Consider the following 72,089-nt stretch of genomic DNA (forward strand, 5'->3'; position numbering starts at 1 on the left):
GAAGAGGAGATCGTGATAATTTTGACAATAATGAATGGAGGAGCCATCAATCCACTAGAAGTCGTGGAAGAGGTAGAAACAATTATGAAAAAGCATATGAAAGGAGGTATGATAAATCTAATGTTGAATGTTTTAATTGTCATAAATATGGCCATTACTCTTGGGAGTGTAGAACAAATGTTGAAGAGAAGGTCAATCTTGCTGATGATAAAGAAGATAAAGAAGTTGAAGAGTCAACACTACTACTATCACTTAATAATGGTGAGAAGGAAGACAAATGCTTATGGTATCTTGACAATGGAGCAAACAATCACATGTGTGGATGCAAAGAGAAATTTGTGGAACTTGATGAGAAGGTGAAAGGAAATGTTTCTTTTGGAGATTCTTCCAAGGTGCAAATCCAAGGAAAAGGTACCATTTTAATTTCTTTAAAAGATGGTGCTCACAAATTAATCACGGATGTTTACTATGTTCCTAAACTAAAAAGCAATATTTTGAGTTTGGGACAACTTGTTGAAAAGGGGTATGAAATTCATATGAAAGATTGTTGTTTATGGCTTCGAGATAAAAAATTCTAATTTGATTGCCAAGGTGTTTATGTCAAGAAATAGAATGTTCACTTTGAACATTAAAACCAATGAAGCAAAATGTTTGAAGGCTAGCATAAAAGATGAATCATGGTGTTGGCATATGAGATTTGGGCACTTGAATTTTGGAGCACTAAAATCCTTAGGAGAGGAGAAGATGGTGAAAGGGATGCCTCACATCAACCATCCTAATCAATTGTGTGAAGCATGTCTCCTTGGAAAGCATGCAAGAAGGAGTTTTCCAAAAGAAGCTAATTCAAGAGCAAATGAGCCTCTCCAACTTGTTTACACCGATGTGTGTGGCCCAATCAATCCTCTTTCATGTGGTAACAATAAATATTTCTTGCTTTTTATTGATGATTATAGTAGAAAGACTTGGGTTTATTTTCTAAAGCAAAAATCTGAGGCATTTGTAGCTTTTAAAAATTTTAAAGCTCTTGTGGAAAAGGAGAGTGGTTATGTAATCAAAGCTCTAAGATCCGATAGAGGTGGCGAATTCACATCAAAAGAATTTAATGAATTTTGTAAAAAATATGGGATTTGTCGCCCTCTAACGGTTCCTAGATCTCCACAACAAAATGGGGTAGCAGAGAGAAAAAATATAACTATTCTTAATATGACTAGATGTATGTTGAAGGCTAAAAATATGCCAAAGGAATTTTGGGCCGAAGCTGTTGCATGTGCTGTTTATTTGTCCAATCGCTCCCCAACAAAGAATGTCAAAGATCAAACACTACAAGAAGCATGGAGTGGAGTGAAGCCAAGAGTTGATCACTTGAGAGTATTTGGGAGCATTGCATATGCTCATGTACCCGACCAAGGAAGATTCAAGCTTGATGATCGGAGTGAGAAACATGTGTTCATTGGCTATGATGCAAGCTCAAAAGGCTACAAATTGTACAATCCAAACAATGGAAAGACAATTGTGAGCCGAGATGTTGAGTTCTATGAAGAAGGCACATGGAATTGGGAGGAGAAAGAAGACACTTATGATTTTTTCCCGTACTTTGAAGAAATAGATGAAGAAGCCTTGACTCCAAATGATTCAACTCCAGCACTTTCACCAACTCCTTCAACCAATGAAGCCTCATCATCTTCCGAAGGGAGTTCAAGTGAAAGGCCAAGAAGAATGAGAAATATTCAAGAATTATATGATGAAACTGAAGTTATAAATGATTTGTTTTGTCTTTTTGTTGACAGTGAACCCTTAAACTTTGATGAAGCAATGAAAGACAAAAGGTGGAGACAAGCCATGGAAGAAGAAATCAAAGCCATTGAGAAAAACAACACTTGGGAGTTATCAAGCCTTCCCAAAGGTCATGAAGCAATTGGAGTCAAATGGGTGTTCAAAATCAAGAAGAATGCAAAAGGAGAGGTTGAGAGACACAAAGCAAGACTTGTAGCTAAAAGTTATATGCAACAATATGGAGTTGATTATGATGAAGTGTTTGCACCGGTTGCCCGCATGGAAACCATTCGTCTTCTTATTTCCTTGGCAGCTCAAATGAAGTGGAGAATTTTTCAGCTTGATGTAAAATCGGCATTTCTAAATGGCTATCTTGAAAAAGATATCTATGTTGAACAACCAATGGGTTTTGTCATCGAAGGTCAAGAAGGAAAAGTCTTGAAATTGAACAAGGCGTTGTATGGTCTAAAGCAAGCACCGAGGGCATGGAATACTCGCATTGACAAGTACTTCCAAGACAATGGGTTTGTTTGTTGTCAAAATGAGTATGGTCTTTATGTTAAAACTTTTAATAATGGTGATGTCTTATTTATTTGTCTTTATGTGGATGACCTTATCTTTATCGGCAATAACCCAAATTTGTTTGAAGACTTCAAGGAGTCCATGTCTCGTGAATTTGATATGACAGATATGGGACTCATGTCATATTACTTGGGAATGGAAGTGAAGCAAACGGAGAATGGTATCTTTGTCTCACAAGAAAACTACACGAAAGAAGTGTTGAAGAAATTTAATATGCTTGATTGCAATCCCGTGAACACACCTATGGAAGTGGCTTGAAGCTATCAAAGTTTGATGAAGGAGAGAAGGTAGATTCCACGGTCTTCAAGAGTCTTGTGGGGAGTTTAAGGTATCTAACCAATACAAGGCCCGATATTCTATATGCGGTGGGAGTTGTGTGTCGCTTTACGGAGGCTCCTACCTCTCCTCATCTAAAAGCCGCAAAAAGAATTCTTCGTTTCTTGAAAGGTACAATTGATTTTGGATTGTTTTATTCTCCCTCCAATAACTATAAGCTTGTGGGATTTTGTGATAGTGATTTTTCCGAAGATGTTGATGATAGAAAAAGTACTACCAGATTTGTATTTTTTATGGGTGATTGTGTTTTTACATGGAGTTCTAAGAAGCAAGGCATTGTGACACTTTCTACTTAATAGGACCTTCATAACTCTTCAGATGAGAAGAAGAGAAACTATATGTGATGGCTGGTATATTGGAGATCATAGTCTTCTTATAGGGTGTTAACCTAATAGGATTCTCATTACTCTCTAATAGGCCAACACTGACATCTGCTCGTTTAAGTCCATATCATTTGATTTGGTTTTTGATTGTCTAACGGAGGATCATTTAATTTGATCACATAAGATAAAACTCATTAATGATAAATAGCTAATATAATTGTCTTATAATATTAGTCCACATTAATTATTGGAATGGAAAATTCCAACAATCTCTTACTTGGGCTACATATTGTAACAATTTTATCAAAAATCCTTAAGCGTGCATCTGTATGCTATTTTCCTTTAGACTTTCACTTTAACAACATAGTTCGTCTCATGCATTAATAATGGAATCATTGCGTCTTTGTCACTACAACAAATGTAACTAAACCCCAATGACTACCACATCAATACACTCAATGACATAGGTCAATATAGATGAGCAACATGAAAATTACATGCAATGTGATCTCATTCATACCTATCTCCAATTGGTCCAAACTTTATTCTTTATAGAGATCAATCCAAATACAACATAAATATTGCAAACAAAATAAGCTTATAATGAAATGATTAACTTTAACTTTATTTTTGCAGAAAATCCAAACTACAAAATATATTTAAATCATAAGATATAGAACATAAGTAAGACAACCACTCAACTAAGGTATTATCAGGAATTACACTCATATGAGCATTGTGCTCATGAAAAACTTTAAGTATCATATCTCTAGTAAGTGGATCAGCTAGCATGAAATAAGTTCTTATATGTTGTATACAAATCTATATTTTCTGAATTATTTATTTAACAATCAAATACTTTATGTCAACAAACTTTTACTAAGTTGAATCCTTAATAAGACCGTTAAGATATTATCCCAATAAACACCCGATGGTTACTTAATGTTGGCAACAAACTTTTTACTTGGAATTTCAAATTTGAGCAATCTTAAGCTTGTTAGAAAGCTTATGATGCATAGTTTACTGTGGTAAATTCTCATACGGAGGAGAATTAAGAATCATTCCCAGCTTTATTAGATTGACATTGAAATAGCTTTATTTAATGTAATTTACTTTTGTAATAGAGATAAATGAAATTTGCATAACTTAAGTTTTGCACTAACCCAGAGTAGGTGGTTCTAGTGGCAATAGAATGTTCATGGAACGTAGTTTTCTCATTCAAAGTTAAATTCCTTTTTCAAAAACAAATTGAGTGTGTAGTGCATTTGCTAAGTTAGAACTTCGCTCTTCATATCAGGATTTCTGATTTTGGCAAAGCACAACTGTTCACAATTTTATCATGGTTTTTGGTGTTCTCTTTTATTTTTTTGGTGCTGGTTTTATGGTGTTCTGAATTAATAAGATTGAGCAGAACATGCATTCAATGTTTGACTAAATATCATTGGTTGTTAAAATAATTACCTCAGCTTGGAGGGAAATTCAAGGATGTTTTTTAGTACTGTGATCTTACCTTTATTATATGTAATGCCTTGTATAGAAAACAAATCATACTTAGTGTCTGAATTCTGTAGAAAATGTGTCCATCTCTTTTTTGGATGACATTGATCACAAAATTTTAGTTAGAATTTTGAGATTGTCTGAATAATGACAATGTGGTGCATTCCTATATGACTGTAAGAACTAAGTTCATAATGAGTTAAAAGATGTAAAAATGAAACTTGCATATAAAGAAAAAGAAACATATAAACTAGAAGGAAGAAGGCAAAACCTTCTCAATGTGAACTGGTGTATTAATTATAAGAGAACTTTTCAATATTAGTGAAATATTAAAATGAATGAATTGAGGAATATTTATGAAAATATTAATTTAAATAATAAAAGACAATATATTGATGATAAGAAATAATCATTAAGATAAAAAAAAATTGAGTAATAAATAAATAAAAATAATGGTAATTTGAAAGACTTTCAACTATTTAATATGATAGAAGATGTTTGAGTGTTAATTAACAAAATAGACAAAGTATTTAAATTGATCATCTTATACAATAAAGAATTATATAGAAAAGAATTAATTAAATATATAAAATTTAGAAAAAGAATTCCACAAATTTAGAAAAGTATATGATTATAAGCAAAAAAAAAGTAATGTATAATGTTAAAATTAGACATGGAAACCAAATCGTGGGTATTTGTTCAAGCCCCTCTTGACTTTGCTGGAAAAACACTCTTGACTTGGATTGATTTGGTTTCAGGTTTTCCCCAACTTAGAAAAATGGAGTCGGGGTCAGCTATGCTAGTCTCCTTTACATACATGTCCTGTTATATATGTATGATTCATAATTTATTTATAAATATCAATAATATGATTATACGCTAATACATAATTATATTATTATACTCAATCCATCCAATTATAATTGTCATGTAAGAAAATAATTATCTTAAAATAAATATCATTTTAGTTTTTAATGTAACATTATTTTTTCCACTTATATCCCTTACTACTTCAATCTTAAATATAAGAAAAATATTGATCTCAAATATCCGAAAATTTTAACTAACTTTACCTCATTTAATATTGTTATCTTTGAAACACCCTTCATTTCATTGAAGTTTTAGTTTAAAGGCTTCAATATATTTGTTGTCCTTGATAAATACTCGATTTTGTGTATGGTCCCTAATAAATTTTCGTTTCGTGATGGGTCCTTAATATTTGAAAAGTTTTTCGAAGGTCCCTATCGTTAGTCAAAATTTGTTATATGCTTATGTGGTCGTTAATTGGCCACATAGGCATGCCACATGTTGTGCTATGTGTGATTTTTGTCTGATTAGGATTACATGTAAGATTTTTTAAAAAATAAAAATGAAAAACGACGTTGATATTGCTGCTTCTCCAAAACCCTTCAAACCAACTCCACACCATTGCTGCTTCTCCAAAACCCCCCAAACAACCCCACCAATCCTTGACCAACTTCTCTACCAGCTCCACACAATCGATGCTGCCACCCCTTCCCCCATCTTTGTTGCTTCTCCAAAACCCCGAAATAAGACCGATTTGGATCTCTCGATCTAGCAGTTATTACAGATCGGGGCAGCTGCGAAGTCAGTGATGGGCCTTGGATCAAATGCACCCACCTTATTCCTCCCTTGGAACCCCACAGCAACAACACAACAATTCACACTAACCCATTTTCTTCTTTTTCCTTCCCTTGAACCATTACCCACATGGCGACAACAAATTTTCTTTTCTCAAAAATCACTCAGGACCCCCCTTCCCCAAAGAAAACCATCCTATTTGTTTTCATCATTTCCTTCTCTTCTCTTCACCTACGACACATAAGTGGGTTTGAGGGCCAAGTGTGTGAGAGAGACTAGGCGAGAAGAGAGGTTTGAGAGTTTGAGAGTTGGAGGAAGTTGGTGGTGGCGACTGGTGATGGCACGAGCATTGGCTGGTGGCGGCACAACTGGCAGTGCCTGTGGTGGTCGGTGGTTGGGTTGGTGCTGACCCTTGAGAAAGGAGAACAAGAAAGACAACCATGGAAGCAAGGGTTTGCAGAAAGAGCTCGCGACTATGAAACATTGACGACAAGTCCCAACATGACTACCCCACTTAGTTTTTCGTGCTCTACGCAATGGATCGAGTGGATTCGTGTTTTGGGGCAAGGTTTTGTTGACCTTCTTCTACCCATGCAACTCTTTTGATGTGCTCTCTTAGAAACATTATATATGTGATGAATTTCTTAAGCTATGAGTTGGCTTGGTTTGATTTGGGAATGTAAAATTGATTGAAAGGTCCTGAAAATCATTGGTGAGGACATGTTCGCCTTGGATTTTCACGAGTGAGGGCGGTCATAATGATAGATCTACATGAAAGGTATAGAAAAAACTATAGTGGGTTGTGTGAAAACACAAAGGGATGCTAGAGAATGATTTTGTGATGCCAAACAAATCAAGGGAAACAAAGAAACAAAAAGATTAAAACCACTCAATAAAATTATCATTTTTATTTTTAAAAAATCCTACATGTAATCCCAGTTAGACAAAAATCACACATGGCACCACACGTAGAACGCTTGCATGGTCGGTTAACGATCATGTAAGAAGATAACGAATTCTGATTAACGACAAAGAGATCGGACAGAACTTTTCAAATATTAGGGACTCATGACGAAGCAAAAATTTATTAAGGACCAAACGCAAAAAAAAAGAGTATTTATCAAGGACAAAAACATATTTAAGCCTAATTTAAATGACTCTTTTTTATTCCTAATACAAAGTTCCAATGAAGGGTAAACTGAAAAAAATTTAATTTTTAATTGAGATGGGGGCAATTAAATATGGTTAAATTCAAAATAGAAAAATATATAAAATGGTAGATTAAATATTAGGCAATGAATGCATAAAATATTATATTAAATGTTATATCATAAATGCATAACAATTTTTTAATAAATTAAAAGTAACTAAAGATTAAAAAAATTAAATACTATTAAATGATTTTTTAATTACCATAAATACATTAAATGTTATATTGAATAAAGACATTTATGCATAACTGTTTTTTCAATAAAATGAAATTGACTTCAATTTCTATGCACTAATTTATCAAGAGAGTCTGTCTTAGTTGGTTAAGAAATGATGTGCAAATTTTTGTAAATCCTCTACCACTGGTTTTAATTCCCACTGATGAGAAAAACCTTTTATGCACTAACAATGTAAAAAATTACATTACCAATCAGTCAGAAATTATATTAGGATCAACTTGCATAATAACTAACTATTGTAAAAATAAACAAAATTATCTTATAAAATAAATTATGATTAGATAACAATGTAAAATTATTTTACATTGGCAATGTATATACTATTTTTTAAAAAAGATATTTATGATTAAAAAAAACAAACAAATAAATAAATAATGATTTTTTAGGGAAAATAAATAATGATTTATAACCTTATTAATTACTATATATGTGAAAATATAGAAGTATTTTTCTCCAAATTGAAAGTCAGCCTCAATAAAAACATATAAAATTATTTTTTTCACTAATCATCGTATTGGAACAAAATATTCACCACTAAAAACAGTAATGACTTATAATCTTCATTGGAGACCATGAGCACACACAAGGTGTGTATTAGATTAAATGCAAGACCATAAATATGTACAATTTTTCAATAAAAAATAATTTTATTAATAGTAAGTAGTTATTTTAAATTATATTTAACAGGCATAAATAATATAACAAAAATAGTAAACAAATATATTATAAAAAAATGTTATTAAACAAATGCATAAATTTAAATGTATGTAATTATATAAATATTAATTTATTTTGACTTTCATTATAAAACACTTTTTAATACTTGATTTTAATATTTCTATTTTAAAAATAAAATTCATAAATATAATTAATAAATTCACAATAACCAATAAATGAATGCACAAACTTAAATACTCAAAAGATAAGGCCATTTTACATTAAGACCATGTAGGAATAGAAAAGACTTAAGTAGGCGGAGACCCACCAAAGAGCCCACACACACACACCACTATTTAAGCGAAAGAAGGAGGTAGAGAAGAAGAGGAGGAGCAACAAAGATCACAAACCCTAATTCCTAAAGCTTGGTTTGGAGGATCCTTGAGGTAGTGTTTTCTTCTTGTACACTGATATCCCTTTGATTGCAAGATTTCCCCTCTTCTTCCCTTTTTCTCCCTTTGTACCCTAGGTTTGGGTTTTTTTTTTTATTTTGCATGATTAATGGGTTTATTAGGTAAATTAATCAATTATAAATTTAAATAAGTGTTGAGGGGCTAATTGAAGTGCTTATGAGTGTTTGTGGGACATGAGTGACACTAGATCTGTAGCTAGTAGATTTACAACTTTTTTAGTCGGTGAAATTTTTGTTTCTCATTTCTAGATGATCTTCACTTAGTGAGACATTAAGAGAAGATCATGACTTTTTAGATTTTCTAACAAGATATTCTTGCTTAACATGAGATTACTTTCATTGAGTGAGAAGAACACAATGAATGGGTTTATTGTTGTTGGGTAAGAGATTATTTTCTTTAAGAAACTATCATCAACAAAATAAAAAGGTAAAGTTTATCAAAATTCAAAATGAAATAATTCTATTTGTGTTATATTATGTCGCAATATGGATTAATTAATTTTACTTTGTTTCAAATAGTTTTACTATTTATGTTATTGTTACTTTAAATAATTTTGATTATAAATAGATTATTAATGAGTTTTATTGCAACAAAAATTTTAAGGTTAATAATATTTCCATATGATAAGGTAATTTTTTTGTTTGTCCAAGACACTAAAAATCTCAGGACCCCGCCTTGAGAGATCTAGAGTAAGCTCTATTGACATTGGCGAGAGGTTATTCTCCAATTCTCCCATACAAAACAAAAGGTGAACTTCAATAATAATAATAATATATATAATATTATTTGAGATACCATAAATACGTAAAATATTATATTAAATGCAATAGATTTTCAATCAAAAGAAATTTAATATTATAAATATTAAATAGTAATTTTCATGTAAAAAAATAAATAATAATTTTTGTCCCTATTAAATATCATAATTTTAAAAATAAAAAATCACTTTATTCCTAAATTGGAAAATGAACCAAAAGCTAGAGTACTAACTGAATATTTCCTAGTGGACACACTTACATGAGGATTACATGTCTAAAAAGAATGTTTTCCACCTTAACATCTCACTTGTAGTAACATTTTTTTATCACATACCTGAATTTCTTTTGTCCTCTGTGTTAGAGAAAATAGTTTTTTTTTTTCTTTTCTAGAACAACAAATATGACTTCCATAGAGCAACAACTTAATCTTGTGGTGGTCGCACAACCAATTAATGCTATTAAGGATGCTGATATCCTCGAAAGACTTTGGAAAGACTTCGAAGACCAACTATGGGTAAGTGAATCTGATTAATATTCCCTTCAAATATCTTCTAATATTCCATATTCATTAGTTTTATTTTTCACAATAACCAAGAATTTTCACATCATGGTCTCTTTCTATAGTCCTTCAATTTCAACCTAGTAAGTTTTTAACAACTTAATTATTTATACTTAATAGAAAGCCAAGACGATAGCATCAGAACGTCTACGACTTGGTGGAGATTCATCAGTTGCACCTACATTCCCAATGCCAGAGACAAACGCATCAGATAACGCTGATGAAACCTCTAGAAAAGTAAATCTCTGGTTTTTCAAATTTTCATAAGTCTTTTTGGATTTTAAGATTTCATTGCATTTATCGTTAGGATTAATTTTTGGTTTGAGAGTGTCTCTTTTTTGCCTTAAAATCATATCAGTGTGATTTATATGATGATGTTGCTCACATGCAGACTCTACGCAAAAGGGGAAGAAAGACAACTTCCAAGGTTCTCTTCCAAGTGCCTTTTCCTTTTCAACCTCCTGAATTTTGTTTGAAGGAAAACATCAACCTGGACATAGTAAGTCACTATCTAATTTTTTTTATTTTCTTTTTATGTTTGTTTACATCTTATATGAATTATAAATGTGCAATTAATGATTTATATGATATAATAAATTTGTTACTGAAGCATAAGTTGACAATTTGCAACAGGTATTATTAAATCGGTTCAAGAATGAATCAAGTTGGGGGAACCACGTTCCCAAATTTTCTGTAGAAGAAAGATTAAAAAATTGGGTCATCGAAAAAAGGGAACGCATGCAAAGCAAGGACAAAGAAAAACCTGACGCTAAAATGCAAGATTATGTAAGACTGGATTTTCAATAATTTTAGTAGTTAATAAAAAAATCAATAATTTTAAGTATAAGATAAGATTGAAACTAAAATATACATGCATGCTAATTTTAAGAAGAAAATACATATACCTACAAGAAATGAAGTTAATATATATATATATATATATATATATATATATATATATATATATATATATATATATATATATAAGCTTATATTGACCACTAATATATATACAACGATCATTTGTGCAGTACTATATTCATTCAGCATCGCAGAAGACATTACGGTCTCATCAAGAGGTCATTGAGTTTTTGCTCGACGTAGAAATTCCTCGAAAAGGTGGTAGCAAGAAAGCAAAGGTTGTCGGGGCTGTAGATAATCAGGTACGTATTTTTTAATATTCAAAACATGAAGCATTGTATATAATATATATACACATGGTCTACATAACAATGATATATAGAGAGAAAAAATGGGAGATATAGATAATAGTTGACGATGTTGCACTTTACAGGTCTCAGGTTCGGCATCCCATGAATCAAGCAGAAGGAAAGAAATGTCATTCACTTCCCAAATAGTGAATAAGATGAAGAGTAGTGATGAAAAAGGGTCTAATGAATTGGATAATAAGGTGATGAGTGATGAATTGAAGAATAAGATGAAAGATTTAGAGAAGGAGATTATGCCGTGGGATAATGATGAAATGGGGCTATATAAGATGGTTGACATTAATGAAATTGAAAATGAACTGATGATTCAAGAAATGTTGAACCAGCCGGGAGAATTGTTGTTTAATTTGTGATATCATTGATGCCCCAAGCATGTGTGTTTGCACGCATGTGCATGCTGTTGAGAGAGAAAAAGAGAGGTTAGTCATATCTAGAGTTGTACCATGTCTTGTATTTTGGGATTATTAGTTTTTATTTTTTTTAATGAAATCCAATTTGTTCAGTTTGAAGGAAATTTTGAAATTAATTAAATCCATTTTGATTTCCTTCTAATAATCTCTTCTTATTTTTATTAATTTATAAATTTTTTTCAAAACATCTCATCATTCTTTTTTTTTTGGTCATATATTTCAAGAATAATTGCCTAGTGATTCCGCAAAGGCCAACCTTCAACTGGTAAGGATGGAAACAATTTCACCGGGTAATTATATATTTATCACTTTATATTCTTAAGCAATCTTTACCGTGCATCACATTAACTAGGAGGTATAAAGGGAAAAAAATATTCCATTCATACTCAAAAGTAATTTATCATTTTTGGAAGGTAATCCAATTGAAGCCAAGGAGAATTATGATTAAATATTAAAAGGAAAACCTTTTCGTCTCAATCTACTGAAAATCAAATATTTAAGAAGAATGTATACTAGAAATAAATTTCATTCTTTTACACTTTATATTTTTATAATGATTTATGATGTGTCACATATGTTGATAATCATATAATATTGCTGTAGCATATATATATATATATATATATATATATATATATATATATATATATATATATATATATATTGATGAATATAAATAGCAAATATTAACTAATAATAATAAATATATATATATATATACTATAATATTAATATTATTATTAATTAAATATATATATATATATATATATAATTTATTGATTTAGTGAATATAAACAAATGATTACATTAATAATAATTATCTTATATTAGTCACTAAATATTCAATGACCAATTTGGTTATGGGCTAAAGAATTATTAATAAAATAGTTAGATTTGGGCTTAAGAACTAGGAAACAAAAATCTACTAGAGGGGTGTATTTAGTAGGAACTAGTGTTCAGCTAGGAAATCTGGCCAAGCACAAAAGGGAGTGTTGGTAGTAAGTGTACATGCATGTGGACCTTATTTTAATCCAAATGAAAACTCCAAACAATTCTTGAGTATATTCATTATTACATTTTGGGAACTTTCTTCTGTCTGATGGGGGAGATGTGATTATAGTTCGAGTATCAAATAATTTAAACCAAGGTTTAAGTTTTACAATTCACTGCAAAACCAATAACCAAGACTTGGGAACTCAAGTGGTGAATCCGGGTTACTTTGAACGATTTGAACTCCATCATGACAATGCCGCTGACACAAAATTCTTGTTTTGCAAAATAACATGGAGAGATGCATCAATTGATTATGTCATTTACCAAGATGCCAGGGATTTTCTTCGTAGATGTACAACTGATTGTAATTGGGAAGTCAACAACGAAAACCTTCTTGGCATTAATCAATATTCTCAAAACCTAGATATTATTGTCCAATGGCCTAAAAATTGATACCCATTTAGTGAATTGAACATCCAATTTTACTTGGGTAATTTAAATAAAAAAAGTGTTGTGTTACATTTTGTGTGCTTCTTTCAATATGAGTTTATCTTTTTACGCTTATTTATTTATTTTGCTTAATTTTTATTATTCTATTTATCGTATTATTACCTATTTTAGGGTGTTAAAAATGATTGGGCAGTAAAATAGACCGTAACCCAACATTAGGGGTGTAGGCGGGTTAGTTTGGATTGAGTTTAATCAAACTTATGATCAAACAAACTCGTTTAAAACGGGTTAATTTAGATTAGTTTTTTAAGCAAAAGAAATTAAAACTCAATCCAAACTAATCCATTTGTAAACGGTTTGGATTTGATTGAATCAACGGTCAAAGTATTTAAATTTGTCTAGTATTTTTTAAAATCTAATATTTTTAATAAGTTGAACTTTTTAGTGTATGAAATATCGAAAACATTACTTATAATTGTCAGGGTCACGGTGTTGTAAGAATGCTCTAACCATATGGGATCAACATAGACTTAAAGGTGCACTCAAATCGGGTGACCCCCAATGCCTACACTCCGAAGAGTCCGTCAGGACTTCTCCCTCGTGATTCAGGTCCAACTCAGAAAACATTTTAACACAAACTATATCTATGAACTGTACAAAACACACGACTCCTTAATTGTTCTCAAATAGTTTATTAACTAATAATAATAAATATATACTATAATATTAATATTATTATTAATTAAATATACATATATATATATATATATATATATTGATTTAGTGAATAAAAAAATGATTACATTAATAATAATTATCTTATATTAGTCACTAAATATTCAATGACCACTTTGGTTATGGGCTAAAGAATGATTAATAAAAATAGTTAGATTTGGGCTTAAGAACTAGGAAACAAAAATCTGCCAGAGGGGTGTATTCAGTAGGAACTGGTGTTTAGCTAGGAAATCTGGCCGAGCACAAAAGGGGGTCTTGTTAGTAAGTGTACATGCATGTGGACCTTATTATAATCCAAATGAAAACTCCAAACAGTTTTTATAGATAAAAAATGAGTCTGTCTACATGATATAACCTAGACTACCTCAAAACAGAGAGAAGTCAAAATATTGTTGCATGCTTGGGACATGCATGCAAGCTCTGTCTTGTCACTAGCTACCTAGGTTTACAATCTAGCTATCTATCTAGCTAGTGCACTTCACACAACACAAATTAAGCTTCACTTGGATACTTGGAAAGAGTTAGAGAGCTTTTAAGGAGTTGGAAGAGCTGGGAGTATTATTGATATTTATATCATTAGTCGGCCGGTATGAAAGGCCCACATGACTATAAGATCTTCTTCAAAAACCTGTGCAAGGTTTGAAAATCTTTGGAGTAAGATGCGAACTATAAGATAGTGAAGGATACGACTTTCAAGATCCAATGAACCGACAAGCAGCCTTTTGGTCATATCCGCTTGGTTGGTGCAAACCAACCGGCGGGCATCATGTACAGAAAAATCAAACTTCCAATCATCGTCCAGTGCACCTTCAAATGGTACATTGTCACTAGACAATTGGGTCAAACCATAGAAGAGGGATTGGTCAATGACCATCTTTATCCCATAAACTTCTGAAATTAAGGTACTTTCTTGAATTTCAAGATTAGAATAACAAGCTTTTACAAATTCAGAATACATAGGCAATTTTAGAGACATAAAGGGAATGAGATTTGAGTTTTGAAATTCTTGAATGCATTCGAAACTCTCATCAGGAAAGAAATCCATATCTATGAATATAGGGTCTATGACAGAACGAGAGCAGAAAAGGTTTGTGTACCGTATACATTGTTCTTCAGATGAGAACAATAAGGAGGATGAAATGAAGGAAGGAATTGGAGTATCCTGAACCTCGGAATGTCGTTGGCTTCTACTCTAAGAACCTTTGCGCTTCTTTGATGGTTCTTCCATTTGAGAGACTTTTTCGAAATTTCAATCTTTTAAAATGAAAGAGAATGAAGAAAGATGAATTTTGGGCTTTGTGGGGAGTGATTTGGATAAGAAATGAGTGAGTTATGGCAGAAATATGAATTGGGAACGAGGGTTTCGCGAGAGAAACGGAGGTTTCTGAATTCTGATTTTGAAATCGGAATTTGTAGGAGCAGGGACGCGTTGTAATCGATTACAACATTTGGTAATCGATTACACTCTTCCTGACTTGTTGTAATCGATTACAGTATTGTAGTAATCGATAACCAAAGAGCTTTTTAGGAAAACTAAGTGCTTAAAGAATTCTTAGAGTGAAAGGATTTGAAAAGAGGTCAAAATATTTTATATCTAAAAACTCTTATATGAAAATATAACATAATAGTTTAAAAAACTTTATGAATGACATTTAAGCAAATAATTCACATATCATAAAAAAAATCATGCAAGAATCAAATGTACTATCAACTATTTGTTTTAATAATAAACTTCATGCTTCAAGAAAGAAAATAACTCAATCAAACATAGAAGCACATAGCAATCAATCAAGACAAAAAAAATTGTTAGTCATCATATAAACAAGTTAATTGAAAGAAAGAAATTTCAATCAAGTAAATTTAAAAGAGAATGGTTTTGATATTACCTTTTTCATGATTCAAGTGCCTAGATCTTTAAAGATGGAAGTCAACCTTTTGTTTTTCTTACTCAAACTTCTTGAGAGATGTTTTCATCACTTTCATAGTCCTTAGATAGGAGGTTGATCTCCTTCTCCGAAACATCGGATGAGTCATTGACATCCCAAGTAATATACGCCTTCTTGGATTTTCTTTCTTTATAGTTTTTCTTCTCATTCTTCTCAGGCCATGACTCATTTGAGGGACAGTTTGCCTTTATGTGACCGGGTTGATTACACTTGTAGCATTTAAGTGTAGGAGAAACTTCTTGAGATCTCTTCCCATTGTTGAAGTTGTGACTTCTCTCCATTCTTCTATTTTTGACGAATTTATGAAACTTCTTCACAAAGAGTGAGAAGTCCTCTTCATCGTCAGATTCTTCTTCTTCTTCTTCTTCTTCTTCTTCTTGTATTGAGGTGGAGGCTTTGAGTGCTATGCTTCTTTTCTTTTTGTCGGTCTCTTCATTTTGGTTGAGACGTTGAAGTTCCATTTCATGTTCCTGCAATTTGCCAAACAAAAAGGCAAGAGACATAGAGGAAAGATCTTTTCTTTCAGAAATGGCAGTTACCTTTGGCTGTCATTCCCTACTTAAGCATCTTAAAACTTTATTAATTAAATCTTCATTAGGAAATATTTTTCCTAAGGAGGCAAGATGATTGACTATGTGTGTGAATCTTTTTTACATACTTTGGATGTTCTCATTAGGGTTCATCCTAAATAATTCATATTCATGTGTAAGGGTATTGACTCTAGATCTTTTCACATCAGTGGTGCCTTCATGTGTAAGTTGGAGAGTATCCCACATCTCCTTTGCATTGGAACAGTTTGACACTCTAAAATATTCATCTATTCCTAGGGCTGAAGTGATGATGTTTTTGGCCTTAAGATTATATTGGATTCTTCTTCTATCCTCTTCAATCCATTTATCTCTAGGTTTTTGTGTTGTGGTGCTGGTGCTTGCATCTACTATGGTGGGTATGAAAGGTCCTATTTCTATTGTTTCCCAAATGTTTAAATCTATGGCTTCAATAAAGATTTGCATTTCGGTTTTTCAATAATGGTAACCCTCACCATTAAAGATAGGTGGCCTATGGATGGAGTTTCCTTCAGGAAAGAGAATTTGAGGAGGCTATGAATCTTGAAGTTGTGAAACTTTCTACAAGATATCTGCTCTGATACCACTTGTTGGATCAAGTGGCCTCAGAATAATTAAGAAGGGGGAGGTTGAATTAATTATGAACGTGTCTTGTCTAATTAAAAATCTATCCTTCTTAATGTTACTAGATTCAATTAGGCTTTTACTACTAAGTTAAGGAATTAAAGAACAAAAATAGAAACTTAACCAAAAGTAAAAACGATAATTAAAAGTACACAGCGGAAATTAAAGAGTGTAGGGAAGAAGAAGACAAACACAAGATTTATACTGGTTCGGCCACAAACCATGCCTACATCTAGTCCCCAAGCAACCTGCGGTTCTTGAGATTTCTTTCAACCTTGTAAAATCCTTTACAAGCCAAAGATCCACAAGGGATGTACCCTCCCTTGTTCTCTTTGAATAACCAAGTGGATGTACCGTCCACTTGAACTGATCCACAAGAGATGTACCCTCTCTTGTTCTCAGTGTAACAATCCCCAAGTAGATGTACCCTCTACTTGTACCACAAAGGATGTACCCTCCAACATGTTGGGATGAAGAATTCTCAGGCGGTTAGTCCTTTGAATCTTTGTAAAGGGGAAACAAAAGATATCTCAGGCGGTTAGTCCTTTGAATTCTCTTGGAAGAGAGAAGGGAGACACAAAAGAATAGAAGGACTAACCGCCTGAATTCTTTTGACAAAGGGAGAAGAGAGACACAAAAGAATTTGGGCGGTTAGTTCTTCTATTCTTTTGGCAAAAGGAGAAGAGAATGAAAAAGAATAACACAAGTTTTTGATTAAAGAACTTTTTTTGAAAGAGAAAAGATTGAACAAAAACTTTTAGAAAGATGAAGAGAAATGAATCAGAAAAATCTGTAAAGAATTTGTTATAAAACTTGTTGAAAGATTGTTGAGAAATGAGTTAGAAAGTTCTGTAGAAGGCGTTGAAAAGATTGTTTGAAAGATGTTGAGAGATGATGTTCTAAAATTCATGCCATGGTCACATATTTATAATCTCTTGATGACTCAAGTTAAAGTTTGTGACTCTTGGCAATTTCTTTAAAACTAGTCACCCTTCAAAAATTGTGACTCTTTAAAAAACTAGTCACTTAAAAAGTTGTGACTTTTGAAAAAATCTTCATAAACAAGTCACTTGAAGAATTGTGACTTTTGGAAATTTATTTTTCGAAATCGGTCACCGGTAATCGATTACCATTAAGGTGTTATCGATTGCACATCAACAGATGTGACTCTTCATTTTAAATTTTGAAAATTAAAAAATTTAGAAGCTCTGGTAATCGATTACAAGTATTGTGTAATTGATTACACAAGTTTAAAATGATTTGAAAATGTTTAAACACAAGTTGTAACTCTTGAAATTTGAAATCTTAACGTTTTAAAACATTGGTAATCGATTACTACCTTCTGGTAATTGATTACCAGAGCGTAAAACTCTTTAGTAATGATTTTGTGAAAACTTCTTGTGCTACTCAATATTTTGAAAATTATTTTTAGTACTTATCTTGATTGAGTTTCTCTTGATTCTTGAATCTTGATCTTGATTATTCTTGAATCTTGAATCTTGATTCTTGAAACTTGATTCTTGAATCTTTGGAATTTGCTTAACTCTTGATTCTTTGGCATCATCAAAATAACCTTGGAAGACATTGCTTCCACAGTGTACAAATTGCACGACAATCCAACGGTTAACAAGTCCACGATCATAGTTTTAATGAGACAGGTTTGAGTGTATACGAGAAAAGAGAAAGCTCAGTGCATGAGATATTTCTTGCACTATAGACATTATCGGGAAAATCTCAATAGTGGCTATATGAGGAAATAAGTTTCAAACCTTATGTTTAAATTTCACGACAATCCAACGGTTAACGAGTTACTGAGTTACGTTTGAGTGTATATAGTTAGGGTACTCTATTTATTTATTTTATAAAAAAAACTCTATTTTATTTCCTATCAAATAAATAAATAAATAAAATATATATTTTTTGTTTTCTTTCAAACCATTATTTTAATTAATAAATGTATTTTTTCTTCTTTATTTAATTATAAAAACCTCATCATTCTTCTAAAACTCTTTTTATTTTTAAATAAAAATATTTTTAAATTTATTTTATGAAAAATGGGATGTTACAACCCATATCTGAAAATAAAAATAAAAATGAAAGCTTTAAGCCACATTAGAAAAAAATCTGAGATTTAAGCTTGTTGTGCAACTCTCATGGGACTAAAGTTTAAAAGTACAATATATAAATCAAGATTTCAGCTTGTGCAACTCAGCCCACAAAAGGGATTCTATAATGATAGGAAAAAAAATCCCCGACTAACCAAGAGGTAAAGAAATGATTGACCAATCCTAAATGCACACCACAATGTAGAAGAAAATGAAAAAATGGGGGAAGGAAAGCTCAACAACCAACCCTTACTCTGAATTGGAAAAGAAAAACTATCAAATAAGCAAGCTATGGGTCTATTAGAAAAAGAATAAAATTAGACTTTTAATTTAAATACTTGAATTGGAAAAAGGAAAATGTTAGTTGTTATGAAATTGTTTTCGTAAAACAGTATACAAAGGAGCTAATTGGTTAACTTTTTCAACAGTAATGCAATATGATGCAAAAATTAAGTGCACAAAGGCCATTCAAAAACAAAGGATGAAATGTAATTGGTTGAATTTAAGAAGTCTTAAAAACTAAGCCTTTCCCAGAAATCAAATGCGGTGATTGGATATTAACTTTTTCTTGCAGATACGAAATGTTCCAATCACCATTTTTCTTTCTTCAAATTATTACTACGGGAGAAAAAGCTTTCGATGACAATTTTTGTATACATTCAAAGATGGTTTCGAACTGTAACTACTAAAAAAATAAGTTTTAACATCGTCTTGTTAACATCAGTTATGATAAAAACCGATGTTACAAAATATGCGGTGGTATTTTTGTAAATAAAATATCATTATTAACATTGGTTTTAGAAAAAACCGATGTTAATAGCATGATTTTAACATCGGTTATTTGAAAACCAATGTCGTTTAAGCACTTACAACATCAATTTTTTAAAAACCGATGTTCAAAGGATAATTTTAACATCATTTTAGATGTTGTGAATACTTACACCACATCGGTTTTTAGATTACCGATGTTGATGTTTTTAAAAAACTTGACCCTTTCTCTGTCTCACGAAACTTATTCTCTCTCTCAACCCCTTGTCTCTCTTGATTGAAACGTACTTGGTCACTGCATGTCGTCACCTTCTCTTGCTCTCTCACCGAAGACAAAGACTCGATCGCATGAGCAGTTTTGTTTAGGATTATCAAGCTCAACACCTTCTCTTTCTCTCTTGCTTTGTTTCATTTTTTTCAGGATTATCCTTTAACACTATACAGCAGCAGCTCAAGAAGTTGTTCTCTCCATTCGGACTAGTTACCCAAAATTTAATACATAGCATATAGATTACATGATAACCATTATTTTTTATAAAGGTGACAATGCATTATTCCATGTGGTATAATTTTGAATTAATAATTTAATAGAAATTAAAGGTTTTATTCTTAAAAAGAATCAAAATAGAAAGAAATTTCACTCTTTCTCTGTTGTTTTCTTCGTGTGCACCACTCGGTATGAATTGCAAAGGATGGCTCTTATCCTTGTTTGAAAATTGTGTTCAATAAACAAACAAAATCAGAAGAAGATGCATGAACATATTTGCAACACAAACTATTGAAGAATGAAGGTGAAACAAGAATAGAGATGGAACCGTTGAAAGTTAAGGTTCAATGTTTGGGAAGGCATTTGATAACTTCATTTAAAAAATAATAATTGGACAATTGGTAAAGGTTGAGGGACCAAAACTGTTCAATTTAAACATGTGAGACCAAAATAGTTCAAGGACAAATTTGAATAACCAAAAGTGCATTTAAAACTTTTGTTAATTAATTAAGATTTAAAATAATATTATATAGAGAGATAAAGAGAGAAATAGAAACGGAAGAAGAAATATTAATATAGAATTTAATGCTATTAATAACTCCACTAAAATAATTCTATTAATATAATATTTATATAAATATATCTTTCAAATATACTACTTGATGATTTCATATGAGTAGTTTATAAAGCATATTTTTTCTAAATAAGTAGTCATTTTCATATTAATAAAACATACGGAAATATATATATATATATATATATATATATATATATATTATTTTTTTTCAAGAGTTTAATTTACTATATATAAATTTCAAATTATAATCTTATATTCCTTTAAATATATAATTTTTTATGTGACATATTAAAATAATATTTTTTTATAATCAAATTAAGCTATTTTTTTAAAAATAAAACAAACATAATTTATAAAGACTAAAATAAAAAATAAATTTGTAAAAAAAACAAAAAATACTAAATTACAATAACTAAAAAGATATTTAAACCTTAATTCAGTAGTTAAATATTATTTATGAAGTTTAAGGTTGAGAGGTTTTTGTAAAAAAAAAAAAAGTTGAAAATTCAAATTCTATACTTGTTATTTTTATTATTTATTCTCTAATTTTGATTACATGACACGTCGTCTAAATCCTAAACCCTCCTTATATTCACTTGACACATTAATACATGACAATTGTCACATTAAAGTTACTTGTCAAGTCAATGCTACACCATTTGTCATATTATACGTACAACAATCAAATTTGTTAATTTTTTTTTTGTAAAATTCGACAATTTGTAAAGGTTGAGGAACCAAAACTGTTTAATAGAAACATGTGAGACCAAAATAGTTCAAGGAGAAATTTGAATAACCAAAAGTGCATTTAAATCTTTTGTTAATTAATTAAGATTTAAAAATAATATTATATAGAGAGATAAAGAGAGAAATAGAAATGGAAGAAGAAATATTAATGTAGAATTTAATGCTATTAATAGCTCCACTAAAATAATTCTATTAATATAATATTTATATAGATATATCTTTCAAATATATGATTTCATATGGGTAGTTTATAAAGCATACTTTTTCTAAATAAGTAGTCATTTTCATATTAATAAAATATACGGAAATATATATATATATATATATATATATATATATATATATATATATATATATAAATATATATATTAACATTAATATTTTTTTCAAGATTTTAATTTACTATATATAAATTTCACATTATAATCTTATATTCCTTTAAATATATAATTTTTTTTGTGTGACATGCTAAAATAATATTTTTTTATAATCAAATTAAGCTACTTTCATTTTAGATGTTTGGATGTAAGTGTTAGTCACAAGCAATTATGAAAGAGTACAAGCAGAAAACTATATGTATATTAATTGGTATTCATATATGTTCATTAATTGGGGTGTAACTTTTACGTTAAAACCAATTATGAAAGAGGAAAAGCAGAAGAAAAAAAAATCTATTTATTAATTGCAATTCATATTTGTTCTTTTTTTTAATAATAATCATAATAATAAATGTAAATTATTATTATTATTTTTGTTCCTTTTATTTATCTTTTAATGTTATTTTTAAAAATACTATAAATTTCATTGATTCTAATGGAATATTTGTTGAGTTTTCTATTTTAGTCGTTTCAATTCTGTTATCACTCTATAATAATATATTTGTAAATTAATTAAACATAAAGAAACAAGTAAGAGTATAGTTTATAAAAGAACAATTAACCTGATCTTAAACTAGACATGGCAAACAAAAATAGGAATAAAAATTCTTTAAAAATCTGAAAATTAAAAAGTTACGAAGAAATATTATTATTTATTTATTTCATATTTAATTTTAAAAAATTTAACTAGTATTAAATTATGAGAAAGAAATTTATATATTAACATTGTAAAATTTTTACATAATTATTTAATTACATCTTATCATGTATAATAAATTTATTGACTTATAAAATAATTATTTTTATTGAACTGAAACAATGATTTGTAATTAAACAATGATGTAAATATAATTAATAATTGAGTACGTGCTAATTTATCAAGGGAGTCTGTCTTAGTTGGTTAAGAAATGATGTGTAAATTTTTGTAAATCCTCCACCACTGCTTTTAATTCCCACTGATGAGAAAAACCTTTTATGCACTAACAATGTAAAAAATTACATTACCAATCAGTTAGAAATTATATTAGGATCAACTTGCATAATAACTAACTATTGTAAAAATAAACAAAATTATCATATAAAATAAATTATGATTAGATAACAATGTAAAATTATTTTACATTGGCAATGCATATACTATTTTTTAAAAAAGATATTTATGATTAAAAAAACAAATAAATAAATAAATAATGATTTTTTAGGGAAAATAAATAATGATTTAAAACCTTATTAATTACTATATATGTGAAAATATAGAAGTATTTTTCTCCAAATTGAAAGTCAGCCTCAATAAAAACATATAAAATTATTTTTTTCACTAATCATCATATTGGTACGAAATATTCACCACTAAAAACAGTAATGACTTATAATCTTCAGTGGAGACCATGAGTACACACAAGGTGTGTATTAGATTAAATGCAAGACCATAAATATGTACAATTTTTCAATAAAAAATAATTTTATTAATAGTAAGTAGTTATTTTAAATTATATTTAACAGACATAAATAATATAACAAAAATAGTAAACAAATATATTATAAAAAATGTTATTAAACAAATGCATAAATTTAAATGTATGTAATTATATAAATATTAATTTATTTTGACTTTCATTATAAAACAGTTTTTAATACTTGATTTTAATATTTCTATTTTAAAAATAAAATTCATAAATATAATTAATAAATTTACAATAACCAATAAATGAATGCACAAACTTAAATACTCAAAAGATAAGGCCCTTTTACATTAAGACCATGTAGGAATAGAAAAGGCTTAAGTAGGCGGAGACCCACCAAAGAGCCCACACACACACACCACTATTTAAGCGAAAGAAGGAGGTAGAGAAGAAGAGGAGGAGCAACAAAGATCACAAACCCTAATTCCTAAAGCTTGGTTTGAAGGATCCTTGAGGTAGTGTTTTCTTCTTGTACACTGATATCCCTTTGATTGCAAGATTTCCCCTCTTCTTCCCCTTTTCTCCCTTTGTACCCTAGGTTTGGGTTTTTTTTTTATTTTGCATGATTAATGGGTTTATTAGGTAAATTAATCAATTATAAATTTAAATAAGTGTTGAGGGGCTAATTGAAGTGCTTATGAGTGTTTGTGGGCCATGAGTGACACTAGATCTATAGCTAGTAGATTTGCAACTTTTTTAGTCGGTGGAATTTTTGTTTCTCATTTCTAGATGATCTTTACTTAGTGAGACATTAAGAGAAGATCATGACTTTTTAGATTTTCTAACAAGATGTTCTTGCTTAACAAGAGATTACTTTCATTGAGTGAGAACAACACAATGAATGGGTTTATTGTTGTTGGGTGAGAGATTATTTTCCTTAAGAAACTATCATCAACAAAATAAAAAGGTAAAGTTTATCAAAATTCAAAAATGAAATAATTCTATCTGTGTTATATTATGTCGCAATATGGATTAATTAATTTTACTTTGTTTCAAATAATTTTACTATTTATGTTATTGTTACTTTAAATAATTTTGATTATAAATAGATTATTAATGAGTTTTATTGCAACAAAAATTTCAAGGTGAATAATATTTCCATATGATAAGGTAATTTTTTTGTTTGTCCAAGACACTAAAAATCTCAGGACCCCGCCTTGAGAGATCTAGAGTAAGCTCTATTGACATTGGCGAGAGGTTATTCTCCAATTCTCCCATACAAAACAAAAGGCGAACTTCAATAATAATAATAATAATATATATAATATTATTTGAGATACCATAAATACGTAAAATATTATATTAAATGCAATAGATTTTCAATCAAAAGAAATTTAATATTATAAATATTAAATAGTAATTTTCATGTAAAAAAATAAATAATAATTTTTGTCCCTATTAAATATCATAATTTTAAAAATCAAAAATCACTTTATTCCTAAATTGGAAAATGAACCAAAACTAGAGTACTAACTGAATATTTTCTAGTGGACGCACTTACATGAGGATTACATGTCTAAAAAGAATGTTTTCCACCTTAACATCTCACTTGTAGTAACATTTTTTTTATCACATATCTGAATTTCTTTTGTCCTCTGTGTTAGAGAAAATAGTTTTTTTTTTCTTTTCTAGAACAACAAATATGACTTCCATAGAGCAACAACTTAATCTTGTGGTGGTCGCACAACCAATTAATGCTATTAAGGATGCTGATATCCTCGAAAGACTTTGGAAAGGCTTCGAAGACCAACTATGGGTAAGTGAATCTGATTAATATCCCCTTCAAATATCTTCTAATATTCCATATTCATTAGTTTTATTTTTCACAATAACCAAGAATTTTCACATCATGGTCTCTTTCTATAGTCCTTCAATTTCAACCTAGTAAGTTTTTAACAACTTAATTATTTATACTTAATAGAAAGCCAAGACGATAGCATCAGAACGTCTCCGACTTGGTGGAGATTCATCAGTTGCGCCTACATTCCCAATGCTAGAGACAAACGCATCAGATAACGCTGATGAAACCTCTAGAAAAGTAAATCTCTGGTTTTTCAAATTTTCATAAGTCTTTTTGGATTTTAAGATTTCATTGCATTTATCGTTAGGATTAATTTTTTGGTTTGAGAGTGTCTCATTTTTGCCTTAAAATCATATCAGTGTGATTTATATGATGAAGTTGCTCACATGCAGACTCTACGCAAAAGGGGAAGAAAGACAGCTTCCAAGGTTCTCTTCCAAGTGCCTTTTTCTTTTCAACCTCCTGAATTTTGTTTGAAGGAAAACATCAACCTGGACATAGTAAGTTACTATCTAATTTTTTTTATTTTCTTTTTATGTTTGTTTACATCTTATATGAAGTATAAATGTGCAATTTGTGATTTATATGATATAATAAATTTGTTATTGAAGCATAAGTTGACAATTTGCAACAGGTATTATTAAATCGATTCAAGAATGAATCAAGTTGGGGGAACCACGTTCCCAAATTTTCTATAGAAGAAAGATTAAAAAATTGGGTCATCGAAAAAAGGGAACGCATGCAAAGCAAGGACAAAGAAAAACCTAACGCTAAAATGCAAGATTATGTAGACTGATTTTCAATAATTTTAGTAGTTAATAAAAAAATCAATAATCTAAGTGTAAGATAAGATTGAAACTAAAATATACATGCATGCTAATTTTAAGAAGAAAATACATATACCTACAAGAAAAGAAGTTAATATATATATATATATATATATATATATATATATATATATATATATATATATATATATATATAAGCTTATATTGACCACTAATATATATACTACGATCATTTGTGCAGTACTATATTCATTCAGCATCGCAGAAGACATTACGGTCTCATCAAGAGGTCATTGAGTTTTTGCTCGACGTAGAAATTCCTCGAAAAGGTGGTAGCAAGAAAGCAAAGGTTGTCGGGGCTGTAGATAATCAGGTACGTATTTTTTAATATTCAAAACATGAAGCATTGTATATAATATATATACACATGGTCTACATAACAATGATATATAGAGAGAAAAAATGGGAGATATAGATAATAGTTGACGTATATAAGGTAAGGATGTCCTGTATTTTAAAAAGGAATAAGCTTCCACTTGTATATTGCAACCATAATAAAAGCTTTCTGTTTTTCCCTCCCGTGGATGTAGCCTTTCTCAAGGTGAACCACGTAATCCTGTGTGTGTTCTTTCTCATTCTCTTTCTCTTTCAATTCTGCTGCAATTCGGTGTGTATGACATTTCTGGTCTGGTGCATTTTCTGCTGCTATTCTTGCTTGTTCTTCATCACTTCCATAACAAACTGGTATCAAGAGCTCTAGTTGTGATCAAGGGAATTCAAGATTCTCGTATGAATACAAAGATCAAGCTGTGGGAGTCTTGTTTCTGGTTCTTTCGCTGCTTCTTTGTGATCAAGAACATTCAAGAAATCATGTCAAACACAATCAGGATTGAGAAATTCAATGAAAAGAACAGCTTCAATCTGTGGCGCATCAAGATGCATGCTTTGTTGAAGGAACAACGTGTGTGGGCTCCTGTTGCTTATGCATCTGTGAAGAAAGAAGTGGCTTCTGAATCAAAAGAAAAGGCCTTTATTTAAAAGATTGAAGAACTTGCAGAACAAGAAGAAAAGGCTCACTCACTAATCCTGCTTTCCTTGTCTGATGAAGTTTTATATGAAGTTGCAAATGAAGAAACTGCAAGTGAATTATGGCTCAAGTTGGAAAAGTTGTATATGACTAAGTCAATCTGCAACAAACTCTTCTTGAAAAGGAGTCTATTTGGTTTACACATGAAAGAAGGTACATCTCTTAAAGATCATCTTGATGAATTGAATTCTATTTTGATGGAATTAAGAGATATAGATGTTAAGATAGAGGATGAAGATGTTGCCATGATTCTGTTAGCCTCTCTACCACCATCATATGAAAGCTTTGTCAATTCTCTTAGTGTTGGTAAGGAATGTGTCACCATGGAGGAGGTGAAATCCAGCTTATACTCAAGGGAACTTCGATCTAAAGCACCTGGAAATTCTGAAGAATCAAATGGATCTGGTCTTGTTGCCTCTAACTCGAACAAGAACATCAAGAAAAAGGTGTTTAAAGGAAAGAAGAAGACTCATGTCAATCCAAAGGATATTTGTAATTACTGCAAGGAGCCAGGTCATTGGAAGAAAGATTGTCCCAAGAAAAAGGGCAAATCATCTGCTGCTGTTGCCAAGGAAGGTTCCACATCTGAAAATGAGCTTGTTCTCTCAGTTGTTGATCATCACCAACATTCTGAAAATCAGTGGATATTAGACTCTGGCTGTTTCTTTCATATGTGTCCTAACAAAACCTGGTTTGACACCTATGAAGAGAAATCGGGTGGAAATGTCTTCATGGGAAATGATGTCACATGCAAGACAATTGGAATTGGCACAATAAAAATCAAGATGCATGATGGAATTATCCAAACACTCACTGAAGTTAGGCATGTTCCAGAGCTGAAGAAGAATCTAATCTCCATAGGTATTGTGGATGGAAAGGGGTTCAAATGCAGCACTGAAAATGGGGTCATGAAAATTCAGAAAGGCTCTGCAATGGTGATGAAGGGTATAAAGAGGGGTAATCTCTATATACTTCAAGGTACAACATGTATTGATGATGGTCTAGTAGTTGTTGCATCAAGATCCAATAAGAGTATACCTGACTTAACTCAATTGTGGCACATGAGGCTAGGTCATATGAGTGAAAAAGGTATGATGATACTTCAAAAACAGCAGCTGTTTGGAAATCAGAAACTTGATGAACTGAAATTCTGTGAGCACTGTGTTTTCGGCAAGCAACATAGGATTAAATTTCCTAAAGCAATTCACACCACCAAAGGAACTCTTGATTACATTCATGCTGACTGTTGGGGCCTGCAAGAGTACCTTCTCTAGGTGGTGGAAGGTATTTTCTGTCCATAATTGATGACTACTAAATGATGACATGGATCTACATCATGAGTCAAAAGAGTCAAGCTTTCAAATGCTTCAAAGAATGGAAGGCACTGATTGAAAAACAAACTGAAAGGAAAGTTAAAAGACTCAGAACTGATAATGGCTTGGAGTTTTGCTCAACAGAATTTAACAAATTCTGCAGAGATGAAGGGATTGCTAGACAGCTTACTGTTAGGAACACTCCTCAGAAAAATGGAGTTGCTAAAAGAATGAACAAAACACTTCTGGAAAGAACAAGATGTCTATTGTCTAATGCTGGTCTCAGCAGAAGTTTTTGGGAAGAAGCTATCAATACAACTTGTTTTCTAATCAATAGAACACCCTCTACTGCTATAGGACTTAAAACTCCTATTGAAATTTGGAATGGCAAAACAACAAACTACTCAAACCTAAGAGTATTTGGCTGCAATGCTTATTATCATGTCAATGAAGGAAAGTTGGTACCTAGATCAAGAAAGGGTCTGTTCATGGGTTATGGTGATGGGGTGAAAGGCTATAGGATCTGGTCATCATCCGAAAAGAAAGTTCTACTCAGCAGAGATGTAATTTTTGATGAATCACATCTGTTTCATCCCAAGCTTGAGGTTCCAATTGCTGGAACACAGAGCTGCCACTCTCCTCAAGAAAAGGATGTAGAATCTACAGCCAAAGACTCAGAAAAAGGGTCATTCTGAAACATCTCCTGAGGTTCTTCAAGAAGGTGAGAAATTAGAAGATTTCAGTGCAAATGAGTCACAATTGGCTGCTGAACCTGATCCTCCACAGCTCAATTCTGAAATCAATCAGAGACCAAAAAGGGTCACTAAACCTCCAGAAAGATATGGTTTTCAAGACATGGTTGCCTATGCATTACATGCAGCTGAAGACATAGATTCAAATGAACCAGCCACTTACCAAGAAGCTATCAATCATCCTGAAGCTGAAAATTGGTTGTTAGCTATGAAAGAGGAAATGAAATCTTTATATAAGAATCAGACCTGGAAACTTGTTGAACTACCTAAAGGAAGACATGTGGTAGGCTGCAAGTGGATATACAAGAGGAAACCCGATCTTTTAGAAAAGGAAGGGATAAGATACAAGGCTAGGTTAGTTGCCAAGGGATTCAGCCAGAAAGAAGGAGTAGATTTCAACGAAATTTTTTCTCCTGTGGTTAGACATACATCCATCAGGGTTTTGCTTGCTATAGTGGCAAACCAAGATCTGGAACTTGAACAACTTGATGTCAAGACTGCTTTTCTCCATGGAAGATTGGAAGAAAATATTCTAATGAAACAGCCTAAAGGTTTTGAAGTTCAAGGAAAAGAAAGGTATGTTTGTCAATTACAGAGGTCCTTGTATGGGTTGAAACAATCTCCAAGGCAATGGTACATGAGGTTTGACAGTTTTATCACCAGCCAAGGATTCAAGAGAAGTCTCTATGACTGCTGTGTTTATCACAACAAGGTGGAGGATGAATCAATGATTTATCTTCTACTCTATGTAGATGACATGCTTATTGCAGCAAAAAACATGTGTGATATACAAAATCTGAAGATTCTCCTGAATGGTGAATTTGATATGAAAGATCTAGGGGCTGCGAAGAAAATCTTAGGAATGGAAATCTATAGGGACAGAACTCAAAAAAGGCTATTTTTGTCTCAAAAGGATTACATTCAGAAGATACTTGTAAGGTTTGGAATGACTGACTCTAAACCTATCAGCACTCCCCTTTCAGAAAAAGAGAAGTTGTCTGCTATGATAAAGGTTCAAGCTCAAGCTGATCAGGACTACATGTCAAAGGCTCCATACTCAAGTGCTGTTGGCAGTCTCATGTATGCCATGGTCTGCACCAGACCTGACCTTGCTTATGCTGTTAGCATGGTTAGTAGGTTCTTAAACCAACCTCAGAAGGAACATTGGAAGGCTGTGAAGAGAATTTTCAGATATCTAAAAGGGACTGCAGATGTAGGTTTGATATATGGATCTCACTCAAATTGTTGTCTCACTGGCTATTCTGATGCAGATTTTGCTGTTGATCTTATCAAGAGAAGGTCATTAACAGGGTATGCTTACACCCTTGGTGGCTGCTTGGTGAGTTCGAAGGCAACACTCCAACCTTCTGTTGCCTCTCAACTACTGAGGTTGAATATATGGCTCTTACTGAAGCTGCAAAGGAAGGAATTTGGCTGAGAGGTCTGATAAATGATCTCGAAATTAATCAAGAATATGCTAACATCTACTGTGACAGCCTTAGTGCTATATGCTTGGCCAAGGATCAGGTTCATCATGATAGAACCAAGCATATAGATGTTAGATATCACTTCATTCGGTCAGAAAGAAGAATCAAAGTTCATAAGATCAACACTCTGCACAATCCTGCTGATATGTTCACAAAGCCAGTTCCAAAGAGCAAGTTTGATCACTGCTTAAGCTTGCTCAATGTTGATTGTTGGGGTTAAGATCATGAGTGTTTGGAGGGAGCAGTTTGTGTCCTATATGGATGTTAGTTCAAGGTGGTGAATTGTTGGGTTGTGACCTAAATCCATATGGAAGATTATTCTGTTATTTTTTTTTTGTTTTGTCCTCAGCCTATATAAGGCAAGGATGTCCTGTATTTTAAAAAGGAATAAGCTTCCACTTGTATACTGCAACCATAATAAAAGCTTTCTGTTTTTCCCTCCCGTGGATGTAGCCTTTCTCAAGGTGAACCACGTAATCATGTGTGTGTTCTTTCTCATTCTCTTTCTCTTTCAATTATGCTGCAATTCGGTGTGTATGACATTTCTGGTCTGGTGCATTTTCTGCTGCTTGTTCTTCATCACTTCCATAACAATATATATATATATATATATATATATATATATATATATATATATATATATATATATATATAAAAGCTTATACTGACCACTAATATATATACAACGATCATTTGTGAAGTACTATATTCATTCAGCATCGCAGAAGACATTACGGTCTCATCAAGAGGTCATTGAGTTTTTGCTCGACGTAGAAATTCCTCTAAAAGGTGGTAGCAAGAAAGCAAAGGTTGTCGGGGCTGTAGATAATCAGGTACGTATTTTTTAATATTCAAAACATGAAGCATTGTATATAATATATATACACATGGTCTACATAACAATGATATATAGAGAGAAAAATGGGAGATATAGATAATAGTTAACGATGTTACACTTTACAGGTCTCAGGTTCAGCATCCCATGAATCAAGTAGAAGGAAAGAATTGTCATTCACTTCCCAAATAGTGAATAAGATGAAGAGTAGTGATGAAAAAGGGACTAATGAATTGGATAATAAGGTGATGAGTGATGAATTGAAGAATAAGATGAAAGATTTAGAGAAGGAGATTATGTCGTGGGATGATGATGAAATGGGGCTATATAAGATGGTTGACATTAATGAAATTGAAAATGAACTGATGATTCAAGAACTGTTGAACCTGTGGCGTCCCTAAATTAATGACTGGTTTGATAGTAATGATTTAAATAACAAAAACCATGGTAAATTTTTTTTTCTTCTTCTTTTCCCCTTTTTTTTCCATTTCTTTCTCTTTTCACCATAACTAGGTTTAGAAGGAAAATCCTCACTATAGAGTCCTGAATGGCTAGTTCACAACTCTATTCGGAGTCATTTCTTTCTTACCGCTCATAATCTCTAAACTAATTTGTTGTTTCAAAAGGAAGAATGTACCAGCCATTACTTTAGGTCGTCACGTGAAAATAAAAGAATAAAATACGGTCGATAAACTCTTTTACAAATAAAGTTGCAAATGCTTTCTTTTCGAGTAACAAGATTGATCATAAATACATTCATCATTTAAAGCTGTTCAAAATATGGGAGTTTTACAAAATACACAGTGTCATCCAGAGCAAAGGTGTCCATAGTGGTGGCCTCAGCCACATGTATACAATCATCAAATTCCTATACAACAGGTCTACCCATACATAAACAAAAAGGTAAACCTAACAGTCAGTCCTAGATACACCCACCCTCAAAAAGTATACAAAACTAGTCCGAAGAGCTGTCCACTATGATGAAGAGCCTCCACTGGCCGCCATCTCTCTCGGGCCACTATCCTCCGTAGAGTCTGCCTCGGATGCCGACATGACGTCCTCGGGAGAATCCACCTCATGAAGTGGGTCCTCATCACCCTCTAGAAAGTCAAGAGCATCCACAGCAGGCTCGGGAGGTAGCTCCTCGAGATCCTCCTCTGGGTCTTCCTCGGATGACGTCACCTCGATCACTTGGACTGGCTCCACTAGACGGTATGGTGTAGGCGTGGGTAGTATCCACTCCACAGTGCGCTGAAGCGTGCGCACGGGTTCATCTGGATGCACCAAAGAAGTCGCCGTAAATCGAATAGTGCCCCGAAATCGGCACCTCGTGTTGCCTTCGAGGGTCTCCCAGGCTCCCTCTAGGCACTCCATCTCTACTCGATCATGGATTAGCTGCGTCGCCATCACGATCTACAAGAAAGAAAAGAAATGGGTAGACTCTTTCACAAGAATCTAACTATGCCGCAACACAATGCTTCTCATAACCATTACATGCAAGTGAAAGGGGTATCTCAAGGCTTTTCATCTCTGGTAATCGATTACACAGCCTTGGTAATCGATTACCAGAGGCCAAACTCGAATCACACAGCTTCAGGACATGAAAACCTGAAGAGGCACTGTGTAATCGATTACACATACCTGGTAATCGATTACCAATGACCCATTCCTCTGTGTAATCGATTACACAGACTGGTAATCGATTACCAGAGGCCTCTACAACCTGCTGCCTTCAATTCTAAGCCTGGTAATCGATTACACCCCCTTGGTAATCGATTACCAGAAGCCCTCATGGCTTCCTGACCTCGTTTTCAAGCCTGGTAATCGATTACACCCCCTTGGTAATCGATTACTAGAGACCATCTTAGCCTCCTGTCTTCATTTTTAAGCCTTGTAATCGATTACCCACCCTTGGTAATCGATTACCAGAGGCCATAACCCATATATCACACAAGATTCACAGCTGGCCAGCCACCACAAGCCTCCTTGCTTTGTGGTCTTTGTTCCTTTTATCTGTTGACTGCCAGGAGCTCGCCTGTTTAGGTACATCACAGGTTCTCACTGACCGACTATGCTCGGGTTGGGTCGGGATTGGTCAAGCTTGGTTTTGGGCAATAGCACCCCACCTGACGTCCCCAAGGTCTCCTGACCCCCGCGACATATCTCCAGGTACCACTCTGTGGTCAACGAATAAAAGCAGGAAGTTTCACCCTTCTACACTTCCTCATCTCAAGCTTGTAGGATTATGGGGTACCCATCACATGTGGTACTAGGCGGCGGTCGGGCGATGGTGCACAACAAGTTTTCCACATCCACAAAGCGCGCATAAACCCACCATCCCCTGTTGCCCACCTCCAACTAAGCTCACGTACTCCCACGTAGCTCATATCCTCGTTTCTCTCAACACCGGGTCCCCATCAATCCTCCCAAGCTTCCCCAACATCAAAGTAATACAACATTCAAACAGCACAAGCTATCACATCCAAGCAAAACAGGGCAAAGGCAGAAAACTCTGCCCAAAACACCAACCAAAATCATAGCTTTTCACATACAAATACCCCAGAAACATTTCCTTCGTTCCCATTCGTTAACTGTTGGATCCACTCGAAATTTTTACTGCAAGTCTCTAGTACATAAGCCTACATTTTGACCGTTGGGATCTACTAGCAAACATCCAGAACTCATTCTGCACTACTCTTTCCACAACCAGCAAATGCATAGCAATTTTTCTGCACTTGTGCAAAATTCTGCTGCACAATTTCACAGCAAAAATCTGCACAAAGAGCAGATTTCGAAAACCACACTTCCCCTCATCTAATCTTGCCCAAATCAAATCCTACAAGTCCCAAATCATGTATCAATCATGTCTAAACCAAAGTCAAGCTTCAAACCACAACAACACAAAATCTAGGTGTCCAAAACCCCTCAATTTAATGGATTTTCTAGGCTTGAGAAGTCAAATTGAGAATGGGACAAATTTGAAGCAAACTCTCACCTCACACAAGTCTATAACATCAATTTAAACTTGTTTAAACTGGATTTACGCTTAAAATCTCACCGAATCAAAATTTGACTCTTCAACACCCAAATTTACCCTAGAAATGGCTCTTTGTTCACTTTGGTCATTTGTTTTTCTCTCTAGCACAGCCTAACCTTTCTCATAAGTCCTAAATGGAATTTCAAGCTAAGATTAACTCACTCTAACCTCTAAATACTACCAATTCCAGATTTGGCCTTCCAGCCCTAAAAAATTCACTCTTTTTCCACTCATAACACCACATTCTCACTTTCTAACCCTAGGTTAATTCTACCCTTCATCTCTAACAGTTTTCCATAAGCAATTTCAGCACATGAACATCACAAGCATCATCATAAAAACCCTAAAATAGAATGGGTATGTTTAACTCATCCAAACATGGCAATTTCAACATGTTTTCCACAAATTTCTTCACAAATAATCATCATAAAGCAGAAACCTAGCAAGACTACCCATCATATCTCCCAAAACCCCATACCCACGAAAATCAAAGGAGAAAGAAGTCCACACAAACTTGAAATTTCGAAGTCCCACTCGTAGACACGCACTTCACGACTCCGAAAATGCCCTCCTTTCGCGATTTGGAGCAGAAATGGGCACCAAAGGTTGAAGCTTTGTTGGGCAACAATGGTGGAGGAAGAAAAGAAGAAGAAGGTTGCGTGAGAGAGAGGGAGAGCTTCTGAAATTTCTTTTGGCTGAGTGAGGAGAGAGAACAGTTTTTGGTTTTAAAAAGGGTTTCTCTTTTTCTATTATTTTATTCAAGCTATGCCACATGTCTCCATTTGAGTGGAGCAAAAAGGGCCCACTTTCTCTTTTGATTGTGACCCATACTCAGCCACAAAAAGTGAGAAAAATCTGACCTTTTGAAACGCTAAAATCATGCCTCAGTTTGCGTGCCGTTTCTCTGGTTTTCGAAAGTAATCAATATATATATCAAAACGCTCAGAATAAAACCCCGAGCGTGGTTCAGAGGTTGGTTTTGTTAAATTTTAAGTCGCATGCAAAACGATGATTTTTAAACTAATTAATTAAGAATTAACCCATAACCTCCCAGTTATGGATTTCTCTTCCTTAATTAGCCTAACCCGCATATCTTGCCCCCGCTATTCCTACTTCTACCAAGAACATATAGGCATATACACTGAATAATACTTATATATATAATCATTCGAAATACATCGTTTTCAAAAATTCCGGGTAGAAATTTCCAGGATGTCACAGAACCAGCCGGGAGAATTGTTGTTTAATTTGTGATATCATTGATGCCCCAAGCATGTGTGTAATTTTTAACATTGTATGTGTGTTTGCACGCATGTGCATGCTGTTGAGAGAGAAAAAGAGAGGTTAGTCATATCTAGAGTTGTACCATGTCTTGTATTTTGGGATTATTAGTTTTTATTTTTTTTAATGAAATCCTATTTGTTCAGTTTGAAGGAAATTTTGAAATTAATTAAATCCATTTTGATTTCCTTCTAATAATCTCTTCTTATTTTTAATAATTTATAAATTTTTTTCAAAACATCTCATCATTCTTTTTTTTTGTGGTCATATATTTCAAGAATAATTGCCTAGTGATTCCGCAAAGGCCAACCTTCAACTGGTAAGGATGGAAACAATTTCACCGGGTAATTATATATTTATCACTTTATATTCTTAAGCAATCTTTACCGTGCATCACATTAACTAGGAGGTATAATCTTCCCTTTTTCCTAAAACTTTATCCCACAAAATACAGTTATAAAGGGAAAAAAATATTCCATTCATACTCAAAAGTAATTTATCATTTTTGGAAGGTAATCCAATAGAAGCCAAGGAGAATTATGATTAAATATTAAAAGGAAAACCTTTTCGATGCAGATATAGATTTGTAATTTGAAGTACTAAAAAACAATACAATAATTAACAAAATTTTGGACGGTAAGATAAGGATTGCTTCGTGTTCAACTTGGGTAATTGCTAACATTAATGATGTTATTAATCAATCAACCACATCATATTTCTATTTAAATCCTCAATAAAACCTTCATATCTCAATCTACTGAAAATCAAATATTTAAGAAGAATGTATACTAGAAATAAATTTCATTCTTTTACACTTTATATTTTTAAAATGATTTATGATGTGTCACATATGTTGATAATCATATAATATTGCTGTAAATAATAAATATATATACTATAATATTAATATTATTATTAATTAAATATATATATATATATATATATATATATATATATATATAATTTATTGATTTAGTGAATATAAACAAATGATTACAGTAATAATAATTATCTTATATTAGTCACTAAATATTCAATGACCACTTTGGTTATGGGCTAAAGAATGATTAATAAAATAGTTAGATTTGGGCTTAAGAACTAGGAAACAAAAATCTACTAGAGGGGTGTATTCAGTAGGAACTGGTGTTCAACTAGGAAATCTGGCCAAGCACAAAAGGGAGTGTTGGTAGTAAGTGTACATGCATGTGGACCTTATTTTAATCCAAAATGAAAACTCCAAACAATTCTTGAGTATATTCATTATTGCATTTTGGGAACTTTCTTCTGTCTGATGGGGGAGATGTGATTATAGTTCGAGTATCAAATAATTTAAACCAAGGTTTAAGTTTCACAATTCACTGCAAAACCAATAACCAAGACTTGGGAACTCAAGTGGTGAATCCGGGTTACTTTGAACGATTTGAACTCCATCATGGCAATGCCGCTGGCACAAAATTCTTGTTTTGCAAAATAACATGGAGAGATGCATCAATTGATTATGCCATTTACCAAGATGTATTTAAAAAGGGATGTATTTCGAATGATAATATATATAAGTATTATTCAGTGTATATGCCTATATGTTCTTGGTAGAAGTAGGAATAGCGGGGGCAAGATATGCGGGTTAGGCTAATTAAGGAAGAGAAATCCATAACTGGGAGGTTATGGGTTAATTCTTAATTAATTAGTTTAAAAATCATCGTTTTGCGTGCGACTTAAAATTTAACAAAACCAACCTCTGAACCATGCTCGGGGTTTTATTCTGAGCGTTTTGATATATATATTGATTACTTTCGAAAACCAGAGAAACGACACGCAAATTGAGGCATGATTTTAGCGTTTCAAAAGGTCAGATTTTTCTCACTTTTTGTGGTTGAGTATGGGTCACAATCAAAAGAGAAAGTGGGCCCTTTTTGCTCCACTCAAATGGAGACATGTGGCATAGCTTGAACAAAATAATAGAAAAAGAGAAACCCTTTTTAAAACAAAAAATTGTTCTCTCTCCTCACTCAGCCAAAAGAAATTTCAGAAGCTCTCCCTCTCTCTCACGCAGCCTTCTTCTTCTTTTCTTCCTCCACCATTGTTGCCCAACAAAGCTTCAACCTTTGGTGCCCATTTCTGCTCCAAATCGCGAAAGGAGGGCATTTTCGGAGTCGTGAAGTGCGTGTCTACGACTGGGACTTCAAAATTTCTGGTTTGGGTGGACTTCTTTCTCCTTTGATTTTTGTGGGTATGGGGTTTTGGGAGATATGATGGGTAGTCTTGCTAGGTTTCTGCTTTATGATGATTATTTGTGAAGAAATTTGTGGAAAACATGTTGAAATTGCCATGTTTGGATGAGTTAAACATACCCATTCTATTTTAGGGTTTTTATGATGATGCTTGTGATGTTCATGTGCTGAAATTGCTTATGGAAAACTGTTAGAGATGAAGGGTAGAATTAACCTAGGGTTAGAAAGTGAGAATGTGGTGTTATGAGTGGAAAAAGAGTGAATTTTTTAGGGCTGGAAGGCCAAATCTGGAATTGGTAGTATTTAGAGGTTTGAGTGAGTTAATCTTAGCTTGAAATTCCATTTAGGACTTATGAGAAAGGTTAGGCTGTGCTAGAGAGAAAAACAAATGACCAAAGTGAACAAAGAGCCATTTCTAGGGTAAATTTGGGTGTTGAAGAGTCAAATTTTGATTCGGTGAGATTTTAAGCGTAAATCCAGTTTAAACAAGTTTAAATTGATGTTATAGACTTGTGTGAGGTGAGAGTTTGCTTCAAATTTGTCCCATTCTCAATTTGACTTCTCAAGCCTAGAAAATCCATTAAATTGAGGGGTTTTGGACACCTAGATTTTGTGTTGCTGTGGTTTGAAGCTTGACTTTGGTTTAGACATGATTGATACATGATTTGGGACTTGTAGGAATTGATTTGGGCAAGATTAGATGAGGGGAAGTGTGGTTTTCGAAATCTGCTCTTTGTGCAGATTTTTGCTGTGAAATTGTGCAGCAGAATTTTGCACAAGTGCAGAAAAATTGCTATGCATTTGCTGGTTGTGGAAAGAGTAGTGCAGAATGCGTTCTAGATGTTTGCTAGTAGATCCCAACGGTCAAAATGTAGGCTTATGTACTAGAGACTTGCAGTAAAAATTTCGAGTGGATCCAACGGTTAACGAATGGGAACGAAGGAAATGTTTCTGGGGTATTTGTATGTGAAAAGCTGTGATTTTGGTTGGTGTTTTGGGCAGAGTTTTCTGCCTTTGCCCTGTTTTGCTTGGCTGTGATAGCTTGTGCTGTTTGAATGTTGTATTACTTTGATGTTGGGGAAGCTTGGGAGGATTGATGGGGACCCGGTGTTGAGAGAAACGAGGATATGGGCTACGTGGGAGTACGTGAGCTTAGTTGGAGGTGGGCAACAGGGGATGGTGGGTTTATGCGCGCTTTGTGGATGTGGAAAACTTGTTGTGCACCATCGCCCGACCGCCGCCTAGTACCACATGTGATGGGTACCCCATAATCCTACAAGCTTGAGATGAGGAAGTGTAGAAGGGTGAAACTTCCTGCTTTTATTCGTTGACCACAGAGTGGTACTTGGAGATATGTCGCGGGGGTCAGGAGACCTTGGGGATGTCAGGTGGGGTGCTATTGCCCAAAACCAAGCTTGACCAATCCCGAACCAACCCGGGCATAGTCGGTCAGTGAGAACCTGTGATGTACCTAAACAGGCGAGCTCCTGGCAGTCAACAGATAAAAGGAACAAAGACCACAAAGCAAGGAGGCTTGTGGTGGCTGGCCAACTGTGAATCTTGTGTGATATATGGGTTATGGCTTCTGGTAATCGATTACCAAGGGTGGGTAATCGATTACAAGGCTTAAAAATGAAGACAGGAGGCTAAGATGGTCTCTGGTAATTGATTACCAAGGGGGTGTAATCGATTACCAGGCTTGAAAACGAGGTCAGGAAGCCATGAGGGCTTCTGGTAATCGATTACCAAGGGGGTGTAATCAATTACCAGGCTTAGAATTGAAGGCAGCAGGTTGTAGAGGCCTCTGGTAATCGATTACCAGTCTGTGTAATCGATTACACAGAGGAATGGGTCACTGGTAATCGATTACCAGGTATGTGTAATCGATTACGCAGTGCCTCTTTCAGGTTTTCATGTCCTGAAGCTGTGTGATTCGAGTTTGGCCTCTGGTAATCGATTACCAAGGCTGTGTAATCGATTACCAGAGATGAAAAGCCTTGAGATACCCCTTTCACTTGCATGTAATGGTTATGAGAAGCATTGTGTTGCGGCATAGTTAGATTCTTGTGAAAGAGTCTACCCATTTCTTTTCTTTCTTGTAGATCGTGATGGCGACGCAGCTAATCCATGATCGAGTAGAGATGGAGTGCCTAGAGGGAGCCTGGGAGACCCTCGAAGGCAACACGAGGTGCCGATTTCGGGGCACTATTCGATTTACGGCGACTTCTTTGGTGCATCCAGATGAACCCGTGCGCACGCTTCAGCGCACTGTGGAGTGGATACTACCCACGCCTACACCATACCGTCTAGTGGAGCCAGTCCAAGTGATCGAGGTGACGTCATCCGAGGAAGACCCAGAGGAGGATATCGAGGAGCTACCTCCCGAGCCTGCTGTGGATGCTCTTGACTTTCTAGAGGGTGATGAGGACCCACTTCCTGAGGTGGATTCTCCCGAGGACGTCATGTCGGCATCCGAGGCAGACTCTACGGAGGATAGTGGCCCGAGAGAGATGGCGGCCAGTGGAGGCTCTTCATCATAGTGGACAGCTCTTCGGACTAGTTTTGTATACTTTTTGAGGGTGGGTGTATCTAGGACTGACTGTTAGGTTTACCTTTTTGTTTATGTATGGGTAGACCTGTTGTATAAGAATTTGATGATTGTATACATGTGGCTGAGGCCACCACTATGGACACCTTTGCTCTGGATGACACTGTGTATTTTGTAAAACTCCCATATTTTGAACAACTTTAAATGATGAATGTATTTATGATCTATCTTGTTACTCGAAAAGAAAGCATTTGCAACTTTATTTGTAAAAGAGTTTATCGACCGTATTTTATTCTTTTATTTTCACGTGACGACCTAAAGTAATGGCTGGTACATTCTTCCTTTTGAAACAGCAAATTAGTTTAGAGATTATGAGCGGTAAGAAAGAAATGACTCCGAATAGAGTTGTGAACTGGCCATTCAGGACTCTATAGTGAGGATTTTCCTTCTAAACCTAGTTATGGTGAAAAGAGAAAGAAATGGAAAAAAAAGGGGAAAAGAAGAAAAAAAATTTTACCATGGTTTTTGTTATTTAAATCATTACTATCAAACCAGTCATTAATTTAGGGACGCCACAATTGGTGGTATCAGAGCAAAAGTTGGATTCTAGTGAACCTGTTATGGTCTTGCTGTGTGAATGTTGTGTATCTCTGAAACTTGGGAGTAGGTTTCGGGGAGTGACGTTAAGTCACACATTGTGTGCATTTCTGCCTTCTTGTCTTGAGCATGGATGTGTGGCTGATTCATAGGGTTGTTGTGTGTATAAGTATGTATAAAGAGAGGGATGTTGTTATAACTGTCATAGCCTGTGTGGTACACTCTCTCATTAGGATTTCTTGGGTACTAATATTTTCCCTACAGGATAGGTATGGCAGGACGTGGTAGGGATCAGAACCGTGATGTCCTTGACCGCATCACTGTTGTGCTGGAAACTCTGGTACAGGAACATGATGTGGAGCCGGCGGAGTATCGAGGACTCATGGCTTTCCGTAAGAACCACCCGCCAAAGTTCAGTGGAGACTATGATCCGGAAGGTGCTAGGTTGTGGTTAGCTGAGACGGAGAAGATTTTCGAGGCGATGGGTTGCCTTGAGGAGCATAAGGTCCTCTATGCGACATTTATGCTCCAAGGGGAGGCCGAGAATTGGTGGAAGTTCGTGAAGCCTTCATTTGTTGCACCTGGAGGCGTGATTCCTTGGAATGCCTTCAAGGAAAAATTCCTGGAGAATTACTTTCCACAAGATCTCAGGAAGCGGAAGGCGAGGGAATTTCTGGATTTGAAGCAAGGAAACATGTCTGTTGGAGAGTACACGGCTAAGTTTAATGAGCTTCTACAGTATTGGCCTTAATACCAAGATGCTCGGAATGAGGAGGATCTGTGTGCTCAGTTTGAGAATGGGCTTCGGTTGGAGATCCAACAAGCGGTTAGCTACATGCAGATCACGGATTTTAATCAGTTGGTGACAAAGTGCAGGATTTTTGAGGACAGGATGAAGGAGAGGCAAGCTAGAGGCATTGGAGGACCTCAGAGAAACCATCCTTTCAGGGGGAATAGTAACAAGAGGATGAAGCCGTATGCTAGCAACAAGGGGAAACAACCTATGGCTACCTCCAACATGAGCCAGTCAAGGGGGACTGGGGTACAATGCTTTCAGTGTGGGGGACCGCATCTTAAGAGGAATTGCCCACAGCTCCAGCAGACACAGGAGAACCGTTGTTATGTGTGTGGCAAGGTGGGTGATGTGCCATCATTTTCTTCTATTTTCTAAACCCTTTTTGCACCATTTTAATTATTGATTGGTCTTAATTGTCAATTAATTAGGCAGTTTTATTATTTTGGCTCATTTAGCTAATTTGATGTTTTTAATCTAATTTCAGGAATTAATGAAACATTGGGCTTAATCCGGATTTTGGTTGTGGACTTGAAGAGGGCAAATAAAGCAGCGCTTACCTTAGTTAATTTCTAATTAGGAAATTTCACAATTTTATTTTATGTTGTTCAGTGTTTATTTCGTTTTGGGCCAGAGTATTGTAATAGGGCCCAGTGACTTTGAGTGACTCTTTTTAAATAGCTGCCTTGGGATTCGTGCAGGGCATTCTATTCTGCCATGCTATTTTCATTATTCAGAGCTTTGGTTTTAGGTTTTCACGTTTTTCTGTGCCCTTGTTACAGTTTTCGTTCTTAATGCAAATTTCCGTTTTCTGCTTCTAATTACGAGTTCATTCTTGCTTCTTCTTCTACTTTCATTTACATTTCTGTTCATTTACGTTTCTGTTCATTTACGTTCTTGTTCATGTTTCATTTACGTTTTCTGTTTGAATCCATGGAAGGCTAGATTTTCTGGTGTTGTTTCCTTTTGAGGACGAAGCCCAACTCTCTTTGAGGTTTCGTTCGTAATGTGGTTTCCTAGCAGTTTTCCCTTCACTAGTTATCCCAATTTCGTGAATATTAATCAGTGCACGCTTCGTGTTCGATTAATTGCTTCTGAGCCTAACTTGCGTTCATGCTTAAAGGACGAAAGGCTAACTGGTGTATGTGGTGCCTAATCACGTATTGAAAACCCTAAGTTGATTTTCGCTTAGTAAATTGAAATAGGGTTGGATTAAGTGGTTGACTGTTAGGGACGAATTCTCCATAACCCAGGATAAGAGAGTGGCTTCTGAATCAGAGGAAACAACCCGTTTTTAATATTAGTAGTTTCGTATTCCATTTTATTTGTTCTGCTCTTTAATTACCAAACAGCCAAACCCCCCCCCCCCCCATCGTTACTGTTACTGCAAGTATATTATGAACATTTGGCTTGTCACTGCTCGTTGGGAAACGACCTAGGATCACTTCCTAGTTACTGCATTTTCATGTTTATTTGATTCGGGTACGGCTTCGATCAAATTTGGCGCATTGCCGGGGAGCAGTGTCAAAAGGTTCATAATAGCTAGCTAGTGTTGTGTGTTTAATCCTTTCGTGTTTTATGTTTAATTGTTAGTATTGTGTTAGTATGTGTGTTAGTGTTGATTAGTGTCCTGGTATTTTGTTTAATGTGTGTTCTGTTTCAGTTTTACCATTAAGCGTTTCCCCTGTTTCAGTCTTGGGTGTTTTGCTGTGAAGATTGTGCTTGAAAACAGAGTAGTAGTAGAAATCAACTTGCGGAAAAAGAGAGTAGTAGTAGAAATCAATTAGAGACGGATTTTAGCGACCACCCATGCTGAATTAATTGGGATTTTTTGTTTTAGTAGCTAGGGTTGTTATTTTTGGCTGAATTTTTTTGTGGTAACTTCTTTTAATCCATATTTTGTGGGAAAAATAGCTAGAGCCTTTAGTTTGGTCAGATTTGAAAGTTCCAAAAAACTAGCAAATTTTGTGTTTGTCAAAACTTCAAACGGCCATAACTTTTGCTCCAGTTATCAGAATCGCAATTATTATATATGCATTTGGGGTAGAAAAAAATTTCCTACACCTTGGTAGCCTCCGTAGGCTGGCTGAGGTCTCCATCGTCCAAAAAAAAGCGATTCTGTCAAAAGTTTTTTATTTTTCAAGTTTTATTCACTTATTTTTCTTAACCTACCAATTTTAGCTTTCATAGTTAAACTTTGAATTTTTGTCTGAAATTTTTTGTGCTATCTTCTCATCATTTTATAAGGTTGCTCACAAAATTTCAAGTCATTTGGATATCATTTGAGGGTAGTTGTAGTTCAAACCTACACCTTTATTTACATGACAAGGCAACTAGTTGTGTGCATGCTGAATGTAGTGTATGACTAGAGGCAATCCATCTGACTTACAACCCTTTGATCCTGAGATAGATAGGACATTTCATAGATTAGTTAGGCATCATTTTATACCTTTTGATCATTCTGAGCATTCCATAACTGGTGAATCTGTGCATTCTGTTATTGGTGATTTTGAGCATCCTGATCTTGAGCATTATAATTTTGAGCATTCTGATTCTGAGCATTCTGATTTTGCACATTCTGAGAACATGGCACAACCTCCACCTCGTGAGAGGACTCTAAGGGAAATGGCTGCACCTGATTTCACCTATGAAAGCTTGTGCATCCAATACCATGATGAGGATGTCCCATATGTTCTTAAGACTGGACTGATTCATTTGCTTCCAAAGTTTCATGGCCTTGCAGGTGAAGACCCGCACAAACATTTGAAAGAATTTCACATTGTCTGCTCCACCATGAAACCCCAGATGTCCAAGAGGATCACATATTTCTGAAGGCTTTTCCTCATTCATTAGAGGGAGTGGCAAAGGACTGGCTGTATTACCTTGCTCCAAGGTCCATCACGAGCTGGGATGACCTTAAGAGAGTATTCTTAGAAAAAATTTTCCCTGCTTCCAGGACCACAGCCATCAGGAAGGATATCTCAGGTATTAGACAACTCAGTGGAGAGAGCCTGTATGAGTACTGGGAGAGATTTAAGAAACTATGTGCCAGTTGCCCCCACCATCAGATTTCAGAACAGCTTCTTCTCCAATATTTTTATGAAGGACTCAGTAATATGGAGAGAAGTATGATAGATGCTGCCAGTGGTGGAGCCCTTGGAGACATGACTCCTGCTGAAGCCAGAAATTTAATTGAGAAGATGGCCTCCAACTCCCAGCAGTTTAGCGCCATAAATGATGCCATAGTCATTAGAGGAGTGCATGAGGTAGCTACAAACCCATCTGCATCATCTGAAACTAAGAAGCTTGAAGGCAAACTGGATGCATTGGTCAACTTGGTAACCCAGCTGGCCTTGAATCAGAAATCTGTACCTGTCGCAAGGGTTTGTGGTTTGTGCTCCTCTGCTGACCACCATACAGACCTTTGCCCTTCCATGCAGCAACCTGGAGCAATTGAGCAGCCTGAAGCTTATGCTGCAAATATTTACAATAGACCTCCTCAATCTCAGCAGCAAAATCAACCACAGCAGAGCAATTATGACCTTTCCAGCAACAGATACAACCCTGGATGGAGGAATCACCCTAACCTCAGATGGTCCAGCCCTCAGCAACAACAACAGCAGCCTGCTCCTTCCTTCCAAAATGCTGCTGGCCCAAGCAGACCATGCATTCCTCCACCAATCCAACAACAGCAACAACCCCAGAAACAGCCAACAGTTGAGGCCCCTCCACAACCTTCCCTCGAAGAACTTGTGAGGCAAATGACTATGCAGAACATGCAGTTTCAGCAAGAGACCAGAGCCTCCATTCAGAGCTTAACCAATCAGATGGGACAATTAGCTACTCAATTGAATCAACAACAGTCCCAGAATTCTGACAAGCTGCCTTCTCAAGCTGTCCAAAACCCCAAAAATGTTAGTGCCATTTCATTGAGGTCGGGAAAGCAGTGTCAAGGACCTCAACCCGTAGCACCTTCCTCATCTGCAAATGAACCTGCCAAACTTCACTCTATTCCAGAAAAAGGTGATGACAAAAATCTACCTAACAATTTCTGTGCAGGTGAATCTTCTTCCACAAGTAATTCTAATTTGCAGAAGTAGCACATTCCCCCTCTTCCATTCCCTCCAAGAGCAGTTTCCAACAAAAAAATGGAAGAGGCAGAGAAAGAGATCTTGGAAACGTTTAGAAAAGTAGAGGTAAACATACCTCTGTTGGATGCAATAAAGAAAATTCTAAGATATGCCAAATTCTTGAAGGAGTTGTGCACTAATAAGCGGAAGCTTAAAGGAAGTGAACGAATTAGCATGGGCAGAAATGTCTCCGCATTGATTGGTAAATCTGTTCCTCAAATTCCTGAAAAATGCAAAGATCCAGGTACATTCAGCATACCTTGTATTATAGGGAATAGTAAGTTTGACAATGCCATGCTAGATTTAGGAGCCTCTGTTAGTGTTATGCCTCTGTCGATTTTTAATTCTCTATCTCTAGGTCCCTTGCAGTCAACTGATGTGGTAATTCATTTAGCTAATAGAAGTGTTGCCTATCCTGTTGGTTTCATAGAAGATGTCTTAGTTAGAGTTGGTGAACTGATTTTCCCTGTTGATTTTTATATCTTGAATATGGAAGATGGATTTTCTCAAGGATCAGTTCCCATCATTCTAGGCAGACCCTTTATGAAAACTGCTAGAACTAAGATAGATGTTTATGCAGGCACACTGTCCATGGAGTTTGGTGATATAACTGTTCATTTTAATATTCTGGATGCTATGAAATACCCATCTGAAGATCTTTCTGTATTTCGTGCTGAAATAATTGACCATGTTGTTGATGAATACATGACTGATCTTTATTCTAATCTGCATGCCTCTCACTCTTCATGCATTGAGTCTGAAATTGTACTTGATCATATGTCTGAATTTGATGCTGAGAGTGAATCTGAGAGTGATATTGATTGCATGCCTGGTGGTGGTGTTTTACCTCTTGAGATTGATTTTATAGAGTCAGATAAGACTAACCATGTTTCAGGAAGTACACATACCTCTGACTTTCTTTATAAGGTAAAGGCTGAGAAACCATCTCCTTCTACCACTGTCCAGCCGACCACACCAGAATTGAAGCCTCTGCCATCAAATTTAAAATACGCTTACTTGGATGATAGCAAGAGTTTTCTAGTGATTATATCTGCCTCCCTTGCTGATGAGCAAGAGGAGAAGTTGTTGTCAATTCTCAAGAAGCATAAGAAGGCTATAGGCTGGACCCTGGCGAACATTCCTGGTATTAGCCCATCCACATGTATGCATCGAATAAATTTAGAGGATGGAGCTAAACCAGTAAGACAGCCACAGAGAAGACTCAACCCGGTGATTCTTGATGTAGTGAAGAAGGAGATAACCAAGCTTTTGCAAGCTGGAATCATTTATCCTATCTCCGACAGCCAATGGGTGAGTCCCGTCCAGGTAGTCCCGAAAAAGACTGGCCTCACAGTGATCAGAAATGAGAAGGAGGAGCTGATTCCTACTCGGGTGCAGAACAGTTGGAGAGTCTGCATTGACTATAGGAGGCTGAACCAGGTTACCAAAAAGGACCATTTTCCCCTGCCATTCATTGACCAGATGCTTGAACGCCTGGCAGGTAAATCCCACTACTGTTTCCTTGATGGTTTTTCTGGTTATATGCAAATTACTATTGCTCCTGAGGATCAGGAAAAGACCACATTCACCTGCCCCTTCGGCACTTTTGCTTATAGGAGGATGCCTTTCGGCCTGTGCAATGCCCCTGGTACCTTCCAGCGGTGCATGATTAGTATTTTCAGTGATTTTTTAGAAAATTGCATAGAGGTGTTTATGGATGATTTCACTGTATATGGATCCTCTTTTGATGGTTGTTTGAATAGTTTGGAAAAAGTTTTGAATAGATGCATTGAAACTAACCTTGTTCTAAATTTTGAAAAATGTCATTTTATGGTTGAGCAAGGTATACTTTTAGGCCACATTATTTCCAATAAGGGCATTGAAGTAGATCCTGCAAAAATTTCTGTTATTTCACAATTGCCTTACCCCTCTTGTGTGCGAGAGGTGCGATCTTTTCTTGGTCATGCAGGATTCTACAGGCGCTTTATAAGGGATTTTAGCAAAGTAGCTCTTCCACTGCCCAACTTGTTGCAAAAGGAGGTGGAGTTTGACTTTAATGACAGATGCAAAGAGGCTTTTGATTGCCTCAAAAGAGCGTTGACTACCACCCCCATCATCCAGGCACCCGATTGGACAGCCCCTTTTGAGCTTATGTGTGATGCATCAAATTATGCATTGGGGGCTGTCCTTGCTCAAAAAATTGATAAATTGCCCAGGGTGATATATTATGCTTCTAGGACTTTAGATGCTGCCCAAGCAAATTATACTACTACTGAGAAAGAGCTTCTAGCCATAGTTTTTGCTCTTGAAAAATTTCGATCTTATTTGCTTGGTACTCGCATTATTGTTTATACTGACCATGCAGCTCTAAAGTACTTGTTGAAGAAGGCTGATTCTAAGCCTAGGTTGATCCGATGGATGCTCTGGCTCCAAGAGTTTGACTTGGAGATCCGTGATAGGAGCGGAGCACAAAATCTAGTTGTTGATCATTTGAGTCGGATCGAACGTGTCTCTGATGCAGATTCACCTATTCGGGATGATTTCCCGGATGATCATTTGTATATATTGTATAGTATTTCTGACTCTCTTTCTACTCCCTGGTTTGCTAACATTGTCAATTATTTAGTTGCCTCTGTTTTTCCTCCCTTAGCATCTAAGGCCCAAAAAGATAAGATTAAAAGTGATGCTAAGCATTTTATTTGGGATGACCCCTACTTGTGGAAATTGTGCAGTGATCAGGTCATTAGACGGTGCATTCCAGATCATGAGACTGACTCAGTCCTGCAGTTCTGTCATTCTTCCGCACCGGGAGGTCATCTGGGTGTTCAAATGACAGCTCGCAAAGTGCTTGATTGTGATTTTTATTGGCCCACCATCTTTAAAGATGCGTGGAAGATCTGCAGCACTTGTGAGCAGTGTCAGAGAGCAGGAAATACACTTACATGGCGACAACAAATGCCTCAGCAACCTATGCTATTCTGTGAGGTGTTTGATGTCTGGGGTATAGATTTCATGGGTCCTTTTCCTGTCTCTTTTGGTTATGTTTATATTCTCCTTGCAGTTGATTATGTTTCAAAATGGGTGGAAGCCAAGCCCACTAGAACTAATGATGCTAAAGTTGTCGCAGACTTTGTCAGGTCTAATCTATTTTGCAGGTTTGGAGTACCTAAAGCAATTGTTAGTGATCAAGGAACCCATTTTTGCAACAGGACAATGCATGCCCTGCTTAAAAAGTACGGGGTGGTACACAGGGTATCCACACCATACCACCCCCAGACTAATGGACAGACAGAAATTTCTAACAGGGAAATCAAGAGAATTCTAGAGAAGATTGTGCAGCCAAGCAGGAAAGATTGGAGTACCAGGCTTGATGATGCTCTCTGGGCACATCGGACTGCCTACAAAGCACCCATAGGAATGTCTCCTTATCGGGTTGTCTTTGGAAAGGCATGTCATCTTCCAGTGGAAATTGAGCACAAAGCATACTGGGCAGTGAAGACTTGCAACTTCTCTATGGATCAAGCTGGCGAGGAAAGGAAGTTGCAACTGAGTGAGTTAGATGAAATCCGCCTAGAAGCCTACGAGAATGCCAAGTTCTACAAAGAAAAGACCAAGAAGTTCCATGATAGCATGATAGTTAAAAAAGACTTCGTGGTTGGGCAAAAAGTGTTATTGTATAATTCTAGGCTTGGACTCATGAGTGGTAAGTTGAGGTCTAAGTGGATTGGTCCTTTTGTTGTTACTAATGTTTTTCCTTATGGTACAGTTGAGATCAAAAGCGACTCCACAAACAAGAGCTTCAAGGTCAATGGACATCGACTTAAGCCATTCCTCACGAACCCTTCTTTAGTGGACGTAGTGGTGGAAGAGACTTCCTTACTCCACCCTACTCTTCCTCCACCATGACTTAGGGAGTTTTTCTTTTCCTATCTCCTTCTTTGCTTTTATTACACTTGTCCGATTCTCTTTGATGATTTAATTGTTTTTAATCTTTTAATTGTGCTACATTGAGGACAATGTGTTGTTTAAGTATGGGGGGGGGAGTGTTCTTTGGTTTTGCTAGTTTTGTTGGTTTTGTTAATTTGTTAGTTGTGTTAATTTGTTAATGTTGTTAGTTTCGTCGGATTTTCAGTTTAATATTTTGGGTCAATTTCATGTGCACGTATGACTTTGCATGTTTTTCTTTGAATTATAGGATATGTTCAAGAAATGGGTAATTGTTTTGAAAATAAAAGTTCTTGACATTTTGTGACTTGAAATCCTTGATTCTTCTCTACATGTCATGATAGTTTTGAAAGCTCAATTTGAAAGTGATGATTTTACCTTTGTGAGAATTTGAGCCATCCATCATTATAATCATTTGGTGTGTTTTGCCCCATTGATTGCTTGCACAATAGCCTTGGCTTGATTCTTGTTGATGCGTCCTAATTCACATGCATATTTGGAAATGATTAAGGCAATTTTGTTCTTATAAGCTTCTAGCCAAATGGACTTACCTTGAATTAATTCCCTTGATAGCCCTTTTGAGCCTTGTTTCCCTTTCCTTGTTTTGAAGCTCACTACAAGCCTTAAGTGAAAAACCATGATATTACCATATCCTTAAGGAATTTTGGAGCTTTGGAATTGTTTTGGGAATAAGTGTGGGGGGTTTTTGTTTCATTGGACAACTTGTTTTGTTGGCTATGCTTCATGATGTATTTTGGGCCATACTTGATGTACATTGTATATTGGTTAAATGTTGGACATGCTGAATGAAATGTTGTTTCTCAAAGGCTAAAGAGTAAAAAAAAAAAAAAAATTCGAAAAAAAGAAAAAGAAAAGCAATAAAGTTGAGTGAATAAGATCTTAAATGGCACAAGAATGATGAAACTCTTGGTTCTACTCTTCATGTTTAATTTTTATCTTTACTTCTTTTTATTTATTTTTTTCTTAATATGCACTTATTCCCCTTTGCTCCTCTATTCCTTTGGGATTTAGCCACTTATTCCATATTTCTCCATACCTTGTCCTTGGCCCCATTACAACCTTAAAAGACCTTTTGATCCTCATGTGCTTGTGTTTATGGGTTGATTGCCAATTTTAGAATCTTGCCAAGTTTATGTGGTATTTGCTTTCATGGGTGCTTTGAGGGTAAATAGTAGCCTAGACACTTGAGAGATAGAGTGTATATCTTGTGAGGCTTTATCACTTTTCATTCTTGAGCTGATTAACTATTTTGCCATGATTGGGTTGCTTGGATGATTTTCATGAATGTCTTGACTTTTTGGATCTCCTTATGTTAGATGTTACCCATTCCTTTCATTCCTTGATGTTCATTGAGAAATATGTGAATGTTTTTGTTTGTCTCCCTTTCATATCCTTGGATTTTGTTCTTTGTTTCATTTTGCCCAGGAGTGCAAAAGGCTAAGTATGGGGGGTTTTGATGTGCCATCATTTTCTTCTATTTTCTAAACCCTTTTTGCACCATTTTAATTATTGATTGGTCTTAATTGTCAATTAATTAGGCAGTTTTATTATTTGGGCTCATTTAGCTAATTTGATGTTTTTAATCTAATTTCAGGAATTAATGAAACATTGGGCTTAATCCGGATTTTGGTTGTGGACTTGAAGAGGGCAAATAAAGCAGCGCTTACCTTAGTTAATTTCTAATTAGGAAATTTCGCAATTTTATTTTATGTTGTTCAATGTTTATTTCGTTTTGGGCCAGAGTATTGTAATAGGACCCAGTGACTTTGAGTGACTCTTTTTAAATAGCTGCCTTGGGATTCGTGCAGGGCATTCTATTCTGCCATGCTATTTTCATTATTCAGAGCTTTGGTTTTAGGTTTTCACGTTTTTCTGTGCCCTTGTTATAGTTTTCGTTCTTAATGCAAATTTCCGTTTTCTGCTTCTAATTACGAGTTCATTCTTGCTTCTTCTTCTACTTTCATTTACGTTTCTGTTCATTTACGTTTCTGTTCATTTACGTTCTTGTTCATGTTTCATTTGCGTTTTCTGTTTGAATCCATGGAAGGCTAGATTTTCTGGTGTTGTTTCCTTTTGAGGATGAAGCCCAACTCTCTTTGAGGTTTCGTTTGTAATGTGGTTTCCTGGCAGTTTTCCCTTCACTAGTTATCCCAATTTCGTGAATATTAATCAGTGCACGCTTCGTGTTCGATTAATTGCCTCTGAGCCTAACTTGCGTTCATGCTTAATGGACGAAGGGCTAACTGGTGTATGTGGTGCCTAATCACGTATTGAAAACCCTAAGTTGATTTTCGCTTAGTAAATTGAAATAGGGTTGGATTAAGTGGTTGACTGTTAGGGACGAATTCTCCATAACCCAGGATAAGAGAGTGGCTTCTGAATCAGAGGAAACAACCCGTTTTTAATATTAGTAGTTTCGTATTTCATTTTATTTGTTCTGCTCTTTAATTACCAAACAACCAAACCCCCCCCCCATCGTTACTGTTACTGCAAGTATATTATGAACATTTGGCTTGTCACTGCTCGTTGGGAAACGACCTAGGATCACTTCCTAGTTACTGCATTTTCATGTTTATTTGATTCGGGTACGGCTTCGATCAGTGGGCCATTATGCTCGAGAATGTAGGGTGACCGGAAGACCGACGGTGACCGCGAATTCCAACACCGTCAATCATGGACCCACTAATTCTACAAGGAGCGGTAATGTTAGCAACAACAACACTAGTGGTGGAAGACCAAAAGTACCCTCTCGGGTATTTGCTATGAGTGGTTCAGAAGCGGCTGCCTCCGACGATTTGATACGGGGTAAGTGTTTGATTGCTGATAAACTACTAGATGTACTTTATGATTCAGGTGCCACGCATTCTTTCATATCTCATGCATGTGTGGAGAGGTTGGGGTTATGTGCGACGGAGTTACCATATGATATGGTGGTGTCTACTCCGATGAGCGAGCCTGTAACCACCTCTCGGGTGTGTTTGAAGTGTCCTATAATTGTTGAGGGTCGATCTTTTATGGTGGACTTGATTTGCCTACCTTTAGCTCATCTAGATGTGATCTTGGGGATGGATTGGTTATCTACTAATCATATCTTCCTAGACTGCAAGGAGAAGATGCTAGTGTTTGGTGGAGATGTAGTTCCAAATGAACCATTGAAAAGGGATGCGACCCATGAAGGAACGGAGGATGTTCGAACTTACATGGTGTTGTTCTCCATGAATGTGGAAGAGGACGCTGAAGTTAGTAGTATACCGGTGGTGTCGGAATTTCCAGAAGTTTTTCCTGACGACATTTGTGAATTGCCACCTGAGAGAGAAGTGGAATTCATTATTGACTTGGTGCCTGGGGCGAATCCAGTGTCGATCGCGCCTTATAGAATGTCTCCGGTAGAACTAGCAGAGGTGAAGGCACAAGTGCAGGATCTTTTGAGCAAACAATTTGTTCGCCCGAGCGCATCACCGTGGGGAGCGCCGGTCTTGTTGGTTAAAAAGAAGGATGGAAGTATGAGGATGTGTGTAGACTACCGGCAGTTAAACAAGGTCACTATCAAGAACAAATATCCTCTACCATGGATAGATGATTTGATTGACCAATTGAGGGGAGCGACGGTATTTTCAAAGATAGATTTGCGATCGGGGTATCATCAAATCCGAGTTAAGAAGGAAGATATCCCAAAGACTGCGTTTCGAACTCGGTATGGGCACTACGAGTATTTAGTCATGCCATTTGGAGTGACTAATGCTCCGGCTATTTTCATGGACTATATGAACCGTATATTCCATGATTACCTGGACCAGTTCGTGGTTGTGTTCATTGATGATATCCTAGTGTATTCAAGGAATAAGGAGGAGCATGAGAAGCACTTGAGGATTGTGTTGCATATCATAAGGGATAGGAAGTTGTTCGCCAAATTGTCGAAATGTGACTTTTGGTTGGAGAAAGTGCAGTTCTTGGGGCACGTGATTTCTAAGGACGGGGTTGCGGTGGATCCGAACAAGGTGGAGTCGGTTATGGAGTGGCAACAACTGACAACTCCGACGGAGGTTCGAAGCTTCTTGGGGTTGGCTGGCTATTATAGAAAATTCATTGAGGGATTTTCTAAATTGGCATTGCCCCTAACTAAGTTGACTCGTAAGAATGAGAAGTTTGTCTGGAATGAGAAGTGTGAGCAAAGTTTCCAAGAGTTGAAGAGGCGGTTGACGACAGCTCCGGTGTTAATTTTGCCTGACCCTAAGAGATCATTTGAAGTGTATTGCGATGCAAGCGGGCAAGGCTTGGGGTGTGTGTTGATGCAAGAGGGAAGAGTAGTGGCTTATGCTTCACGTCAATTACGTCCTCATGAAGTTAACTATCCGACCCATGACTTGGAACTAGCAGCGGTGGTCTTTGCTTTAAAGATTTGGAGGCATTATTTGTACGGTACTCGTTTTGAAGTTTTCAGTGATCACAAGAGTCTCAAATACTTGTTCGATCAGAAGGAACTCAATATGAGACAACGAAGATGGATGGAGTTCCTCAAGGATTATGATTTTGGACTTTCCTACCATCCAGGAAAGGCTAATGTAGTAGCCGATGCGCTAAGCCGAAAATCTTTACATGTTGCCACTATGATGAGTTTGGAGCAGAGATTGATAGAGGAGTTCCGAGATCTGAATCTAGCAATCGAGGTACGAGCCAAGAGCTTATTTGTGGGAGCGTTACAGATCACCAATGAATTCGTAGACCACATACGCGGGGCTCAAGGGGATGACCCGTTTTTGCAAGGCAAGGTGTTAGATGTAATAAGGGATAAGGATGTGGAGTTTGAGAAGGACACAACCGGGTTAATTAGATTCAAGGGGAGGATATGTGTGCGATCTCTAGATGATTTGAAAGTTAAGATCTTGGAAGAAGCGCATAAAAGTCGTCTTAGTTTCCATCCAGGAATGACTAAGATGTACCAAGATTTGAAGAGAAGTTTTTGGTGGCATGGCATGAAGAAAGATGTAGCTGAATATGTAGCAAGGTGTTTGACATGCCAAAAGGCTAAGGCTGAGCACCAGCGACCATAAGGAGAATTGAAGCCATTGGAAATTCCGGAATGGAAATGGGAGAGCATATCTATGGATTTTGTATCTAGTTTACCCAAGACTAGTCGTGGGCATGATGCTGTGTGGGTCATAGTTGATCGACTCACCAAATCTGCTCATTTTATTCCGGTGAATATGAAGTATAGAATGGAGAAGCTAGTGGAGTTGTACATCAAGGAAGTAGTAAGGTTGCATGGAATTCCTTCTAGTATTGTATCTGACAGGGATCCGAGGTTCACTTCGCGATTTTGGACGAGTCTACATGAAGCCTTGGGGACAAAGCTAAAGCTTAGTTCAGCTTATCATCCTCAAACAGATGGTCAAACTGAACGAACTATTCAGACTCTAGAGGATCTACTTCGGGCGTGTATTATAGAGCAACAAGGTAGCTGGATGGATTGTTTGCCATTGATTGAGTTTACTTACAACAATAGCTACCAAGCCAGTATTGGTATGGCTCCTTTTGAAGCTTTATATGGACGAAAGTGCAAAACTCCTATTTGTTGGTACGATGATGGAGAAGCAGTACTTCTTGGACCTGAAATGCTACAACAGATTAACGAACAAGTGAAGTTGATTCGAGAGAAGATAAAAGCATCTCAGGATAGGCAGAAGAGCTATTATGATAGAAGGAGGAAGCCACTAGATTTTCAGGAAGGAGAACATGTGTTTTTGAAGGTTTCTCCTATAACCGGGGTTGGAAGAGCTCTCAAATCTAGGAAGTTGACGCCCAAGTATCTGGGCCCATATCAGATTTTGAAGAAGGTTGGGCCTGTAGCTTATCATATCGCCTTACCTCTGAGTTTATCGAATTTGCATCCTGTGTTTCATGTCTCTCAACTGAGACGGTACAACCCAGAACCATCACATATACTTGCAGTGGACGAGGTACAGGTGAAGGATAACCTCACCTATAAAGCACAACCTCAGAAGATCACTGACCGAAGAATGAAGTCGTTGAGAGGAAAGGAGATCGCGTTGGTGAAGGTGCAGTGGGGAACCGATGAGGGTGATTCTACATGGGAGTTGGAGGATAGGATGAGAGAATTGTACCCAAGTTTGTTCATAGAGTAGTTAATTTCGGGGACGAAATTCCTAAAAGGGTGGGAGTATTGTTGTTTAATTTGTGATATCATTGATGCCCCAAGCATGTGTGTAATTTTTAACATTGTATGTGTGTTTGCACGCATGTGCATGCTGTTGAGAGAGAAAAAGAGAGGTTAGTCATATCTAGAGTTGTACCATGTCTTGTATTTTGGGATTATTAGTTTTTATTTTTTTTAATGAAATCCTATTTGTTCAGTTTGAAGGAAATTTTGAAATTAATTAAATCCATTTTGATTTCCTTCTAATAATCTCTTCTTATTTTTAATAATTTATAATTTTTTTTCAAAACATCTCATCATTCTTTTTTTTTTGTGGTCATATATTTCAAGAATAATTGCCTAGTGATTCCGCAAAGGCCAACCTTCAACTGGTAAGGATGGAAACAATTTCACCGGGTAATTATATATTTATCACTTTATATTCTTAAGCAATCTTTACCGTGCATCACATTAACTAGGAGGTATAATCTTCCCTTTTTCCTAAAACTTTATCCCACAAAATACAGTTATAAAGGGAAAAAAATATTCCATTCATACTCAAAAGTAATTTATCATTTTTGGAAGGTAATCCAATAGAAGCCAAGGAGAATTATGATTAAATATTAAAAGGAAAACCTTTTCGATGCAGATATAGATTTGTAATTTGAAGTACTAAAAAACAATACAATAATTAACAAAATTTTGGACGGTAAGATAAGGATTGCTTCGTGTTCAACTTGGGTAATTGCTAACATTAATGATGTTATTAATCAATCAACCACATCATATTTCTATTTAAATCCTCAATAAAACCTTCGTATCTCAATCTACTGAAAATCAAATATTTAAGAAGAATGCATACTAGAAATAAATTTCATTCTTTTACACTTTATATTTTTAAAATGATTTATGATGTGTCACATATGTTGATAATCATATAATATTGCTGTAAATAATAAATATATATACTATAATATTAATATTATTATTAATTATATATATATATATATATATATATATATATATATATATATAATTTATTGATTTAGTGAATATAAACAAATGATTACAGTAATAATAATTATCTTATATTAGTCACTAAATATTCAATGACCACTTTGGTTATGGGCTAAAGAATGATTAATAAAATAGTTAGATTTGGGCTTAAGAACTAGGAAACAAAAATCTACTAGAGGGGTGTATTCAGTAGGAACTGGTGTTCAACTAGGAAATCTGGCCAAGCACAAAAGGGAGTGTTGGTAGTAAGTGTACATGCATGTGGACCTTATTTTAATCCAAAATGAAAACTCCAAACAATTCTTGAGTATATTCATTATTGCATTTTGGGAACTTTCTTCTGTCTGATGGGGGAGATGTGATTATAGTTCGAGTATCAAATAATTTAAACCAAGGTTTAAGTTTCACAATTCACTGCAAAACCAATAACCAAGACTTGGGAACTCAAGTGGTGAATCCAGGTTACTTTGAACGATTTGAACTCCATCATGGCAATGCCGCTGGCACAAAATTCTTGTTTTGCAAAATAACATGGAGAGATGCATCAATTGATTATGTCATTTACCAAGATGCCAGGGATTTTCTTCGTAGATGTACAACTGATTGTAATTGGGAAGTCAACAACGAAAACCTTCTTGGCATTAATCAATATTCTCAAAACCTAGATATTATTGTCCAATGGCCTAAAAATTGATACCCATTTAGTGAATTGAACATCCAATTTTACTTGGGTAATTTAAATAAAAAAAGTGTTGTGTTACATTTTGTGTGCTTCTTTCAATATGAGTTTATCTTTTTATGCTTATTTATTTATTTTGCTTAATTTTTATTATTCTATTTATCGTATTATTACCTATTTTAGGGTGTTAAAAATGATTGGGCAGTAAAATAGACCGTAACCCAACATTAGGGGTGTACGCGGGTTAGTTTGGATTGAGTTTAATCAAACTTATGATCAAACAAACTCGTTTAAAATGGGTTAATTTAGATTAGTTTTTTAAGAAAAAAAAATTAAAACTCAATCCAAACTAATCCATTTGTAAACGGTTTGGATTTGATTGAATCAACGGGTCAAAGTATTTAAATTTGTCTAGTATTTTTTAAAATCTAATATTTTTAATAAGTTGAACTTTTTAGTAAATGAAATATCGAAAACATTACTTATAATTGTCAGGGTCATGGTGTTGTAAGAATGCTCTAACCATATGAGATCAACATAGGCTTAAAGGTGCACTCAAATCGGGTGACCCCCAATGCCTACACTCCGAAGAGTCTGTCAGGACTTCTCCCTCGTGATTCAGGTCGAACTCAAAAAACATTTTAACACACAGACTATATCTATGAACTGTACAAAACACACGACTCCTCAATTGTTCTCAAATAGTTTATTAAAAAATAATAATAAATATATATACTATAATATTAATATTATTATTAATTAAATATATATATATATATATATATATAAATTTATTGATTTAGTGAATAAAAAAATGATTACATTAATAATAATTATCTTATATTAGTCACTAAATATTCAATGACCACTTTGGTTATGGGCTAAAGAATGATTAACAAAAATAGTTAGATTTGGGCTTAAGAACTAGGAAACAAAAATCTGCCAGAGTGGTGTATTCAGTAGGAACTGGTGTTTAGCTAGGAAATCTGGCCGAGCACAAAAGGGGGTGTTGTTAGTAAATGTACATGCATGTGGACCTTATTATAATCCAAATGAAAACTCCAAACAATTTTTATAGATAAAAAATGAGTCTGTCTACATGATATAACCTAGACTACCGCAAAACAGAGAGAAGTCAAAATATTGTTGCATGCTTAGGACATGCATGCAAGCTCTGTCTTGTCACTAGCTACCTAGGTTTACAATCTAGCTATCTATCTAGCTAGTGCACTTCACACAACACAAATTAAGCTTCACTTGGATACTTGGAAAGAGTTAGAGAGCTTTTAAGGAGTTGGAAGAGCTGGGAGTATTATTGATATTTTTATCATTAGTCGGCCGGTATGAAAGGCCCACATGATTATAAGATCTTCTTCAGAAACCTGTGCAAGGTTTAAAGATCTTTGGAGTAAGATGCGAACTATAAGATAGTGAAGGATACGGCTTTCAAGAGCCAATGAACCGGCAAGCAGCCTTCCGGTCATATCCGCTTGGTTGGTGCAAACCAACCGGCGGGCATCATGTACAGAAAAATCAAACTTCCAATCATCGTCCAGTGCACCTTCAAATGGTACATTGTCACTAGACAATTGGGTCAAATCATAGAAGAGGGATTGGTCAATGACCATCTTTATCCCATAAACTTCTGAAATCAAGGTACTTTCTTGAATTTCAAGATTAGAATAAAAAGCTTTTACAAATTCAAAATACATAGGCAATTTTAGAGACATAAAGGGAATGAGATTTAAGTTTTGAAATTCTTGAATGCATTCGAAACTCTCATCAGGAAAGAAATCCATATCTATGAATATAGGGTCTATGATAGAACGAGAGCAAAAAAGGTTTGTGTACCGTATACATTGTTCTTCAGATGAGAACAATAAGGAGGATGAAATGAAGGAAGGAATTGGAGTATCCTGAACCTCGGAATGTCGTTGGCTTCTACTCTAAGAACCTTTGCGCTTCTTTGATGGTTCCACCATTTGAGAGACTTTTTCAAAATTTCAATCGTTTAAAATGAAAGAGAATGAAGAAAGATGAATTTTGGGCTTTGTGGGGAGTGATTTGATTAAGAAATGAGTGAGTTATGGCAGAAATACGAATTGGGAATGAGGATTTCGCGAGAGAGACGGAGGTTTCTGAATTCTGATTTCGAAATCGGAATTTATAGGAGCAGGGACGCGTTGTAATCGATTAAAAGAGAATGGTCATGATATTACCTTTTTCATGATTCAAGTGCCTAGATCTTTAAAGATGGAAGTCAACCTTTTGTTTTTCTTACTCAAACTTCTTGAGAGATGTTTTCATCACTTTCATAGTCCTTAGATAGAAGGTTGATCTCCTTCTCCGAACCATCGGATGAGTCATTGACATCCCAAGTAATATACGCCTTCTTGGATTTTCTTTCTTTATAGTTTTTCTTCTCATTCTTTTCAGGCCATGACTCATTTGAGGGACAGTTTGCCTTTATGTGACCGGGTTGATTACACTTGTAACATTTAAGTGTAGGAGAAACTTCTTGGGATCTCTTCCCATTGTTGAAGTTATGATTTCTCTCCATTCTTCTATTTTTGACGAATTTTTGAAACTTCTTCACAAAGAGTGAGAAGTCCTCTTCTTCTTCTTCTTCTTGTATTGAGGTGGAGGCTTTGAGTGCTATGCTTCTTTTCTTTTTGTCGGTCTCTTCATTTTGGTTGAGACGTTGAAGTTCCATTTCATGTTCCTGCAATTTGCCAAACAAAAAGGCAAGAGACATAGAGGAAAGATCTTTTCTTTCAGAAATGGCAGTTACCTTTGGCTGCCATTCCCTACTTAAGCATCTTAAAACTTTATTAATTAAATCTTCATTAGGAAATATTTTTCCTAAGGAGGCAAGATGATTGACTATGTGTGTGAATATTTTCTACATACTTTGGATGTTCTCATTAGGGTTCATCCTAAATAATTCATATTCATGTGTAAGGGTATTGACTCTAGATCTTTTCACATCAGTGGTGCCTTCATGTGTTAGTTGGAGAGTATCCCACATCTCCTTTGCATTGGAACAGTTTGACACTCTAAAATATTCATCTATTCCTAGGGCTAAAGTGATGATGTTTTTGGCCTTAAGATTATATTGGATTCTTCTTCTATCCTCTTCAGTCCATTTATCTCTAGGTTTTTGTGTTGTGGTGCTAGTGCTTGCATCTACTATGGTGGGTATGTAAGGTCCTATTTCTATTTCTTCCCAAATGTTTAAATCTATGGCTTCAATAAAGATTTGCATTCCAGTTTTCCAATAATGGTAACCCTCACCATTAAAGATAGGTGGCCTATCGATGAAGTTTCCTTCAGGAAAGAGAATTTGAGGAGGCCATGAATCTTGAAGTTGTGAAACTTTCTACAAGATACCTGCTCTGATACCACTTGTTGGATGAAGTGGCCTCGGAATAATTAAGAAGGGGGAGGTTGAATTAATTATGAGCGTGTCTTGTCTAATTAAAAATCTATCCTTCTTAATGTTACTAGATTCAATTAGGCTTTTACTACTAAGTTAAGGAATTAAAGAACAAAAATAGAAACTTAACCAAAAGTAAAAGCGATAATTAAAAGTACACAGTGGAAATTAAAGAGTGTAGGGAAGAAGAAGACAAACACAAGATTTATACTGGTTCGGCCACAAACCATGCCTACACCTAGTCCCCAAGCAACCTGTGGTTCTTGAGATTTCTTTCAACCTTATAAAATCCTTTACAAGCCAAAGATCCACAAGGGATGTACCCTCCCTTGTTCTCTTTGAATAACCAAGTGGATGTACCGTCCACTTGAACTGATCCACAAGAGATGTACCCTCTCTTGTTCTCAGTATAACAATCCCCAAATAGATGTACCCTCTACTTGTACCACAAAGGATGTACCCTCCAACATGTTGGGATGAAGAATTCTCAGGCGGTTAGTCCTTTGAATCTTTGTAAAGGGGAAACAAAAGATATCTCAGGCGGTTAGTCCTTTGAATTCTCTTGGAAGAGAGAAGGGAGACACAAAAGAATAGAAGGACTAACTGCCTGAATTCTTTTGACAAAGGGAGAAGAGAGACACAAAAGAATTTGGGCGGTTAGTTCTTCAATTCTTTTGGCAAAAGGAGAAGAGAATGAAAAAGAATAGCACAAGTTTTTGATCAAAGAACTTTTTTTGAAAGAGAAAAGATTGAACAAAAACTTTTAGAAAGATGAAGAGAAATGAATAAGAAAGATCTGTAAAGAAGTTGTTATAAAACTTGTTGAAAGATTGTTGAGAAATGAGTGAGAAAGTTCTGTAGAAGGCGTTGAAAAGATTGTTTGAAAGATGTTGAGAGATGATGTTCTAAAATTCATGCCATGGTCACATATTTATAATCTCTTGATGACTCAAGTTAAAGTTTGTGACTCTTGGCAATTTTTTTTAAAACTAGTCACCCTTTAAAAATTGTGACTCTTTAAAAAACTAGTCACTTAAAAAGTTGTGACTTTTGAAAAAATCTTCAGAAACAAGTCATTTGAAGAATTGTGACTTTTGGAAATTTATTTTTCGAAATCGGTCACCGGTAATCGATTACCATTAAGGTGTAATCGATTGCACATCAACAGATGTGACTCTTCATTTTAAATTTTGAAAATTAAAATGATGTGCCATCATTTTCTTCTATTTTCTAAACCCTTTTTGCACCATTTTAATTATTGATTGGTCTTAATTGTCAATTAATTAGGCAGTTTTATTATTTGGGCTCATTTAGCTAATTTGATGTTTTTAATCTAATTTCAGGAATTAATGAAACATTGGGCTTAATCCGGATTTTGGTTGTGGACTTGAAGAGGGCAAATAAAGCAGCGCTTACCTTAGTTAATTTCTAATTAGGAAATTTCGCAATTTTATTTTATGTTGTTCAGTGTTTATTTCGTTTTGGGCCAGAGTATTGTAATAGGGCCCAGTGACTTTGAGTGACTCTTTTTAAATAGCTGCCTTGGGATTCGTGCAGGGCATTCTATTCTGTTATGCTATTCATTATTCAGAGCTTTGTTTTAGGGTTTTCGTTTTTCTGTTTTGATGCTTCTGAGTTCGTAATGCAATTTTACGTTTTCTGTTTCTAATTACAATTTCGTTCTTGCTTCTTCTTCTACTCTCATTTACGTTTCTGTTCCATTTTACATTTCTGTTCGTTTACGTTTCTGTTCATTTACGTTTTCGTTCATTTACGTTTCTGCTTCATATTTCAATTGCGTTTTCTGTTTGAATCCATGGAAGCCTAGATTTTCTGGTGTTGTTTCCTTTTGAGGACGAAGCCCAACTCTCTTTGAGGTTTCGCTTGTAATGTGGTTTCCTGGCAGTTCTCCCTTCACTAGTATCCCAAATTCGTGAATATTAATCAGTGCACGCTTCGTGTTCGATTAATTGCCTCTGAGCCTAACTTGCGTTCATGCTTAATGGACGAAGGGCTAACTGGTGTATGTGGTGCCTAATCACGTATTGAAAACCCTAAGTTGATTTTCGCTTAGTAAATTGAAATAGGGTTGGATTAAGTGGTTGACTATTAGGGACGAATTCTCCAACCCAGGATAAGAGAATGGCTTCTGAATCAGAGGAAACAACCCATTTTTAATATTAGTAGTTTCGTATTCCAGTTTACTTGTTCTGCTCTTTAATCACAAAACAAACAAACCCCCCCCCCCCCAATCGTTACTGCTACTGCAAGTATATTATGAACATTTGGTTTGTCACTGCTCGTTGGGAAACGACCTAGGATCACTTCCTAGTTACTGCATTTTCATGTTTATTTGATTCGGGTACGGCCTCGATAAGCTCTAGTAATCGATTACAAGTATTGTGTAATTGATTACACAAGTTGAAAATGATTTGAAAATGTTTAAACACAAGTTGTAACTCTTGAAATTTGAAATCTTAACGTTTTAAAACATTGGTAATCGATTACTACCTTCTGGTAATCGATTACCAGAGCGTAAAACTCTTTGGTAATGATTTTGTGAAAACTTCTTGTGCTACTCAATGTTTTGGAAAATTTTTTTAATACTTATCTTGATTGAGTTTTCTCTTGATTCTTGAATCTTGAGTCTTGAATTTTGATCTTGATTATTCTTGAATCTTGAATCTTGATTCTTGAAACTTGATTCTTGAATCTTTGGAATTTGCTTAACTCTTGATTCTTTGGCATGATCAAAATAACCTTGGAAGACATTGCTTCCACAGTGTACAAATTGCACGACAATCCAACGGTTAACAAGTCCACGATCATAGTTTTAATGAGACAGGTTTGAGTGTATACGGGAAAAGAGAAAGCTCGGTGCATGGGATATTTCTTGCACTATAGACATTATCGGGAAAATCCCAATAGTGACTATATGAGGAAATAAGTTTCAAACCTTAGGTTCAAATTTCACGATAATCCAACGGTTAACGAGTTACTGAGTTACGTTTGAGTGTATATAGTTAGGGTACTCTATTTATTTATTTTATAAAAAAAAACTCTATTTTATTTCCTATCAAATAAATAAATAAATAAAATATATTTTTTTGTTTTCTTTCAAACCATTATTTTAATTAATAAATGTATTTTTTCTTCTTTATTTAATTATAAAAACCTCATCATTTTTCTAAAACTCTTTTTATTTTTAAATAAAAATATTTTTAAATTTCTTTTATGAAAAATGGGATGTTACAACCCATATCTGAAAATAAAAATAAAAATGAAAACTTTAAGCCACATTAGAAAAAAAACCTGAGATTTAAGCCTGTTGTGCAACTCTCATGGACTAAAGTTTAAAAGTACAATATATAAATCAAGCTTTCAGCTTGTGCAACTCAGCCCATAAAAGGGATTCTATAATGAAAGGAAAAAAAATCACCGACTAACCAAGAGGTAAAGAAATGATTGACCAATCCTAAATGCACACCACAATGTAGAAGATAAACCAAGTAGAAGAAAATGAAAAAATGGGGGAAGGAAAGCTCAACAACCAACCCTTACTCTGAATTGGAAAAGAAAAACTATCAAATAAGCAAGTTATGGGTCTATTAGAAAAAGAATAAAATTAGACTTTTAATTTAAATACTTGAATTGGAAAAAGGAAAATGCTAGTTGTTATGAAATTGTTTTCGTAAAACAGTATACAAAGGAGCTAATTGGTTAACTTTTTCAATAGTAATGCAATATGATGCAAAAATTAATTGCACAAAGGCCATTCAAAAACAAAAGATGAAATGTAATTGGTTGAATTTAAGAAGTCTTAAAAACTAAGCCTTTGCCAGAAATCAAATGCGGTGATTGGATATTAACTTTTTCTTGCAGATACGAAATGTTCCAATCATCATTTATCTTTTTTCAAATTATTACTACGGGAGAAAAAGCTTTCGATGACAATTTTTATATACATTCAAAGATGGTTTCGAACTGTCACTACTAAAAAAATAAGTTTTAACATCGTCTTGTTAACATCAGTTATGATAAAAACCGATGTTACAAAATATGCGGTAGTATTTTTGTAAATAAAATATCATTATTAACATTGGTTTTAGAAAAAACTGATGTTAACAGCATGATTTTAACATCGGTTATTTGAAAACCAATATCGTTTAAGCACTTACAACATCAGTTTTTAAAAACTGATGTTCAAAGGATAATTTTAACATCATTTTAGATGTTGTGAATACTTACACCACATCGATTTTCAGATAACCGATGTTGATGTTTTTAAATAACTCAACCCTTTCTCTGTCTCATGAAACTCATTCTCTCTCTCAACCCCTTGTCTCTCTCGATTGAAACGTACTTGGCCGCTGCATGTCGCCACCTTCTCTTGCTCTCTCACTGAAGACAAAGGCTCGATCGCGTGAGCAGTTTTCTTTAGGATTATCAAGCTCAACACCTTCTCTTTCTCTCTTGCTTCGTTTCATTTTTTCAGGATTATCCTTTAACACTACACAACAGCAGCTCAAGAAGTTGTTCTCTCCATTCGGGCTAGTTACCCAAAATTTAATACATAGCATATAGATTACACGATAACCATTATTTTTTATAAAGGTGACAATGCATTATTCCATGTGGTACAATTTTGAATTAAAAATTTAATAGAAATTAAAGGTTTTATTCTTAAAAAGAATCAAAATAGAAAGAAATTTCACTCTTTCTCTGTTGTTTTCTTCGTGTGCACCACTCGGTATGAATTGCAAAGGATAACTCTTATCCTTGTTTGAAAGTTGTGTTCAATAAACAAACAAAATCAGAAGAAGATGCATGAACATATTTGCAACACAAACTATTGAAGAATGAAGGTGAAAACAAGAATAGAGATGGAACCGTTGAAAGTTAAGGTTCAATGTTTGGGAAGGCATTTGATAACTTCATTTAAAAAATAATAATCAATTTTCCACATAATTTGATTAAATTTAAAAAAAAAACAAAAGAAAAAACAACATTGTGTACCATGCAAGACACAAGTTAATCATATTAATGAAGATTTTTTGAAGAAGGAATAAAATTAAGTTTTTTAAAGTTTATGGTCTAAATTAAAGGATATGAAAATTTATAGACCAAAAATACTAAGAACATATTTTTTCATATATATATATATATATATATATATATATATATATGTATGTATGTATGTATATATGTATGTATGTATAGAGAGAGATATGATAAGGTTGTTGAATTTTAAAATAATTATCTTAAAATAATTTAAATGATGATCTGATATTGGATGTTGGTGTAAAATTATTTTATACCGTTAATACATAAACATTAAACTCATATGTGCGTGTTCATTGTAAATATAAATGTTACATTCGAATAAATATTTAAATATAATAGGTAAAAAATTATATCCTTTTAAAATATTATATAAATTGTTAGATAGATGTATAGATAGATATATAGATAATATAATCTTTTTATAACTTAGCTTTCATTTACGTGTCAAAGTAATCTATTAATTTAGGGCTTAAATATATTTTAATCATTATAATTTTGTAAAATAAAACAAACATAATTTATAAAGACTAAAATAAAAAAATAAATTTATAAAAAACCAAAAAATACAAAATTACAATAGCTAAAAGGATATTTAAACCTTAATTTAGTGGTTAAATATTATTTATGAAGTTTAAGGTTGAGAGGTTTTTGTTCTCTAGTTTTCATACATGACATGTCATCTAAATCCTAAATCCTCCTTAAATTCACTTGACACATTAATACTGACAATTGTGACATTAATGTTATATTAAAGTTACTTGTCAAGTCAATGCTCCACCATTTGTCATATTATACCTACATCAATAAAATTTGTTAATATTTTTTTTGTTTGTAAAATTGGACAATTGGTAAAGGTTGAGGAACCAAAACTGTTCAATTTAAACATGTGAGACCAAAATAGTTCAAGGACAAATTTGAATAACCAAAAGTACATTTAAATCTTTTGTTAATTAGTTAAGATTTAAAATAATATTATATAGAGAGATAAAGAGAGAAATAGAAACGGAAGAAGAAATATTAATATAGAATTTAATGCTATTAATAACTCCACTAAAATAATTCTATTAATATAATATTTATATAAATATATCTTTCAAATATACTACTTGATGATTTCATATGAGTAGTTTATAAAGCATATTTTTTCTAAATAAGTAGTCATTTTCATATTAATAAAATATACGGAAATTTATATATATATATATATATATATATATATATATTAATATTTTTTCAAGAGTTTAATTTACTATATATAAATTTCACATTATAGTCTTATATTCCTTTAAATATATAATTTTTTATGTGACGTATTAAAATAAATTTTTTTTATAATCAAATTAAGCTATTTTTTAAAAATAAAACAAACATAATTTATAAAGACTAAAATAAAAAATAAATTTGTAAAAAAACAAAAAATACTAAATTACAATAACTAAAAAGATATTTAAACCTTAATTCAGTAGTTAAATATTATTTATGAAGTTTAAGGTTCAGAGGTTTTTGTAAAAAAATAAAGTTGAAAATTCAAATTTTATACTTGTTATTCTTATAATTTATTCTCTAATTTTGATTACATGACACGTCATCTAAATCCTAAACCCTCCTTATATTCACTTGACACATTAATACATGACAATTGTCACATTAATGTCATATTAAAGTTACTTGTCAAGTCAATGCTACACCATTTGTCATATTATACGTACATCAATAAAATTTGTTAATTTTTTTTTTTGTAAAATTAGACAATTTGTAAAGGTTGAGGAACCAAAACTGTTCAATAGAAACATGTGAGACCAAAATAGTTCAAGGACAAATGTGAGACCAAAATAGTTCAAATACAAATTTGAATAACCAAAAGTGCATTTAAATCTTTTGTTAATTAATTAAGATTTAAAAATAATATTATATAGAGAGAAATAGAAACGGAAGAAGAAATATTAATGTAGAATTTAATGCTATTAATAACTCCACTAAAATAATTCTATTAATATAATATTTATATAAATATATCTTTCAAATATACTACTTGATGATTTCATATGGGTAGTTTATAAAGCATATTTTTTCTAAATAAGTAGTCATTTTCATATTAATAAAATATACGGAAATTTATATATATATATATATATTAACATTAATATTTTTTTCAAGATTTTAATTTACTATATATAAATTTCACATTATAATCTTATATTCCTTTAAATATATAATTTTTTTATGTGACATACTAAAATAATATTTTTTTATAATCAAATTAAGCTACTTTCATTTTAGATGTTGGGATGTAAGTGTTACGTCACAAGCAATTATGAAAGAGTACAAGCAGAAAACTATATGTATATTAATTGGTATTCATATCTGTTCATTAAGTGGGGTGTAACTTTTACGTTAAAAGCAATTATGAAAGAGGAAAAGCAGAAGAAAAAAAAGTCTATTTATTAATTGCAATTCATATTTGTTCTTTTTTTAAAAAAATAATAATCATAATAATAAATGTAAATTATTATTATTATTTTCGTTCCTTTTATTTATCTTTTAATGTTATTTTTAAAAATACTATAAATTTCATTGATTCTAATTGAATATTTGTTGAGTTTTCTATTTTAGTCGTTTCATTTCTGTTATCACTCTATAATAATATATTTGTAAATTAATTAAACATAAAGAAACAAGTAAGAGTATAGTTTATGAAAGAACAATTAACCTGATCTTAAACTAGACACGGCAAACAAAAATAGGAATAAAAATTCTTTAAAAATCTGAAAATTAAAAAGTTACGAAGAAATATTATTATTTATTTATTTCATATTTAATTTTAAAAAAGTTTACTAGTATTAAATTATGAGAAAGAAATTTATATATTAACATTGTAAAATTTTTACATAATTATTTAATTACATCTTATCATGTATAATAAATTTATTGACTTATAAAATAATTATTTTTATTGAACTGAAACAATGATTTGTAATTAAACAATGATGTAAAATTATATTACCATGAGTGCATAGAAATTAAATTGTTTTAAATTATTAAGTTAAACTAGTGGATCTTCCACTTTTAATTAATTATTCAATTTTGATAATTAATTGATCTTTCATTTAATATTTAATCGATTTTATTGACACAGTATAGTTGATTTGGAATCAAATTAATTACTAAAGATTTTATTTCTTGTTTTTTTTAAGGAACTAAAGATTTTCTTTCTAAATTTTACTTGCTACAATCTAAATCAAAAAGCAAGATGCCTAAATTTTCTCTTTACTTTCCTCATGTACCAAAAACAAATTAAAATTTTACTGAGTTATAAAAATTATAAATTCACAGGGCCTCTTTGTCTTTGTGTAGCATTTCGGAATAGCAGTAAAGCTGTAGTCAACAATGGCCAAAGAAACATTCCCCATAGAACTAATAGTAGAAATTCTGTCATGGCTTCCCGTGAAGCCTTTGATCCGATTCAGGTGTGTTTCCAAGACTTGGAAATCCCTAATCTCCCATCCAATCATGGTTAAATTGCACCTCCAAAGGTCGTCCAAAAACCCCCACGTCCTATTAACATTTGAGGACAACAACAGGAACAACGATAACTGTTATTCCTTCGCTGCAACCTGCTCTATACGTCGTTTACTTGAGAATCCATCATCCACTGTTGACGATGGTTGCTACCAATTCAACGACAAGAATCACTTTGTCGTTGGTGTCTGTAATGGCTTGGTTTGCTTGCTTAATTCTCTTGATAGGGATGACTATGAGGAATACTGGGTCCGATTTTGGAACCCGGCCACAAGGACTATGTCCGAAGATTCGCCACGCTTAAGTCTCCATTGGCGCAAATATAAAACTGGGCGGAATGATTGGGTCTGTGGGTATCCAAGGTGTGGGTTTGGCTACGACGGTTTAAGTGACACTTACAAGGTGGTGATAATCCTTTCGAATGTTAAACTACAGAGAACAGAAGTGAGAGTTCACAGCGTGGGTGATACTCGTTGGAGAAAGACTTTAACTTGTCCTGTTTTCCCGTTTATGGAACAACTTGATGGAAAGTTTGTGGGTGGCACTGTTAACTGGTTAGCACTCCATATGTCGAGTTCTTATTATCGATGGGAAGATGTTAATGTTAATGAGATTGTGATTTTTTCGTATGATCTAAAGACCCAGACATACAAATATTTGTTGTTGCCTGATGGTCTTGCAAGAGGTTGCTTGGGGTGACACAATCCACCACTATTATATCGAAATATGATGGCTTCTGTTAACTTTCATATAACACGGCAATCACTTCCAAGATATCTTATTTAAGATGAGACTTGAAGACAATGCCAAACAGAGACACAGACAGATCTGAAGGGAGCAAACACGGCCCGAGTATCTCCTCCCTTGTAACTTTTTAGGTATATATATATATATATATATATATATATATATATATATATTAATTAGTATAAAATTAATTTTATATGCCGTTATTATAATAATGATTAAGATTAATTAGTATAAAAGTATATAGAATTAGTTGCATTTGTTATTTTTTTGTAATGTTTAAAGTGACAATTGGTATAAAATTAGTTATGTGTTTATTATTATAATCATTTAATATAAAATTAGTTTTAATTTTATGTGTGAAAATAATAAATTTATTAAAAATTATTATTTATTAAGAGTTAGACAATTAAATAATTATAAAGGATGAAAACAAATATTCAGCTCCCCTTAATTTGTAAGGCTTTTTTTATCCCTCACTAGTATTAAAGGGTTTACAACATCTCATAAATTTTTGTTCAACCAATTAAATTAGATTCCTTTGATCCCTTAGACGATGAGAGCCCTATCTCATTTCTAAAGTTTCAGAAACTCTAGAAACAGAAACTTTGTTGTTTTTCGAGCGGCGTGCATTTGCCAATACCGAGCCATTCCAGCCTCTTCCGAGTATGGCAAGAGTTCCAATTTCACGGTCATTGATTTCTGTCACATTTAACTTAAGAGTGTGTTTGGATAAGGTAATTCAACTAGGTAATGTATTTATTATTGGGAATTAAATTTTTCTTATTAAAAGTAATTGTTTGGATATTTTAGTAAAAGGAATTCAAAATTTTAGAATTTTAAAAGAAATTTTAGTTAGTTGAAAAAATAGAATTTCAAATTTTATCTTCAAGAGAGTGAATTTTAAATTCTCAAAAGCAAGTTTCTCTTCGGCTACGACGATCCAAAGCTCTGGTTTCCCAAGCAAATACCTCCCAAGCCAAAATCTCAGACTCCGGCGGCTACCGTTGTCCTGGGCTGCGTCTCCGCAGTCAAGAACCAATGCGGCAAGATATGTATTCTCGCCATTGATGGCGGCGTCATGCGCGAGATTCTTGCCAGAAAAGCCCTCGCCTACCTGGAAGCCGCCGCCAGATTTTCTCTGCCCACGGCACGTGGCGGTTTCTGGCAGAGAAAGGAAACAAATTCTACCACACGGGAGGCGGCGCAAGCAATCGTGGGTTCCTGACGAGGTTAGTTTTCGGCTCGGTGTCATCGATGACGACAGGTTTGGAGAAAGCGATGAAGGAAGCATTAATCTTGGACTCAATTGCTGAATGTAAGTTATCAGCATCTTCAAGTT

At 34.3% G+C, this 72,089-nt stretch overlaps 1 protein-coding gene and 1 non-coding gene across 2 annotated transcripts; one reads left to right on the forward strand and one right to left on the reverse strand.

Moving 5' to 3' along the window:
* Positions 1-44,998: 44,998 nt before the first annotated feature.
* LOC113001798 (small nucleolar RNA R71) lies at positions 44,999-45,105 on the reverse strand. Its single transcript, XR_003267284.1, has one exon. It is a non-coding gene; the product is annotated as a small nucleolar RNA R71 (small nucleolar RNA).
* Positions 45,106-69,868: 24,763 nt separating this feature from the next.
* Positions 69,869-70,699, forward strand: LOC102668331 (F-box/kelch-repeat protein At3g23880). Its single transcript, XM_006580571.3, has one exon. The coding sequence runs from the start codon at positions 69,869-69,871 to the stop codon at positions 70,697-70,699; it is 831 nt and encodes a 276-aa protein (XP_006580634.1).
* Positions 70,700-72,089: the final 1,390 nt, after the last annotated feature.

The sequence above is a fragment of the Glycine max genome, chromosome 5, assembly GCF_000004515.6.
Source record: "Glycine max cultivar Williams 82 chromosome 5, Glycine_max_v4.0, whole genome shotgun sequence".
In the NCBI taxonomy this organism is placed as follows: domain Eukaryota; kingdom Viridiplantae; phylum Streptophyta; class Magnoliopsida; order Fabales; family Fabaceae; genus Glycine; species Glycine max.

What these genes read in the sequence shown, in the direction of transcription:
- LOC102668331 (XM_006580571.3), top strand. Translation starts at nt 69,869, where the DNA reads ATGGCCAAAGAAACATTCCCCATAGAACTAATAGTAGAAATTCTGTCA.